Source organism: Arachis hypogaea, chromosome 16 (assembly GCF_003086295.3).
Source record: "Arachis hypogaea cultivar Tifrunner chromosome 16, arahy.Tifrunner.gnm2.J5K5, whole genome shotgun sequence".
NCBI lineage: Eukaryota > Viridiplantae > Streptophyta > Magnoliopsida > Fabales > Fabaceae > Arachis > Arachis hypogaea.
Window position 1 is genome coordinate 142,494,202 of NC_092051.1, and position 72,089 is coordinate 142,566,290.

The 72,089-nt window shown below is 31.0% G+C and overlaps 3 protein-coding genes and 1 long non-coding RNA gene across 8 annotated transcripts; all 4 read right to left on the reverse strand.

Annotated features, from left to right (window-relative positions):
- Nucleotides 1–894: 894 nt before the first annotated feature.
- LOC112755449 (basic leucine zipper 9) lies at nucleotides 895–6,782 on the reverse strand. 2 transcript variants are annotated; one of them, XM_025803548.3, is made up of 6 exons: nucleotides 6,294–6,782; nucleotides 3,166–3,328; nucleotides 2,917–3,079; nucleotides 2,703–2,778; nucleotides 2,307–2,432; nucleotides 895–1,387 (listed from the first exon to the last, which is right to left on the reverse strand). In XM_025803548.3, exons 1-6 carry the CDS (start codon nucleotides 6,546–6,548, stop codon nucleotides 1,064–1,066), a joined length of 1,107 nt encoding a protein of 368 aa, XP_025659333.1. In that variant the 5' UTR covers nucleotides 6,549–6,782; the 3' UTR covers nucleotides 895–1,063. The 2 variants fall into 2 exon arrangements, with proteins under 2 accessions (XP_025659333.1, XP_025659332.1); XM_025803547.3 differs by having other exon boundaries at nucleotides 3,154–3,328.
- A 5,140-nt stretch (nucleotides 6,783–11,922) lies between these two features.
- Nucleotides 11,923–15,519, reverse strand: LOC112755450 (uncharacterized). The gene is made up of 5 exons (XM_025803549.2): nucleotides 15,236–15,519; nucleotides 14,204–14,326; nucleotides 13,136–13,206; nucleotides 12,929–13,015; nucleotides 11,923–12,270 (listed from the first exon to the last, which is right to left on the reverse strand). The coding sequence occupies exons 2-5, from the start codon at nucleotides 14,322–14,324 to the stop codon at nucleotides 12,016–12,018; spliced, it is 534 nt and encodes a 177-aa protein (XP_025659334.1). The 5' UTR covers nucleotides 14,325–14,326; nucleotides 15,236–15,519; the 3' UTR covers nucleotides 11,923–12,015.
- Nucleotides 15,520–32,528: 17,009 nt separating this feature from the next.
- Nucleotides 32,529–36,382, reverse strand: LOC112755453 (uncharacterized). Its single transcript, XM_025803551.3, has 2 exons — nucleotides 36,021–36,382; nucleotides 32,529–33,130 (listed from the first exon to the last, which is right to left on the reverse strand). Exons 1-2 carry the CDS (start codon nucleotides 36,186–36,188, stop codon nucleotides 32,597–32,599), a joined length of 702 nt encoding a protein of 233 aa, XP_025659336.1. The 5' UTR covers nucleotides 36,189–36,382; the 3' UTR covers nucleotides 32,529–32,596.
- A 24,985-nt stretch (nucleotides 36,383–61,367) lies between these two features.
- On the reverse strand, nucleotides 61,368–70,806 carry LOC112755454 (uncharacterized). Of its 4 annotated transcripts, XR_011874617.1 has the most exons (7): nucleotides 70,121–70,806; nucleotides 69,896–70,025; nucleotides 69,633–69,781; nucleotides 63,586–64,147; nucleotides 63,361–63,490; nucleotides 63,098–63,246; nucleotides 61,368–61,608 (listed from the first exon to the last, which is right to left on the reverse strand). It is a non-coding gene; the product is annotated as an uncharacterized lncRNA (long non-coding RNA). The 4 variants fall into 4 exon arrangements; XR_003179006.3 differs by lacking the exons at nucleotides 63,098–63,246; nucleotides 63,361–63,490; nucleotides 63,586–64,147 and having other exon boundaries at nucleotides 61,391–61,608; nucleotides 70,121–70,801; XR_003179007.3 differs by lacking the exons at nucleotides 61,368–61,608; nucleotides 63,098–63,246; nucleotides 63,361–63,490; nucleotides 63,586–64,147 and adding an exon at nucleotides 67,017–68,134 and having other exon boundaries at nucleotides 70,121–70,801.
- Between the last annotated feature and the right edge of the window lie 1,283 nt (nucleotides 70,807–72,089).

Sequence of the window (72,089 nt, forward strand, 5' to 3'; positions counted from 1 at the left end):
TAAATTAAAAGATTTAGTAAAAATATAATTAAATTATTTAAACTAATAGACTAAAAATTAATGATTCTAACTAATATTAATTCAAATGATAATTTTTAAAATTAATACAAAATATTTTTTTTTTCAAAGTCTCAGTTTTACAATAAATTTTATTCAAATAACACTGAATTTCATGTTTTCAACTTGTGATTTGTACTATTTCAATATAGTTTCCTAAATAAGATAGCAATTTTTTCGTAAGAAAAACAAAAGCATAACCATTTTTTTTCGTTTATAGCTGATCATAATACCCTCTTTGAAAAAGAAATCTAAGCTAATACTTTGTGATGAATTCCAAAATTTAGAGTAAATACAATTTCTGCAACATTGATTCTAATTCATACTCTACTTGCTTAAATAAATATGAGAATTAGAACCTTCAAGTAATTCTTATTTTTCAGTATTTCGTATCGAAGGGAAAAAGATTAAATTATCAATAGAATTACTCTTAATTCTCACTTCTCTAACCACAATGTATAGGATCAGAGCATAATTTCAAGTATAGAAAGATACTTAAAAGAACCGAAATGATAAACAAAATGATAATGCATGAGTAAAAAGGTCAACTATAATTTTCTATCATTTCACCTCTACAAGTAAAATATAATTTTTTCTAAAAGTATTCACTTTAGGTTCTTTTGCTGATGAATTAAATACCCCACAAGAAAGAAAACTAAAATAAGAGGAACTATATTGAACAAAGGCAAACATTAATTTGGATGTAACTAGTTTCATTACTACAAGAGAGTATGGATGGTCGAAACTCTTAAAGTTCTATTTGCTAATTAATTATCTCAACACAAAACTAATTGAAAAATTACACGCACGACTGTGTAAAATATTTTATACTATCGATGCATCAAAATTAAACTCATATATATATAGGTAAAAGTAAAATATTCTGGTCTTAAAGCTGGAAATAAGAGGGACAAACACAACTTTTTATATTGTTTCCATCCCCCTGGTTCTACGGTTCTAGTATATCTATACTTTTGTCTAGAAACATTTATTAAGCACAAACTCATCATGGCCATAAGTTAGTGACAGAGCTTACAGCATCGCTTATGACTGCATTATAATCACTATAGTTGTTATTATTATTATTATTATTAGTTATGTCCAAGTTTCTGGCAAGTCCTCCAAGATGGGCTGAGTTTTGTCCATCAACACTAGTGATGCAGCTTCCATATGAGGAGTCATTTCCATGGACAGTAATCGTTGGCGAAACATGTGCCACGCGCCGCAAATTATTATTGTTGGTGTTCATCTGACCCCGCTGATTCTGGATTAGCTGGTTGTTCAGATTAGTGAAAGAGCTTCGAGCAACCATGTCCTCCGCTAATTTCACCTAAAATGTATACGTAGAAAATTAATTATGTTAGGTGTATATTAAAATTAAATATTATTAAAAAATATATATTAAAAATAAATTAAATTATATATATTTATAAATATATAATAAATTATTTTAATGATTACTTTTAAAATACAAATAATAATTTTGTATATAGATAACTAAGTACTTAAAATTTCTTATTTTAAATTAAATGAATGATTTGCCAATAATGAATGATTTGCCAATGCAAGAGCTGCACTTATATATGCATGCATCCTACGTGTCAAAATTAAAGTTCATTAATAATGGTGCCGCTAAAACCTTACTAAACAGGAATTATTCATCATTTTGTGTTTATTCTCTACTTTATATCATTACTGTAAAAGTTAATAGTCAAATTAGTTCATAAAAAATAAAATATTTTTTAAATTTATTTTTAATTAAATTAATTTTTTAAAATTTATGAATTAATAATATTAGTCTTTTATGACTTCATTAATAAATTAATCTTTTAAAGATTATAAATTAATAATATTTCTATTAATAATAACGCAGTATCCAAATATATTTATGAAAATTGATCCATTTAATTCTTAAGTTATACTAGAAATATAGTTTATGTAATTAAAGAAAATTAAATATTTTTTTTATAAATATATTTAGTTAATGTCTAATTAGATATGTGAAGTATTATGTATATTATCAATTAACGTTTTATATTATCAATAATTGATAAAAATTATTACTGGAACCGCTCAAAAACAAATATGATTAATTTGTAATTTTTAAAGAACTAATTTAATTAAACAAATTTTTTAAAGATAAATTTAAAAAATGATAAATCTTTCGAGAACTAATTTAACTATTAACCCAAATGATGATGGACATGATCCCCACACACATAGAGAGATAAGAACCTGATGATATATACCTTAGCTCTCAGAGCTTCAACATCTGATTTAAGAACTCGGTTATTTGTATCAGCATCACGAAAATGTTGGCTAGCATCTGTAAGCTGTTTGTACAGGGTTGCATTTTCCAGCCTCAGCTGTTCAACCTGATCACATAAACAAATTTCAAAATTATCATAATCTAAAATTATTTTTAATGGTAAAGTCAACGTTAATAATTAATAAATAATGAGTAAACTATACTCAGAAATTAAAATCACACAATATTTGTGGGGCTCATATATGCCCCAGCAACCAACTAATATATGAATCCAACATATTCTATTTTTAAAAGTGAAGATTTATATGCAGTTGGCTTCAATTAGTTGAAAATCATTAAACGATACCGTTTCTATAAACAAGTTATGTTTAATTACCTGAGACTCAAGGTCAGTCAAATAAGCTTGCTTCCTTCTTCTAGACCTCCTAGCAGACTCGCGATTAGAAACCTTCCTGAAATTAGAACCATGTAAAGTTGCACCTTATACATTTTTCTAGGTGAAAATTCAGGTGAAATCGACTTCACGTGAAGTTGATATATGAGAGCCGTTAGATGAAAATTTAGTCTGAGTAGAATAAGTAGTGTGATACCTTCTGAGGCGCTTCATATCAATAGGGTTTGTGCTTTCTTCACATGGACCTGCCTCATCATCCTCATCGGACGCCTCACGTGATGAGGAACCGCACGTGGTCCCTCCTTTGCCTTCGCTTCCTCTGCCGCCGTTTGGTTTATTAGCAGACACTGGGCTTCCAACTGCCCATAACTAACTAATCAAAACCATATAATATACATGACTTTGACTATTATAATAATAATATCATTATTACCAGTAGCTGTACCACAAATGGATGATTGAGAATCAATAGTTGAATGGTTGCGAGTCAGGTTCTGAGAGCACACAAGCTGCTGCTGCTGTTGTTGAGTACTATTATTATAATTAATATTGTTATTATTATCTGTCACTCCACTAGTACAGGTCGAAAATGTAGTCACCACCACATCCTGCAAATATATATGTATATTCTTAAATTCAACTAATTAAGTTAAGTGCCTAAATAAGTAATAACCTGATGAAACAAATAAAGCTCTTAGAATTCATCATGGACATACTCAACAATTTTGTAGTCCTATATATTTTAACTACTCACAGATATTTTGGTTAATGACATGCAAAAGGTGCATATTATTAATACGTATATATAAAAGATGAAAAGCTATCAGTCCACTAGCAAAAAGCCTACACAAGGGGCCACTTAGATTTTGGGCATGTGCAGTAATATTATTAATTAGGACCTTATAATAATAAAGAAATCAGTTTAATTAAGCTAACGTGGAAGATTCCATGTCTTTTATCTGTTTGTTACCAGCTTTAGAATTCACTTAAAAATTGCTGCTTTTTTTTTTTTTTTAACTTAATTGATAAGAAAGAGCAGCTAGGAATTTTTTTTTAAGAGAGTGGAAATTCAAGTTAAAACCATCAATAACATGCGAAAGGATTATGTTTACATCCTTTATTATATTACTCGTATTATGATAACAAAAGATGAAATTGGTTATCTGATAAAAAAATTATATTGGATTTCTTCCCCCTTCTTTTTTCCCTCTAGATTGGATCTATGAAATGGATGATGAAAATTTTCAAAGAATTCTAGTATATATAGTGTGGTAAATTTTTTATCATAACACTTTGATACGGTGGAAGTAACAATGATTATGTACGTATTCTTGATGAAAATTCTCTCGTCAAAATATGAATTTGACAACTTTAAAACAACTTTATCATACATATATTTGTTTTAAAAATTAAAACAAACAAATAATTAAGTACTACTTATTATTTTTAGTTGATATGAAAACTATTCCGGCCGGTGGACCATTCTTTATTAGTTTTCAGATATTCTTTATCTCTTAATAATATATCTTTCACTATTCTTTGATAGTTAAGAGATCAACCACATATATATATATATAAAAGTTACGAAAGCAATTATTTTTATAAAATATATATTTATATATAAATATGATAAGTAATTTGATAGTTACTTTTTAATATCTCGATAATATTTTTGTTTAACAATATATTTTAATTAGTATGAAATGATGAAACCTTAATAAGGGAACACAAAAATTTCTATGTAATCTACTTAGAAGACCAACCAAAATTAAACTACAGGGTGAATTGGATTTAAGAAACGAAATTGAAAAGAAAAAAAACCAGTTAGTATATTTTTGCAATTCTTGTGTGACAAAAAGAAACCATCAGTTCAAAAATTTTTCATATTTATTTTTTTAATGAAAAATTTGTTTATGTTTAATTGTTGAACAAATTAAAATATATATTGAACTTCATTACATAAATTTCTATATATCATCAACTCTTAATCTATATACTTAGAGGACATAAAATAAATGAGAGCCATAATTAGACAAAATAAAACATTATAATAAATTTGGCGTGATTTTGAAAAAAAAGAAAAGAAAATAATTTACAACAATTTTCTGAGTAACAATCAATAACTTTGTCCATTAAAAAAATCAACTTTGATAATTTTCTGCTGAGGTGGCCTGTCCTTTATTTCACCACTCAACTTTTTTTTTTAATTTTATCCAATTTTTTTTTTTTAATAAAGAGTAAGTTATTTTCTATGAGATGTATAATAATTATTTAATAAAATGAATTATATCATTATGGTTAACATTAACTTTTAATTTAGCTTAAGTTTTAATAACTAATTAAACTAATTAAATATAGTCAACTTTTTTTTTTAAATTATAAGAGTTACAAAAGATATCTTGTTTTATAATTTTTTAATTTTTTTTTAAAACCATACACATATTAATTAGATCTAACGATACAAAAAAAAAAAACTAAAAAACTAAAAAGAACAAATAAAAAAAATCAAAAGGCCGAATCACAAATTTAAAATAACAACAAAAAGTAGATAAAGTATTAATTGAGTAAGGGTGAATTCCATAATTGTTAATAGAGTTGATATAAAAATTGTGATTTTATAGGAATGAAGTTCATGTAATTTTATTATAATTAATTAGTTTAGTTGTCAAAATTTAAGTTAAATTAAGAATTAATATTAATCATCTTGATGATATAATTTATTTCATCTAATAACTATTAAATTTATCATAGAGAATAATTTACTCTTTATTTAAAAAAAGGTTGAATAAAATTTATTTATTTTTTATTTGTCTTCTAACCAAGTTTGTCCACTTTAATTTTTCGTGCAATTATACCTTGAGTTCAAGATCTGTACTCTAATGAAAATTCATTAATCAACAAAATTATATTTCTAAACCTGATTCTTATTAACTTATTCCAATTAATTAATTAATTAATTTCATTATCCTTGATAATAATTTTCCTACTACCTATTATATATACTTTTCTCATTCATATATAAGTTACAATAAGAACTTGTTACTTCACTTGCAAGGTTCCTAGTTAGTATTAAGTATTAACACCTTTTAAAAGGAAGCATGCCGTGAAGCTTTGTCGAAAGTCCAAAGCAGTCAGAAATTATCCACTACCTTTATTTGTTGTATACTTGTATCACATGAGAAGCTTGTGTTCAATATTTTCACCAACTGATATTTCAACTTAGATGATACAATATTCACCGATCAAAATTCACATGGAGTTGTTTCTATACGAAGTTATTAATTAACAATTATTAAATAATAATTTAATTAAATAGGTTAAATCATCTTCGGCTCACAAAAAATGAATTAATAGAGTCAAAATGGCATGCACTGATTTATGGAGTGGTTGATTAGGTAAATGAAAACCTAGATGCATGAACCAAAATCACAAGAAAACAAACGACTGCCACATCACCGTTTGATGACGTGGCATAAGATGAGCTCCAAATACAACGAACTTTCCATTGTGAGAGAGCTAAGATCCAGAGCGGTTCCTAAAGTGTGAAGTGTGTGAGAGTGAAAGAGCACTAACCGGGTTTCGGAAAGCGGCGGAGGCGGAGGCGGAGGGAACGCCACCGTCACCGCCGCCGCTGCCGATGAACGGATCCGTCATACAAGGTTTCAAGTCGTTGTCGTCGGCGTGTTCCTCGTTCGGTGCCTCCGCCATCCAAGTCTTCATGAATTCTTCGACTTCCAGATCGAGCTCCGTCGGAGCACGGCGGAAGTCACAGTAGTCGCCGGATAATAACGACGGTGCTGACATAACGCCGCAAGATTTGGGGTCCATATAGCCGGAGAGAGGGAAAGAAGCTAAGAAGGGGTGGTGGGAAGAGAAGGGGAAGAAAAGGGAGTAAGAGAAGCAGCTTGATGGGTATAAATAAGAAAATTAATACGTGGCAATGGTGGCTATTGGGATAGAATTTTAATTGAGAAGTGTTACGGACAAGTAACTTTTGTATTTTGTAACCATCAAATAGTTATTAATGATGATTTTAATGGTGTGAGATTTGTGTGAACTTTCATCTAATGGCTTATTTTTCTTTGCTGGTTACATGCTGGCCAAAATTTAATAAAGTTGTTGGTCCCTAAACTTTTCCATTTTAAATAAAGAAGTGTTAGAAAGTCACTAAATTTTATAATTTATATTCATTAATTATTTATTATTAATGTTTTTAGTGGTGTAAAATTATATCTATAGTATAGAATTATTTATTTTTTTTATGATTAAGTATTGGTCAAATTTTAGTAAAAATATTCATTCTTAATTTTTTTTAAATTATAAATAAATAAAAAAATAAAATTGCATGGCACATGACATGAACTTGGCGAAAGCTTTAGACTGTTGAAATCACTGAATTGCCCTTCAGCTGAATAGCATTTGCAAATTGCAACACAAGTGTGATATTTTATCCCATAATGTATTTTTATTTTATTTTAAAAACATATGATAAGAAATTACACTTAATTTTTTTAATTTTTATCCCTATTTTTATTTTTTTTATGTATTTAGCTATATACTTTTTATATAAATATAAAAAATCAGTTATTAATTAGTTATTATATAAGAATACATATTTATTATTGTTAAAATGTTTAATTATTCTACTATAATAAATTTAATTATTATAATTATCAACTTTGTTAAAAAATATATGAAATAATATATATAACGAATACAAATATATAATAACTAATTCAATTGTTATTTTTTATTTATAAAATATTTTTGCTTTTTGTTATTTATTTATCATTGTTATTATTTATTAATCTATCTTAATACGATAATAATGTGCCAAAAAGAAAATGTGACGAGTTTCTTCATTTTTATCGGTGAATGATCACACTTGAGCTTCTTCCAGCTAATCTATTACTTCAGCAATTGTCTATTATTATTATTATTATTATTATTATTATTATTATTATTATTATTATTTATTTGAAATGTTACGGATGAACTATGAAGTTATTAGTAATTGGCGTGGTCAAATTGAGTTCCAGTAGCGTATAAGTGCTTGCGCCAACTTTAATCACTGGAAAACTTTGATGATAAATACTTAAATAGCATGTTAAAAGCCATGCAATCTAAAGCCACTACCCCTATTAATAAGATCTAATCCAAAATAAAGGGAACTGAAGACAATGGGAAAAAAATCGGTCCTTCCTCTATTTGCTGCACCCAAAAATAAATTAATATTTTTATATACGTGCGTGTAGAAGTATCTAGATGATGAGAGCTCAACTTTTGCATACCACAATCCTAAAAGTTTTATTTATCATGGTCGATAATATAAGTCTTTTTTTTTTTTAAAAAATAATAAAAAGAGGAAGATGAGAGTTGAATATACACCTTTGGATTAGCGTTTGGTAGAGAGATAAAGATAAAAAGAAAGACTGAGACCGAGAGATAGAGATTAAGAAACAGAGATTGAAATAAATTTCAGTATTCTGTTTAGTGTAAAGTAGGAGACAAAAATTGAAACAAGAATGAAATTCTAATTTAATTTGTACAAAGGATCAAATTAGAATTAACTAATTGAAATGAAGGTATTTTAGGTATAAAATGTTATTAAAATTTTAGTCTCCATCTCTAAAAATTTTAATGTTCTGTGTCACCATTTTTTGGAGGTACTGAAATACTGAAATTTTGGAGACAGAGACAAAAATTTTAGCATTGAACCAACAAACATAATATTGAGTCTCAATTTCTCAATCTCTGTCTCAGTACCTCAAAACAAACGCTACCTAAAATTTGATCACCGACATGTAGACTAAACTGCTACTAAAGATTTAATAGTAATAAAAAATTAAGATAATTTACATTAAATAATTATTGTCTCTTTAGGATTAGTTGAAAAAAATGGATAAAATTATCATCAACAACGTGACTAAACCCTAAACAAATAATAAAATAACAATTTAAATTTAAATCTCAATACCTATTCCAATGCTGTGTGGCAAAAGCATTATTAACTATAAAATTAATTTTGATGCACTATTAATATAAAGTTGTATTATATGTATATTAAATTACATAATAAAATATAAATAAAAAAATTATTTTTTATATTAATTACATAAAATGATTATCCAAAAAAATAAAAATAATTGTATAATTATATAAAACGTTTTACATTATCAGTGTACTAAAATTAAACCCTATAAACTATATGGTAATCAAGACCTGAATCATGAAAAATGAAAGACCAGAAAGTGAAAGCATACGTGGTAAAGCAACATACAAAGAGTACAAATCTCTGAAAGCGTTGTGCCTCTAAAATTTAGCAGCCTGCCAATGAGATGATGTGGTCCAAAAAATTGAATTCCAAACCCAACAAAGCCAAGCAGATAGATTAACAATCTTTATTTTACTTTTGGAAAAGCATTAAAGGATGTGGCTTATGCATATCAATAATGAAATAATGCATGCATGAAAGGCAAATAGCACACACACGATGCAACTAAAGTGTTTGGAGCAATAACAATAATAACTAAAATTTTAATTAAAAAAATAATGGGTTTTCTTAGTGTGTAAGTTCTTATATGTTCAAGTATTGGAGTTTGATTGGGACAAGCACCGACCCCAAAACTAAAGTTGGTAACGTAATTACATGCTTTATGGGTCAGGCCTCTGGCTCTATGAGAGTTTAAAGGTGACTAGCAAATAAAGCTTTTTTTTTTTCAATTTATTATATTATTTGTTTATTCTGAGTTAACCTTTTTGCTGTTATTATCATCACGCAATACCTAACTTTTCAAAAAATTAAAATACCCAGTTAGCTTCCACGTTAAACCACCATGAAATAGTTTATGCAATCGTGTCTTTATTGTTTAATCTGGTGGTAGTGGTGGTGGGGTAATGTAAGTCATGGGGCGAAGTTTGGCTACTATATCTAGCACAATTTTATTTTACTTTTATCTTTAGCTTAAGTTTCAAGAATTTAATTTTGATACACTATTATTATAAAATTATTTTATACTTGTATTTAATTACATAATGTCACATTAACAAAAATAATTATCTTTTATATTGACTGTAAATAATCATTTAAAAAAATAGTTATAATTACATAATTATATAAAATATTTTATACAAAATTAAACTCAAATTTCAATATCCATATGTTATCAACTTTATGGGAAATGTGGTTTTGATTTCTTATTTGTCTAGTAATCATCCAGAAAATTGAATCATTAAACAAAAAATAAAATTAAGTTTTAAAGAATGAGTTAAATCTTAATTTGGTTCTTAAAATTTAGCCCGATATTCAAAATGACTCTCATAATTTTGTTGGTCCCAATTATAATTCCAAATTTGTAATCGTAGCTCTAGCTTGTCCCTGCGATTATTTCCGTCACCGAAATACTGATTTGGCGCAATTGTATGATATGGTAGACACTACTTAAACGAGAGTGCATTGGTTTTGTGTCCAAACCGGATTTTCTTGATGTTTTGTAATTTATGATCGTTCGTAGTGAAAAGAAAGATAGTTTTAACCCACAAAAAACTAAAACGACGTGATTTACACATGGTTTTAATGCGAAACCAATGTGTCGTCGTTTAAGTAGTGTCCACCGTGTAATACAATTGCGTCAGATTAACATTTCAGTGATGGAGATGATCGCAAGAATAAGTCGGAACTACAATTATAAATTTGGGGGTTCTAATTAGAGTTAATAAAATTGTGAGAATTGTTCTGAATATCGAACTAAATTTCAGAGGTGAAATTGAGATTTATCTCTTCAAAGAATATGTGATTTTAAAATGGTGTCAGCTTTTGGCGGCACTTATTTGTTGGTGGCTAAGGTGGCCAATAGATAAAACCAATCCAGTTATGACATATGTCATGTTTGAACATAGGGGATGAAGTTTTTGACCAGGCTAGCTAAACAAAATTATTGGATCAGTAAACAAGAGTGATTAACAATTCAAATACCTAAGTAAATAATTGAGATGGCATATTAGCAGGTCTCATAATATGGTGAGTTAATTTAGGTGAATGTTATGGTGTCTATAATTTTGTACCTAAATTATTAAAAAAGGTAAATAAATAATATTTAATAAATTTTATATGATTTATTTTTTATTTTAAATATTTTATTTTTTATTTTAAAAAAAAGTTAGATAATTTAAGTACCATAACAAAGACACTATAGAATTCACCGTTAATTTATTTGACAAAAAAAAAAAAAAAACTCATGTCTCTACAAAATAAGTTCAATTTTGTTTTATTTGGATCTGGTATTCGTTGACAATTCATTTCTTCGTTTTTGCCCAATTAAGCCCCAAACAACAAAACTGGCTTTCTGGATATAAAATTACAACATTGTCCTCACAGTAACTTAGCACAAGTTACCACACATTTAACATAACATAAACACTTATTACGGGTTAAATTATAAATTTATAATAGTCTCTTCCAAGTTCCAATCAGCTCAGCAAAGGGTCACACACTATTGAGACATTGTTTGCATTATATGAAAACAAAAACCACCATTTATTCATTCGATAACTTTACTATTAATGGTGTTGCTAATCACCCTTAGTCACGGGATTCCAGGCCACCAGAGAACACCCTTTTAAAATAGGTTATTAAAGTGCAAGAGTTTTCAGCAATACAATATATGAATAAAAAAAAACTGTTATTCAAGAATGTAGCCTTTTAAATTATGTAAGTTAGGTTACGAAAATGTGATGTTATAAAAAAATTTATAAATTAAATGCATTAATTGTCAGATCGTTATTTGTACCGTGCAGGATGAACAATACATATATCCTGTAGCGTTCTATAATTAATTGCACGTGTCGGCATCGTGTTCTATGCTGGCTTCTTATGTTAGAATAGTCTATTACAATTTACAAGTGTTAGATTACCTCTAGAATGTTTTAATACATTCCAACCCATGGATTCCAACCGTGCAAATCAGTGATGGGGCTAATTGTCGGATAATTGTCTTTAGTTATATTGTTTAGCAACGTAGACATCTTGGTCTTGCTCATTACCGGAGCTGATTTTATTTTGCTATATGATTTTGGATATGTAGTGACTTTCGTCAAGATTTATTTTGGTTTTTGAATGTGGTTTTGGGATTACATTTCTACGGATGATGTTCCCTTGTCTATTTTGAACAATTATATGACTAATGACTTCAAATATCTATGGTTAGTTCAAATTTGGGTCATAATTTTCATAGACACTGATGAATCACTACATTAAATTTCATACAAAATTTTTGCATTGAATAGGGGATTGTACTCAACGATGCTTCTTACCACCACCCTTTTTCCCTGGTTTCCCTTTACCTCCTTTCTTGGTCCATTTACTAGACATTCCAGTGTCATGATCTCTTGATGTTGATGGTGCTGAATTTAATAAATGCCTCACATCCAGTATGCCGTTTCTAAAACGACCTTCACTTGATCTCAAACCCCTGTCCTCGGCCTTGTGCTTACCCGCCGATTTTTTACTGCTACCACTATGCTTTCCACCAAATTGTCCAAGAATCAAACGCTGCAAAACGTGGTACAGATAAGATAACAGACTAATAGAGTCTTTACCATGCAAGTCAGACGAAAAGAAGACAATAAAAATAAGAAGGCAGGGGGAGGGGGTTGAAGGGGGAGTTTCTTCCTAACTTATTTTTTGGTTTTTCCCCTCAAAGCAATACACATCTCAGTTCATCCCATGGATAAATACATATTTCAAATGTTGCCCCCTGAACTTTGAAGAATCGGCCAAAACATTTATCCTTTTCGCAAATGCTTTGCAAGCGTGATTTCTTACATTAAAGAGAAGATTTGAAACTCCGCCTATGTTACACTTGCAGTACATAGCCGGTCCCAAGCCCGGATAAAGGAGGAGGGTTGTGTTAGGTCTTCGGCAACCAACATAAAAATATAGCCGAACCCCCATGACAAAGAGAAGATTTGAAACTAGCATTTGTCACAAAAAGTGTCATCTATGTTATTTTAGCAAATTTATATGCTAAATAGGACTATTCCGTAGATATAACTAATGTCGTTTATAATGAGGATAGACAATTTAAATTTTCAAATGAATGTGGGCAAATATAAATCATTTATTACAAAAGAAAAATTTGAAAACAGAAAAGATGTTAGGAGACATAGTTTATTTTTGCCTAATCAAAATGTTTGTAAACATAAATTACCTCTTGAAGCATTTTCTGTTCTCTCTCCTTTTGTTTCTTCAGTGTTGGACGTGCCACACTTAGAGGTAATCTCTGTTTCTTGGGGGGCTAAATAAAGGAAAACAGAAATCCATTAAAGCTTGCATCTTGATTCTTGAGCATGCTGCTGATAATACCATTTGCAATGGTACATGATGTTAAAAAATAGCATCAACAGATAGTCCTCACCTTCCCACCAAGAGAGACGACCTTTTGATTCTCAATCTTTTTACGTTCTTTCCATGTCATATGTGAGTAGCCTAATAAAAAATTGTTAATCATTAGTTATTATAACAAACAAATTCACTACAATAATGGATAGACATGGTGAGAAGGTGAATAAAACCAGTAAAACCTGATAATGATAATCGTATATAGTTTAGCTCACATCTCCAATATGTAAAAACATTGTAAAACTCACTAAAACATGAATAAGGGCTAGAAAGGAACTTGGACAGTAACAAACTTGCCTACATCGAATCATAGTGGGAGGTTACATGGGTTATAAGCAAGAAGGGAATAATGAACTAGACAGGCAGGAGATTGGTTAGACCTATCTTGTTTTTCTCTTCCTACTTTCTTTTAAAGATGAAATTGGTTAGAATTCGGAAGAAAGTAGGCATTTCTTAACTTCTTCGACTATGTGTTTCCTTCATCTACCTATACTCTTTTCAAATTTTCCAGAAATTGAGATTGTTAAAAAGTCTACTTTCTAAGAAGAGATAAAAGGAGGATAAGAGGCACCTTAAAACGTTTATTCCTAGACCAATGGAATGATAAGTTCTAAAGATAATCTCACCAAATCCATGAACTGCCAAAGAAAGTGAAAAGTGAATTGTGTTTGAAACAAAAGACTCTAAACACAACTATGGCACACTAAGTTGCTAGATCATGTTATTATGCCCTATCACAACTATCTACCCAAATAAATTGGCATAATCCATAAAATTCTACTTAGAGCATTTGTTTGCGAAGTATGTATACTGAGGATTAAACTGCATCAGGGGAGAGCAAAGAAATCCAACCTATTTACAAATAATAAATAGTAAGAACAGCCTGACATTGAAGTATATTATAACTGTTGGTAATATTCTTTCTCTCATCTTATTGTTATTCTTTTTTTATCGAAAAAAATTAAACACTAAGGAAAAGATCAAAACACATCAACAAGAGAAATTAGATTTACCAAAAGTTAAAGATAGGAGACAACAGCCAAGAAAAGGGAAAGCTTCAAATGAGAAAGAATACGGGACATACTAAAATTTTCAACTTCTTTCATAATTTTCCTTATGTCCATCTCTTGATCCTGCATATCATTATGTTCACTTGGAGTCCCATGTCTCCCCCCTACCTTCTTATTCTTGTTCATCTTTCCCATCACTGCTTCAGAAATTGAAAGACAAAAATTGATTAGAAAAGTCACAAACAACTGAAAACTTTGAAACATAAATATATTCTAATGTAAATCTTAAAAAATAAAAATACAACATCAACCAAAGCCTCATAATCATAGTTATTAGAACCAAACCGGTAATCGACCGGGTCATACGATCGAGTCATTGGTTCAATTGGTGAGTCACTAGTTCAACCGGTAGACTCGGTCACAATTAAATATAAATATGAAATTATAAACAATAAACTTAAAATTAAAAATTCAAGAACATGTCTTCACAAACACATTAATAATAATCAAGTATCAACTCTTAGACATAACTAATGAAGCAAATATAGATAATAAACTAGACACTAATACAAAAGAATTTTTCAATTTAAATGAACAAGAGAGCAAAACATAACACAATCAGTAAATTAATGATTAACAAACTAATCAAAAACATAAATTCAACTAATTTATAAATCAATCCATCAAATACCATTATACCAATAATCCAATACTGCCTATGTAATAGTCAATACTCAATATTAAATCAACTCTTATTATTACAATTAAAGGTTAAGACTAAGACTAAGAGTCTCTGTACAGAAACTATCTATTCTTACAGCAACAAATTCTTCTGAGTGATGATTTTCGGCAACAAATTCAACTCAGTGATAATTTTCAACAACAAAAAGATTATTTACAGCAACAAATTCAACTCAACAGCAACCATAAATTTAGCTCAATGCAACAACAAATTCAACTCAATACAACAATAAATCTAACTCAATACAGCAACAAAAGATGGTTCAGTCATGATTTACAGCAATAAAATTGACAGGGACAAGGGACAAGGGAAAAGGGAAAAGGGAAAATTGAAAAAGAGAGAAGAGGGGAATGCAGGAACTCACCAGCCACGATGGTCGACGGCGACTCAGCGACGAAACCGGCGAGAAGGAAGTGACGGAGAGGCCCCGGAGCAAGAACACGACGACGACGAGGCGAGGGAAGGCGGAAAGACACAAACCACGAGGAGACACCGGCAACTGTGAGTAGACGACTACTGGAAGGCGTGAAGAGGGCCGGAGAAATTCGCGCTACTGGGATTTCAGTTAGGAATTAGGTTTGTCTTTCAGTACTTTTTTTTTTTTTGACAGAGCCGAACGGGTCATGGGTTTCTCTTTTGGTATGTTTCAGTCTTTTCCTCGCTTTTTTCCCCTCATATCCAAAATGAGTTCAATTTGCTTTTACTCCAAAAAAAAGGGCCCATTATTTTCGATTTAGCTCAGGTTAAGTGGTTAACTGTTCAAGACCCAAAAAAAAAAAAAAGTGGTTAACTGTTCTTTACCTATTTTTCTGCAATTAGATCAAAGAAATTATATTTTTATTCTTAAAATTTGGTTCATCAATTAAATTTTTTTGCCATTCTTTGTGGAATAGTCGACAGTTTTTTTTTAAATGAAATAAAGGTCTAGAGATCAAATTTTGGTCTAATTTTTTAATGTACCTTTTAAATAATTATCTAAATATTCTTACAAAAATATGGATTTCATCCTAATAGTTGTTAGTTTTGATGTCGTGTATAAAATATTTTAGAATTTAGCTAATTTATGTTCTAAAGACATTTGTTAAAATTACAAATTGAAAAGACTTTTATTTAAAATACAAAAAATAAATTTTTAATATATTTATTTTATATTTATTAAAAGATTAAAATTTTTTTATTAATAATAGTCTTACAAGTTAGAATTGTATATATTTTTTGGATAATCAATCACACGATAAATACAAAAGATAATTATTTTTTTTAACTTAGTATTATGTATTTAGATATACTTATAAAATTATTTTTTACTGAAGGTATATTAAAGTTATTTTCTTAATTATTTGAAAAGAGTCGCAAATAATAGTTTTGGTTTCTCAAAACTACCTTATCATATTTCCTTCTTCCTCATAGTCATTAGCATCATTGTTGAGTCTACAACGGAATTTTAACTTCTAATAGATACAAAGTAATATGAAATTGAACACTACTCACAATAATGCACTCGTTATATATTTTGTAAAGAAGAAAAATAATATGAAAAATTTCTTCTAACTAACTCTATAAGATGATGTGAATAAGGATATTGTTATTGTTATTGACTTCAATTACAATTCTATATATATATATAACTTCAACGAATAAGAATAAAATTCTCCTACAAAAACTCCTTACTAAACATTTTGAGTCCTCTCCTATTAAAACTCATTTATTTTACTTCCTAAAATTACTCTTATCCTTTATTTATTCTCACAATTCTCCACATCGATCACAATTTGAAATCTACTCAAATTTTAGACGATCAAAGTATAGTATTTGTATTCCCATGCCTAACATGGAACAACATTGAGCAATTTCAAACAGTGTTGGAACTTGCTTCCTGACACTACTTTAGTCAGCACGTCTGCGGAATTTTTATCTGTGTGTACTTTTACAAGACAAATGTTGCCTTTCTCTATAACATCATGCACGAAGTGATGAATAGGGTAGGGTAGGGGTGGCAACGGGGCGGGTAGGGGCGAGTTTTTGCTCTACCTGACCCCGCCCCGCCGTACAACAATCCGCATAGAACCCGCCCCGCTTCTACCCACGGGTAGTAAAACGTTGAACCCTAACCCGCCCTTACGGGTACCCGCCCCTATAATTATTAAAATCCAATAAATTAAATTAAATTTCAAAATTTATATAACTATCATCACATACATAACATAAATTAAAGTAAAAATTTAAAATATAATACAATATTATTAATCATTTACTAATTATTTTACATATATTATACATATTATATATTAAAATTATATATTATATATATAGCGGGGCGGATAGGGGCGGGTATTACCTAAACCCGACCCTGCCCCGCCCCTCCTAAGAACCCGCCCCAGTGCGGGGCGGGTAATTACCCTCCCCGAGCGGGTAGGGGCGGGATGGGTACCCGCGGGTTCGGGTGGTATTGCCATCCCTAATGATGAACCTGATTTTTAGCCAAATGAATTGCACTTTGTCTATCACAACTCAGATTCACACAATCTTGTTGAAATCCCAAATCATCTAGAAGACTCCTTAGCCACAATGCTTCTTTCACCCCTTCTGCTACTGCCATGTACTCAGCCTCTATAGTAGATAGTGCCACTGTAGCTTGTAACATCGATCGCCAACTAACTGGAGCACCTTGTATTTTATATACATAATCGATCGTAGAACGTCTTCTGTCTAGATCACTAGCATAATCAGAATCAACAAAGTCACTGATTTGACATGATTTTCCACTAAAGCATAAACCTATGTCAATGGTACCCTTCAAGTACTTTAATATCCACTTGACTGTTTCCCAGTGTGTCTTACCTGGATTTGCCATGAACCTGCTAACAATACTGACTGCCTGTAAAATATCTGGGCATGTACACACCATAGCATACATTAGGCTACCGACTGCATTAGCATAAGGTATATTTTCCATGTAAGCCTTATCTTCTGCTGTTGTGGGAGATTGTTTACCAGAGAGCTTGAAATGTGGAGCCAACGGTGTTACTACTGACGTAGCATTTTTCATTTCGAACCTTTCAATAACGCGCTCAATATACCCTCTCTGGCTCAAGAACAATTTTCGGCTTAATCTCTCTCTTTTAATTTTCATGCCTAATATTTTTGTGCAACACCCAAATCTTTTGCTTCAAATTCTTTACCAAGTTGAACCTTTAACTTATCTATCTCCACCTTGTTCTTAGAAGCAATAAGCATGTCATCCACATACAATAGAAGATAGATATAATCACTTCTAGAAAGCTTATGAATGTATACACAACAATCATAATTACTTTTGAAAAAACCTTGTTTTAACATAAAGGAGTCAAATCGCTTATACCACTGTCGAGGAGATTGTTTTAATCCATATAGCGATTTCTTTAAGCGACATACCTGATTTTTTTTACCCTCAACCTTGAAACCCTCAGGTTGATACATGTAAATTTCTTCCTCTAAGTCACCATGCAAGAAAGCTGTCTTTATATCTAGCTATTCCAACTCAAGGTCACCCTGAGCAACAAGACTCAAAAGAACCTTTATGAAAGTGTGCTTCACCACAGGAGAAAATATCTCGTTGTAATCAACACCTCCTTCTTTTTGTGCAAATCCCTTTGCTACTAACCTAGCTTTGAATCTTGTACTGTCTGACTTAATAGGATCTTCTTTTTTTAATACAACCAATTACAGTCTTTTCCACGGGCAACGGGACCACCTCCCATGTCTTGTTCTTATGGAGAGATTGCATCTCTTATTCCATGCCGACCGACCAACTTTCTCTATCTTTTTCTTTGATAGCAAGTTTGAAGGTGACCGGCTCATCATCCTCTACCGAGAGTGCATAATCTACCAAGTTTACCTGCCCATAATGTCTCAGAAGCTTGTCTGATCCGAACTTCTGAACGAATTTATAATTCTTCTTTGGCCTAGTAGATGCCAAAGAATCCTGTTGCTGCTGTTGTAATACATGTGCATTTTCTCACTGAATCTCCTCATGATCAAGTTCATCATCTGCATCATCTCGAGTAGCATTAGGATGCTCCACCTGAACATTATTAGAATCTATTTGTTGGTATTTAGACTCTATCTCTACCACTTGAGTATTTGAAGTTTTTCCAACATCACCATCATTTGGCATCGTATCTTTAGACAAAGCTACCATAGATCGTTCATCAAAGGTAACATCCCTTCTAATTACAAACTTAGAATCATTTACGCTCCAAATATGTACTCTTGAACCCCACTTGGATACCCCAAAAAGATTGCATTTTTAGCTCTATCATCAAGCTTATTATCTTTGACATGATAATAGGCTATGCATCCAAAAAATTTTGAGTTTCTCGTAATCTGCATGTTCCCCTGACCACACCTTATAAGGTGTGTCTCCATCTAAAGAAGAATATGGGGATCAGTTCACTATGTAGCAAGCTGTAGCAACCAACTCCGCCCACTGTAAACCACGAGTAATAAGTAAATAACTAACCCATAAAGTAATTATTAATCAAAGTAATTAGAAAATGATATTTGATAGTTTAATATAATAGAGCTAATTAAAAATAAATTTAGACACCAATTTTAAAGAATTCGGCCCAAGATTGGGCCAAACGGGCCAAACCGGTTGAACCGGACCCAAATCGGGCCCGTGCAGTGGGCCCAACCAACCCACTTACTTAAGTGAGCTGAAGCTCACTTCTCTCTCTTCTGCATGCAAGAACATAGAAGCATAGCCAAGAGAGGAGGAAGAACATTCCAAGGTTCCAAACCCACTTCAAATCCACACAACTTCTCGCTCCGAGCTTCGGTCGCCGCACTGTTTGCGGCCACGCGTTCGCGGCGTCAAGCTCTACAAAGCCCATAACATTGTAAGGTAAGGAAGTCTTTTTCTTCCTCAATTTCCTCATTTTCAGTTTCGAATTCCTTGGGCTATGGTGTTGAGATTTTGTATAGTTTCGGTGTTTAGGATCGAATTAATTTGGTGGACTTGCCGAGTCTTGTCCCAATTTTCCGTTGATAAGGTGAAAATCCTAGAACTCTAGTTAATTCTCTAATTTTGTGTGTTGGGTATTAAATTTAGATATGTACATGTGTGGTAATGTGACGTTAGGTGTATATATATTAATTGGAGCTTGATTTGTGGACACTTGAGTCTTGGTGGGAGATTTGGTGATGTTGCCTTGGTGATTCCGGATCTCTTGGGGCTGTGCTCGGTGCATTAGTGGGTGGTCTCGAGAAATACGTGGAAATCGGTCAAGGTATGGTTTAGGTTTCGCGCATTTAATATATAATGTTCTGTGAAAATTTAGGCTAGGTGACCATAGGATAGGTTGGAACGGATGAGTATATTTGATGTTTAGTAACCTTGAAAAGAATTGCGATATGAATTTGGTGTTTGTTGAATAAGTGTTAAGTGATATATTGTGAGTTTAATGTTGGTTGGATAAGTATTCAGTGATGAGTTGATGATGATATGTGTTTGTGTATATATATAATGAATAGGGATATGCTCATCTTGTTGATCATTTGAGATGTTGATGCATGATATGGTTGAATTGAGAAATGGTAGGATGAGGAGATTATTGTTTGTTTTGGATAGGGAAATAGCATGTTGAATGATGTGTTGATGATAGTTGGCAACTTGATGGTAATGAAATTGTATAGGAAATGGAGTATAGATGATCATGTTGATATAAGTGAAGTTAAAGCATTAATATTGTTGAAAATTGAGGTTTAATGGGTGATGGTTGGATATGGAGTGATACTGCTATGATATTATATGAGTTGGTGCTGATTTTGAATGTTGTAGGTTGGTTTTTGAAAGGAACTTGCAAAAAATTGAGGTTTGAGGTTTTGTGTACAAATTGGTTTTTGGCCGAATTTTGGCAAGCCATAACATGGCTTCCAGACCCTTAAATGGTTTTAAACTTGTTTTATGTGAAAATTGGGTTCGTGAAGTTTACGCCGTTCGAAAATCGGAAGAAAAATTATTTAAGACGAAAAAGTTATGCGCGCCGAAAGTTTGGAATTTAAAAAAGCAATTCTATAACTTTTCAGACTTAGTTAAATTTTTGGAAAAACGCATTTCCACGCGTATACATGATATGAAATATTTTGTGTACGCATATACCCCTTTCACGGACAAACGCTACTGCCTGGTTTGCATGCGTACACGTAATCAGGGGATGCGTACGCGTCTTGGCCTAAACGCGTATCGACACGTACGCGTGACCCACACGTACGCGTGGTCCTGTTTTCAGCAAAAACAGATTTTTGTGTTTTAAAGCTCAAACTCGAACCTCTAGATTTCTATTTTCATTTTACGCATACGCGTGGTCCTGTTTTCAGCAAAAACATATTTTTGTGTTTTAAAGCTCAAACTCGAACCTCTAGATTTCTATTTTCATTTCTTTAGTCTAAATATTGTTAGTAAGCCTAGTCATAGGATGAAGTTAGGAAATTGTTGTAACTTAAAGGTGAAAAAAGATTCTTTTAAAAGGGTAATAAGTGATCAGAGGAGATGGTATTTGATCAATAAAGATGATGAAAATGGTATATGAGGTAATTAAGAGAGTAAAATGATATTGATAATGATGTTAAATAATTAAGAATAATGAGATGAGATATGAATCAGTATGAAATTGAAGATGATAAATTGTAAGAAACGATTGAACAACTTGAGCTTGGGGCGTTGTCTCCCCATGTCAGTCGGGATTTTTCACGTGGTTATTATTGAGCTTGGGGTATTGTTTTCCCCATGTCAGCTTGGGATGTTGTCTTTTCTCCCCATGTTAGCTTGGGATTTGTCCCATGGATATTATTGAGCGTGGGATATTGTTTTTTCCATGTCATCTTGGGGTGTTGTCTCTTCTCCCCATGTCAGCTTGGGATTCGTCCCATGGATATTATTGAGCTTGGGGGCATTCTCTTTCTCCATGTCAGCTTGGGAATTCTCCCCATGGTGTATTTTTTAGCTCTGAAAACATGTCGGGATGGCTACGTAACCAACAGTTGATATCAACAGCCATAGGACAGGTATGCATCATATGCATTTGTATGTATTGCTTGTTTGTGCATTAATTGGGATTGTCTAATTGATTATAATATGCTAATTGTCATAATTGATATCTGTGTTATCTGTATTCTACCTGTGCTTGCTTTGTCTACTTGTTTGTCTTTGTAATTACCGGAGATGGAGGAACGGAGGAAAGGCAGAGAGATTGAGGATTCTATTTAAGTTCTAGTTAGATTTAAGGAATTGGTTTAGTTGAGAAAGCCTTAGAGAACCACCCTGATTTATAGTTTCTGTTTAGTTCTTTAAGTTTTATAATCTGAGTTTCGGCATTCTAGGATTGCCTCTGGCATTTCCAGGACCTTATATATTATGTGTGTGGCACCTTTACCATGCTGAGAACCTCCGGTTCTCACCCCATACTGTGTTGTGTTTTTCAGATGCAGGTCGAGAGGCTCCTCGCTAGGCGTCTGGACTTCTGAAGTGGAGTAGTTCTTGGGTTTATTTTGATATATAGCTTATGTATATACATATACTTAACTCTCTCTGATTGACTTGTTATTTTGTTCCTCTTAGAGGCTAATGGAGAGCTAGGGTTTTATTTATGTATTTTGGACTTTGGGTATATACATATATATATATATATGTATGTATGTATGTATGTATGTATGTATGTATGTATGTATGTATGTAAATATTCTCCAGCCAGTCTTGGTTTTGCAAGCTGAGTTAGGAGCTTGATATTATGTATCGTTTTGGCTCTCTACTCGTAGTTTCTGTTACATTATGTTCGTTGACTTTCGGTTCCTTCGCACACAAGTAATCTCGTTTTCTGAGCGATGCACTATTTATTTTTGCAAATTTTGTTTTACCAATCCTTCAAGACTCCTAGTGTACTACGTTCTTTTAATTATTATACGTATATATATTTTGTTTTAGAGGTTGTAATACCACACCACCTCTGTTTTACGGTTTAAGCATAAAGCTTTGTGTGGTAGGGTGTTACACCCACCACTCTCTGCCTAACCCAGAATTAGAGCGCATACACCATGCCTTCTCAAGTAGCGTATCGTTCAGCGACTCCATTCTGTTGTGGTGTTTCTCTAACTGTCCAGTATCTCACAAAGCCTTCTCGATCACAGAACTCCTTGAAAGCCCCATGTGTACTCTGTGTCATTATCTGATTGTAGAGTTTTCAGCTTTCTACCTGTTCGATTTTCAACCATTGCTCTCCATCGCTTAAAAGTGTCGAATACCTCATTCTTATGCTTGAGGAAGTAAACCCAAACATACTTGGAATAATTATCAACAAAAGTAACAAAATACCTGGAACCACCCTTGGAAGTAACTTTAGATGGGCCCTAAACATCAGTATACACGTAGTCTAACAACCCTCTGCTTTTGTACTTTCTTGTAGAAAGCTTCACCCTGTGTGCCTTTCCATACACGCAATGCTCACGAAATTCTATTTGTGGTTTCTTCATATTCTTCAACAAACCTTGTCCACAAAGCAATGATAGACCTTTCTCTGACATATGTCCAAGTCGCATGTGCCATATTCTTGTGCAATTTGTTTGATCTCTACTTCCACCGATTCTAACTGCTAACTCACCTGTGACTGTTGTCCCCAAAAGAGAATAAAGACTACCGTGACGAACTCCCTTCATCACTACCAAACCACGAACAACTTTTAGTACCTCATTTTTCGCAACTATTTTGCAACCATTTTTCTCCAACAAACCTATAGAGATAAGATTTTTCCGCAAGTCTAGAATACGTCTCACATCCTTTAAGGTTTTTACTATTTCATCATGCATATTGATTCTTATAGTACCCAACCCCACAGTTTTATAAGCATGATCATTGCCCATTAAAATTGTGCTACCATTTATGCTTTGATAGGTAGTAAACCACTTCCTATTTGGACACATATGGTGAGATGCTTCTGAATCAAGAATCCACTTATCAAAGATTTCATAAGATTGTTCTGACACAGAGTAACAGTCCTCCTCATCATTTGAGACGTAGCTTGCTTCTTGCTTTTTTTTTTGGGTTGTCATTGTTCTGTTTCTTGAAAGTTATCTTCTTATTTGGACAATTTGATTTGAAATGTCCAGGCTCCCCACATTTAAAGCATGTTCTCTCCGCGTGAGGTCTAGATTTTGGCCTAGACTTTCCACACTTATTACCTTTTCCTTTTTCATTAGTCCTTTCTCTAGCCGCGAACAATCCTTGTGCTTGATCATTATACTCTCTTCCATTTGGAGATGACATTACACTTGTAGCAAGTTTACGTAGATCATTCGCTAAAAGTGATGCTCTCGTCTCATTCATGGTCAGAGTGTCACCCACCAGCATCAACGTCTGCACCAGATTTTTATAGGACTTTGGTAATGAAAGTAACAATATGAGTGCCTGATCCTCATCATTATGGGTGTGCAAAAAAACTGGTTTCACTGAACTAAATTGAAACTGAACTGAAACTGTTTTAAATAAACCAATTTTTTTAAATAAAAAACTGAACTGAAACTATAGTTTTTATGAAAACCAGCTTATTAAAAATCAGTTTTTATGGTTCAGTTTAGTTTTAAACCAAATTAAAACTGGTTTTATTTAAACTCTAAAATTAATTTTTACATACTCTTTCTCTCTCTCTCCCTTCACTCTCTCTCTCCTCTTTCTTCCCTCCTCTCTCCCTTCTCTCTCTTTCCCCTTTCTTCCTTCTCTCCCTTCTCTCTCTCTCTCTCTCTCTCTCTCTCTCCATCCTCTTTATCTCCCTCCTTCTCTCTCTCCCCCTCCCCTCTCTCACTCTCACCTCTCTCTCTCTCTCTCTCTCTCTCTCCCTTCTCTCTCTTTCCCTCCCTCTCTTCTTCTTCTTCTTCTTCTCTCTCTCTCTCCTCTTTCTCCCTCTCCTCTCTCTCCCTCCTTTCCCTCTCTCTTCCCCTTTCTTTCTCTTTCTCCTCTCTCTCCACTCTCTCTCCCTCCCATCTCTCCTCATCTTTCTCTCTCCCCCACTCTCTCTCCTTTCCCTCCTCTCCCTCTCTCTTTCTTCCATTCTCTCTTCCTCTCTCTCTCTCTCCCTCTTTTCTCTCTCTCCCCCCTCTTTCTTCCTCTCTCTCTCTCCTTCTCCTCTTTCTTCCCCTCCTCTCCCTCTCTTTCCTTTTTCTCCCCTCTCCCTTGCTCCCCCTCCCTTCCCCCTTCTCTCTCCCTCCCTCTCTCTCTCTCCCTCCCTCTCTCTCTCTCTTTCTCTTCTTTTCCTCCTCCTCTCTCTCTCTCTCCCTCTCTTTCCTCACTCTCCCCTTTTCTTTCTCTCTCTTTTCTCTCCTCCTCTCTCTCTCTTCCCCTCTTTCTTCCTCTCTCTCTCTCTCTCTATTTCTCCTCTTTCTTCCCCTCCTCTCTCTCTCTCTCTACATTTTCTCTCCCTCTCTCTCCATCTCTTTCCTTTTTCTCCCCCCTCCCTCGCTCCCCTTCCCTTCTCTCTCTCTCTCTCTCTCTCTCTCTCTCTCTCTCTCTCTTTCCCTCTTTTCCCTCTCTTTCCCCTTTTGTTTCTCTCTCTCCCTTCCCTTTTTTCTCTCTCCTCCTCTCTCTCTTTCTTCTCCCTCATTTCTCTCTTTCTCCTCTTTCTTCCCTTCTTTTCTCTCTTTTCTCTTTCTCTTTCAACCTTCTCTCACTCTATATCCCTCTTCTCTCTCTCCCTCTTTTTTCCAAAACAACAAAGAGAAGAAGGGATAGAGAAAAGAGGAAAAAAGAGGGAAGAAGGAGAGATAGAAAAAAGAGAGAGATGAGTGATAAACCACTATTTTATGGTTTATCTGGTGCTGATTTGAGTGACTTTTATCAAGTCTTTACACACTTATTCATACTATTTGCATGATTTTACAATTCCTTCCTAGTTTTGTTCTATGATTGAAAACTTGCTTCCTAAGCCTTTAATTTGTGTATTTTAATTCCCATTTTTACCATTCGATGCTGTGATCCGTGTGTTAAGTGTTTCAGGCTTTATAGGGCAGGAATGGCTTAGAGGATGGAGAGGAAGGTTGCAAAAATAGAAGGAACACAAGAAACTAAGGAGATAACCAGCGAGCATTGACGCGCACGCATGGCTCATGCGTGCGCGCGATTTGGAGAAATTTACAGCGATGCGTGCGCGTGCCTGATGCGTACGCGTGATACGTGAAGATGACCAGCGGTGCGTACGTGTGACTGACGCGTACGCGTGACATGCGCGACCTGCAGAGACTCAGGGGACATCCGTAATCATACTTTCATTCACATAATTTTAGGTTTAGAGGTAGTTTCTAGAGAGAGAGGCTCTCTCCTCTCTCTAGGTCTTAGGGTTTCTCTTAGTTTTAGTTTTATTTCTTCTCAATTCCAGGTTCAATGTTCCTTTAATTTAGTTTCTTTTCTACTTTTATTTGTCTTAGTATTCTACTTTATCTATTTCCCGTATTGATTACTTTATGTTTCTATTTGGTTTATGAATTCTCATGTTTAATTTGATTTTCTTTAATGCAATTTGAGGTATTTCGTATTTATGATTTTAATTTAAATTTTTACATTCTTAGCTTGAATTGATTAACTAGAGACACTTGAGTTATCAAACTCCTTGTTGATTGATAATTAGAATTTGCTTGTTAGTTTGGATCCCTCTAAAGCTAGTCTTCCCTTAGGAGTTGACTAGGACTTGAGGAATCAAATTGATTAGTCCACTTGACTTTCCTTTATTTAGTAAGGGTGAACTAAGTGGGAGCAATGAACAATTCTCATCACAATTGATAAGGATAACTAGGATAGGACGTCCAGTTCTCATACCTTGCTAAGAGCTTTATTAGTTATTATTTTAATTCTTGCAATTTACTTTTCCTGTTCATTATTTCAAAACCCAAAAAGATACAATCCCATAACCAATAATAACTACACCTCCCTGCAATTCCTTGAGAGATGACCCGAGGTTTAAATACTTCGATTTATTTTTATTGGGTTTGCTTAAGTGACAACCAAATTTATTTATACGAAAAGATTCTTTGTTGGTTTAGAAACTATACTTTCAATGAGAATATATTTGTGAAATTCTTTACTAGCAAAAATTCGTTCATCAATGAGGAGGAGAGAGAGAAGGGATGGGGAGAAAGAGCACAAAAGAAAGAAAGAGGAAGAGAGAGAGGGAGAGAAAGTGACAAAGATAGAGAGAAAGAGAGAGGGAGAGAGAGAGAGAGGAGGGGAAGAGAAAAGGAGAGAGAAGAAGAGAGAGATAGAGGGGAAGAGAGATAGGGGAGAGAGTGAGAGAAAGGGATAGAGGGAGAAAAGGGAGAGAGAAAGAAAGGGGAGGGGGAGAAAGAGGGGCTGTGGAGAGAGATAGGAGGGGAAGAGAGAGGGAGAGAAAGAGAAAAGGAAAAGAGAGAGAGAGAGAGAGAGAGAGAGAGAGAGGAAGGCAAAGAGAGGGGAAGGGGAGAAAAAGGGCGAGAGAGAGAAGAGGAAGAGTGAGAGGGGAAGGAGAGAGAGAAAGGGAGAGAAGAAGATAGAGAGAAAGGAGGGAGAGAGAGGGAGACTGTGGCGCCCCTAGATGATTTCAAGGTCGTCTTAGGGATAGGATCTAGTTCTTGGATACCAAACCAAAGCCATCCCTACGCCATATTTAGGCACCTTAGGCATCATGGATGAATGAAGACTAGGCATGATTCCAAGTCTTAATGTGAAGACTAGTATTCCCACTTTATCCGCCTTGCAGCTTGTCAAGGGAGTCAAGTCAAGAAGGACGAAAGAGGAGAAAGAGAGGAAGAGGGGAAGAAAAGAGAAAAAGGGAGAGAGAGAAAAAGAGAGAGAGAGAGAGAAGAGGGAGAGAGAGGGGGAGAAAGAGAGAGATAGAGGGAGAGAGAGAGAGAGAGTAAGAAAGAGAGGGAGAGAAAGAGAGAGGATGGGGAGAGAAAAGGAGAAGAGGGAGAGAGAGAGAGAGGAAGAGGGATAGGGGAGAGAGAGAATGAGAGAAAGGGATAGAGAGGGAGAAAAGGAGAGAGAGAGAGAGGGAGAGAGAGAAAGACAAAGAGAGGAGAGAGAGAGAGAGAAGGAAAAGAGAGAGAGGAGGGAGAGAGAGAAAGAAGGGAGAGAGAAGGAGAGAAGAAGAGAGAGAGGAAGAGGAAAAGGAGAGAGAGGGAGAGAAGGGAGATAGAGAGAGTAGCGGGAGAGAGGGAGAGAAGGAGAGAGAGAGTGGGAGAGAGGGAGAAGGGAAGGAGAGAGAGAGAGAGGGGGGGGGAGAGGGGAGAGAGAGAGAGAGAGAGAGAGAGAGGGAGAGAGGGAGAGAGAGGGAGAGGGAGAGAGAGAAAATGTAAAAACTAATTTTATATATGTTAAAAGTTAAAACTAGTTTTAGCCTATAAACCAGTTTAAACTGGTTTTTTCTATTAAAACTGGTTTTATTTTTATGAACTGGTTTAAACTGGTGCACTGTATTGTAAACTGGTTTAAAACCAGTTTTTTATTTGACAAAGTAGTTTGGTTCAGTTTCTAAACCATTTAAAATGGTTTAGTGCAGTTTCAGTTCAGTTTATGAAAAAAACTGAATCATGAACACCCCTACTCATCATCAACCTTCACATCTATATCCTTTAAATTTAATATAATCCTATCAAACTTATTGATATATTCTCGGATTCGGGTACCTTGTTCCATCTTGCATGTATACAATTTGGATTTTAAGTAGATACTGTTAGTTAGAGTTTTCGTCATGAAGTTACTCTCTAACTTTGCCCAAACGCCTACTGCAGTTGCTTCTTCATTTACCAAAAAAGCAACATCCTCTCAAGGGCCAAGGCATAAGATTATTGCAGCCCGCGCCTCAAGATCTAATTCTTCCCAATCCTCATCTTTCATTTTCTTCGACTTTTTTTCTTTTCCTGCCAGTGCCTTGTGTAATTTTTGTGATATAAGCAGATTTTTCATCTGCATCCTCCAATAAAAAAAATTATTTTTTCTATTAAACTTCTCGATTTTATATTTACCTACTTTGACATTACTACTAGTAGAAGCCATTAATTATATTCAAAATTGAATTTTACCACACAAATAATGAATAATATAACGTTGGCTCTTGATATCAATTGTTAAGTCTATAACGGAATTTTGACTTCTAATAGATACAAAGTAATATGAAATTGAACACTACTTACAATAATGCACTCGCTACATATTTTGTAAGGAGGAAAAATAATATAAAAGATTTCTTCTAACTAACTCTATAAGATGATGTGAATAAGGATATTGTTATTGTTATTGACTTCAATACAATTCTAGATATATATAGTATCTCTATACTATAACTTCAACGAATAAAAATAAAATTTTTCGACAAAAATTCTTTACTAAACATTTTAAGTTCTCTCCTATTAAAACTCATTTATTTTACTTTTTAAAATTACTCTTATTCTTCCTTTATTCTCACAACCATTTTCATCTAATTTTAATTTTTGAGAATAATGTATTATTATTTGAAATTAAGCTGGGGTTACTACTTACTACACCTTGTCCCTTGAGGCTAACGAAATGTCAGTTAAGATGTTGCACTTAATTAAGCCATCTAATTAGCGATAAGAAACTAAGTTTAGGGGGCACACTACACACACATACAGAACAAACAATATAGCAATTCAAAATCATGCATGCACCGCGTGTCATATATAGGCATTTTTAATTATTCCCAACCCACTTTCTGGATCAAATAAATTAAACCATGCCTTCTCAAGTAGCGTACGATTCAGTCGTTCAGCGACTCCATTCTGTTGTGGTGTTTCTCTAACTGTCCAATGTCTCACAATGCCTTCTCGATCACAGAACTCCTTGAAAGCCCCATCTGTGTACTCTGTGTCATTATCTGATCGTAGAATTTTCAGCTTTTTACCTGTTCGATTTTCAAACATTGCTCTCCATCGCTTAAAAGTGTCGAATACCTCATTCTTATGCTTGAGGAAGTAAACCCAAATATACCTGAAATAATTATCAACAAAAGTAACAAAATACCTGGAACCACCCTTAGAAGTAACTTTAGATGGGCCCTAAACATTAGTATGTACGTAGTCTAACAACCCTCTGCTTTTGTGCTTTCTTGTAGAAAGCTTCACCCTGTGTGCCTTTTCATACACGCAATACTCACGAAATTCTATTTGTGGTTTCTTCATATTCTTCAACAAACCTTGTCCACAAAGCAATGATAGACCTTTCTCTGACATATGTCCAAGCCGCATGTATCATATTTTTGTGTAATTTGTTTGATCTCTACTTTCACCGATTCTAACTCCTAACTCACCTGTGAATGTTGTCCCCAAAAGAGAATAAAGATTACCGTGACGAACTCCCTTCACCACTACCAAAGAACCACGAACAACTTTTAGTACCCCATTTTTCGCAACTATTTTGCAACCATTTTTCTCCAACAAACCTATGGAGATAAGATTTTTTCACAAGTCTAGAATATGTCTCACATCCTTTAAGGTTCTTACTATTTCATCATGCATCTTGATTCTTATAGTACCCAACTCCACAGTTTTACAAGCATGTTCATTGCCCATTAAAACTGTGCCACCATTTATGCTTTGATAGGTAGTAAACCACTTTCTATTTAGACACATATGGTGAGATACTTCTGAATCAAGAATCCACTTATCAAAGATTTCATAAGATTGTTCTGTCACAGAATAACAGTCCTCCTCATCATTTGAGACGTAACTTGCTTCTTGCTTTTCTTTTGCGTTGTCATTGTTCTATTTCTTGAAAGTTATCTTCTTATTTGGACAATTTGCTTTGAAATGTCCAGGCTCCCCACATTTAAAGCATGTTCTCTCCGCGTGAGGTCTAGATTTTGGCCTAGACTTTCCACACTTATTACCTTTTGGAGTGTCAGAGTGTCACCCACCAGCATCAACGTCTGCACCAGATTTTCATAGGACTTTGGTAATGAAAGTAACAATATGAGTGTCTGATCCTCATCATCAACCTTCACATCTATATCCTTTAAGTTTAATATAATCCTATCAAACTTATTGATATATTCTCGGATTCAGGTACCTTGTTCCATCTTGCATGTATACAATTTGGATTTTAAGTAGATCCTGTTAGTTAGAGTTTTCGTTATGAAGTTACTCTCTAACTTTGTCCAAACGCCTACTGCAGTTGCTTCTTCATTTACCAAAAAAGCAACATCCCTCTCAAGGGCCAAGGCAGAAGATTATTGTAGCCCGCGCCTCAAGATCTAATTCTTCCCAATCCTCATCTTTCATTTCCTCCGACTTTTTTTCTTTTCCTGCCAGTGCCTTGTGTAATTTTTGTGATATAAGCAGATTTTTTATCTGCATCCTCCAATTAAAAAAAATCATTTTTTCTATTAAACTTTTCGATTTCATATTTACCTACTTTGACATTACCACTAGTAGAAGCTATTAATTATATTCAAAATTGAATTTTACCACGTAAATAATGAATAATATAACGTTGGCTCTTGATATCAATTGTTGAGTCTATAATGAAATTTTGACTTCTAATAGATACAAAGTAATATGAAATTGAACACTACTTACAATAATGCACTCGCTATATATTTTGTAAGGAGGAAAAATAATATAAAAAATTTCTTCTAACTAACTCTATAAGATGATGTGAATAAGGATATTGTTATTGTTATTGACTTCAATTACAATTCTAGATATATATAGTATCTCTATGCTATAACTTCAACGAATAAAAATAAAATTCTCCGACAAAAACTCTTTACTAAACATTTTAAGTTCTCTCCTATTAAAACTCATTTATTTTACTTTTTAAAATTACTCTTATTCTTCCTTTATTCTCACAACCATTTTCATCTAATTTTAATTTTCGAAAATAATGTATTATTATTTGAAATTAAGGTGGGGTTACTACTTACTACACCTTGTCCCTTGAGGCTAACGAAATGTCAGTTAAGATGTTGCACTTAATTATGCCATCTAATTAGCGATAAGAAACTAAGTTTAGGGGTCACACTACACACACATACAAAACAAACAATATAGCAATTCAAAATCATGCATGCACCGCGTGTCATATATAGGCATTTTTAATTATTCCCAACCCACTTTCTGGATCAAAATCTCATCAACCATAAAGCTTATTAAGTGGGCGATGAATCGTTTATAAAATATTTTAATTTATAATCCAATTAAAAAAAATGGACTAACTACTTATGTTGTCAAAAATAGATATATAAAATAAGAATTTAATTTTGATACACCGTTAGTAAAATATTTTTATACGTGCATCTAATCACATAACGCTACGTTATTAAAAATAACTATTATTTTTATTAATCGTGTAAATGGTCATTTAAAAATACGAATGTAATTATACAACGGTATAAAATATTTTACACTACCAGTACGTCAAAATTTAACTCATAGAATAAATCACCAAAATAATATTCACTAAGAATATAATATCCTAATTAATTCTGATCCCTAGCTTTATATTTTCCTACCATTTTCCCTTAGTTATATGATAATTTCATTTTTTTTATATAGGACAATTTTGTAGACAATTGACATCTTTTAATTTAGAAGTCACATATTGATTTCGTTCTTAAGAAGAATTCAAAGTAACAAAAAGTTTGGAGTTCACATAATAATGTTTATTATTATAATTAAGATTGTACATATATAGAAACATAGATATATAATAATTTCATACAAAATCTCCGTTTTGATTGGCGTTGAGCATCTTTCCCTTGGCAGTAGTAAACACAATGTCAAGATTGTATAGCACTGGAACCATAGTGATGGTGCACAGGAAGACCAGCACAGGACCAAATATCCAGAGCAAAAGAGGTAGTGCACCGTAGAAAATCCTGTTCCCAACCGTGTTCAACATAAACCCTCTCTCCAATATCTCACTTATGTATTCTGGAGTCACAAGAGACATTGGATCCTGAGGAATGTTGATTAGGATGTTTACTTGGTTTATGAACCTTATGGACAGGGAGTGGCAAAAGAATGAGAAGAGGAAGAGAGTCAGCAGCGTCACGTATTTCAAAGCTACCATGAACTCGCCGTGCGCGCCGTACACCGCGTCGTTCAGCGGCTTTTTGACGCTGTAGGTGCTGCTTATCACGGCCGCTAGGCCGGAGCAGAGGAGGATGGAGGTTGTGGCCATTAGGGTTGAACCCATTATTGTGTTCCGGAGTGATTGTACGGCCAATATGTTTTTCTTGTCATTGTCCTACCACAATTAAATAATTAAAATTAAATAATTTAATATATTTAACTAAATTATTATTTAACGATTTTTAACTATTAAACTTACATGTATTAGAAATGTAATAAAATTTGGAAAAGTCTAGGAGGCCAACAACTTTGTTAAATTTTGGCCAGCATATAACCAGCAAAGAAAAGTGAGCCATTGAATAAAATCTCACACCAATCTCACACCATTAAAACCATCGTTGATGGCTATTTGATGGTTACAAATCACAAAAATTGCTGACCCTCTAACATTCTTCGTAAAATTTTACACAAATAATTAAAATAGTGAGAATAGATAATTAATCTCTATCAATAGTGTAGACCATTCACAGTTAAAATAGCATTTGACATTTTGCATTAAGTATATACATAGAGTTATATTATGTGTACACCAAAATCAGCCACTAAAATCAATTATTAGTATAAAATATATGCTAAAATATAAATACACATTAAAAATAAATTAAACTACGCATGTATTTATACAAATATATTGGTGGCTGATTTTAGTGGCTAATTTTAGTATATAAATAATATTTTTGATATATATATATATATATATACTACGTATATATTAAAATTAATCATTAAAGTCAGTTACCAATATAAAATATATATTAAAATATAAAGATATATTAAAAATAAATTAAACTACACATGTATTTATATACAAATACATTAGTAACTGAATTTAGTGATTGGTTTTAGTGTACGAATAGTATTTTTAATAATATAATTATTTTTTGTAAAATAAATAAAGATGTTAAAAATTGAAGGAATTGTTTTATAGAATTGATTTTCAGTTGCCTTATTATACATTATCAAAACTGCTTTCTATTTGCACAATGATGAAGCATGCACTTTTAATTTGCTCAAATTCATTGGGCCACAAATTAAGACTATTGAAAGACAAACATGTAACATGCATGCATAATGGAATGAGACAGTAAATCACTACTACTAGTAGTGTGTATTTGCTTTACCCATACGAAAGAACCATAAATACTTGTACATTCTTAGAATAAGTGAATTATCAATTTTATTAATAAAAATTAAAAAAGAAAATTTATTTATGGATTAATAAAATCAATTTGTATTCATAAAAAATAAGCAAACTATCATTCTACTTATAAAATATTTAAAATATTAACAAATTTACTCATAAATAAAATTAATATTTAGATATTTTATCACGTAGACATTAATAAAACTAGTCTCATTTATTCATAAATAAATTTACTAGTATTCTAAATATTCATAGATAAAAAATGATAATTTATTCATATATTTAATATATTTTAAAAATAAATATAATAATTATTTATTTTAATTCCATTTAATTATTTTTAAAATGTGTATTAATTTTTTCCAAGAAATATACAAGAATATTTTTAGGAAAGATGAAAGAACACTTTTGATATTCTTTTAGGGATATGCCTGATTTTGTTGCATCAAATGCGATAAGATATAGTATGATGAGATGTTTGTTGTGTGTCAAATAATGCTGCAAAAGCCAGATAAGTGCCCTCTTTTCTCTCTTCCTATCCTAGGACACTTTTTTTATATTGGAAGATCTAGTATTATACCAATGACTAAGGTGAATTAATTCTAGGGGACAATAAAAAAATGTTAGTCATAACGCACTAAAGAAAATGAGAATAATAATAATGAGGGAATGTGAATATAAACATAGATATATATGGTGAGGATAAAATTTTAGTGGATATCTGTTTCACTTCAAAAAGAAATTTAGATTGTAAATATTGTAAGCACTAGTTAGGAACAATGGAGCATAATAATTCAAAGATGTTTTTTCTTCCCATCTTTGAAATGCATTGATGTTGCACATGCAAATTGATCAAACTATAATTAATTAGTTGTGGCTAGAAGAATGTGAAATTGGATATTCTAAAATTAAAGAATGAATTGAGTTAAGGAAATTAAATGAATTAATTAATTATAAATAAAAAAGTGAAAATATGTTTAAGACACATATGATTTTTATAAAAAAACGTTTGATAATAAAAAAAATAGTTAAAAATAATAAAAAAAATTCTGACTATTTTTTTGTGTTTCTAATATTACCAAATTTTTATAAGTATAATATGATTATTTCTCTTACCTCCATTATTTTCTTTTTATTTAACCCGGACATAATGGTTAAAATCCCAAGACCAGTTTATAGCTAATATAAGTGGTGAAAAAGAAAGAATATAATGATGCTATACTTTACAAGGGTTGGCACATGTAATTTGCTAGTATTATAAATTGTTGTTCAACCAGTTCTGACTGATCTAGACAAATAAACTTTGTTTCATGTTCATTTATGGAGTAAATAACAAATTTTTGTTTTTGACAAAAGAGAAAATTAAATTATCTTAAAAAGAAAAGAAACAATATCATACTCTCAAAGATTAACCTACCTGTTTAACAAAGACTTGCCACTTAACCAGAGATTTTGCTAGATGAAGCTTTTTTAAAAAAAAAATGAGGGAGTTATTGTGATGCCATTTCTTTCATTTAAATGATCATTTTATTAGAAAAAGAGTTTTTAAGAGGCCAAAATATAATAGCCAATAAGTTATAACTCAAATGGTATAGTCTATCCATATTCACCTAAGAGGTTATGGATTCGAGTAACACAGAAGAGTAAAAATGTTTAAAATAAAAAGAAAATACAAATAACTTGAAAGCTTTGGAGCAGTGACCATTGCCACTCTCCCTCAGCATGAAAAATAAGATTAATCATGACAAAATAAATAGTCCATAAATGTATAAAAAAAAAGACATACATTGATATATAGTCGTTGAAAGATGAGGAAAAATTGAGAGAATATTATTGTATAAAACGAAGAAAATAAGATTACCTTCAACATGGTATTAACCCAATTCCTACGGGCACTAGAGTTGATGCCAATGATGGTGGTGTGAGGGTGAGTCCTGACCTTGTGCCACAGCCACATATGGTACCCAATGCTCACTATCAACCCCAATGGCACCAGTATCACATCCAAATAGCACTTTCTCCATTCCATTTTCTCTTTATTTAATACAACACTCTTCCTTACCTTATTAGCTTGCGTTCTCTCTTTCTCAACAACAATTTCAGTTTCAATAAAATTGATGTATGTATGTGACTCTTTATTATTCCTTATTGGCAACACCAAGAACGATATATATAATGCACTTTCTCCAGAGAATGCATGTGGACATCTTTTTCGACTGCGTGCTTCATGCTACCATCAACGGAAAATAAGTGCCTATATAATTAATTATAATTAAATAAAATAGTACGCTTGCTTTTTCACTAAATTACAAACCATGGCCTAGTTTTCTAGCTATATGTCTTAGTGCCTTGCCTTTATTATTATTATTATTATTTGGATAATACTAAGACACTATTTTTTTTAGTCAAAATTATTTTATTTATGTTAACCTTTAGATCCTAAATCATAAATTTTTTATTTTTTAAATTTTAAATTCTAAATTCTCAAAAAATAAGAATTTTAGAATTAAAAAATACTAATATTAACTAACTAAAATTTAATTTCCTGTATTTATTATTATTATTATTATCCTTTTCCGTTCATACTTTTTGTTCCCCCTTATATTAGGGTAGTCATCACTATATAACTATAAGGCACGCACCGGACATACATATTTCGTCATTCTAAGAAATGATAATAAGTTTTGGTTAGGTAGGTTTTAGGCAAAAGTCCATTATATGTATGTATGTATCTATGTATAGTATAAGCTTCTATTTTTATCCCTCTCATGAACTTAAAATACTCTCTCCTCTTTCTTTTCCTTTTGTATGTGCTAGCTAGTGTAGCTTTTTGATACCTCATGTAAAGTTTAATATATATAGGAATGTATTTAAAAACAATAATTGACTATAAAGTTCAAATTGACTTGATTTGTCAATTAAAATGTATGTACTAAAAATATTTTAAAAATTATAAATAATTTGATTTGATTCTCATGGAATAATAAGAAGTGATTGTTTTCATGTATATAGAAGAAGTAGTGATTTAATTTGGTAATAATTGATGTTTAAACAAAACAAAACCTCTTACAAAACATAACTAATTTAAAAATATAAATTATTAGTTTAGTAAATTAATTAAAATTACTTTTTATTTCAATAATAGTTTAATAGACAACAAGTTAAATATGATATATAGTTAATTCTAAAATCAATTCAAATCTTATTATTTAATTTGTATAAATTATTTTAAACATAATATTTGATTTATAAACAAAAGCCAAGATTTCTTTTTTTTATTATTTCAAACACTCACATATGAAAATTGATAGACTCATCAAAATATTTGTTAACAAGTGCATATAAATAAAAGTGATGAATAGAATTAATAAAAGTTGAGAAATTAATATACAGGGCAAGAATATGATAAGCAACTCAATGTATATAATAATTATAATTATACATGCGCTTATCCTACAATAATGTAATCAGAATCAAAGTATAAAATAATTTTTTTCCATAATTATATGTTCAATACTTTTGTATAAACTCAATTAATTCCCTTTTTATCCCTTATTTAATTTTCTTTCTCAATCCCATTATTTGTTTAATTTTAAACTGCAATCTAACTTTTAAGGTATGCTTAACAGATCACCACTATAGTCGTACTTGCACTATATAGCCACTTTTTTTAATTTCCTCCCTCTCTTGTCTTTGACAAAATCATGTGATGAAATTAAAAGGTCAAATAATAATTAAAGTGCTTATCTATAAGTTTTATATATCTTAATACAAGACTCTATCATTAACCTCTAATTAGGTATTAGGTATTGATACTTTTAAAACAGACAAGGCATGTAATCTTCATCTTCAAAAAATAATAATACATATATATACTAAAAATCAGTTACTATATATTTATATATTTTTAATTCACTTATTTTTTTTTAACTAAATAATCCGTCACATATTTAATTTTTATGAGACACCTACGTATTTTTATATACAATAGTTAATTGATAGCTGATTTTTCTTTTATATAATATTTGTTTTATATTTACTATATAATTAGATTAGTAATTATTTTTCTTTTTCTTTATTTTTCTCTTGACATACATGACCTTGACATATTGCTATATATATGTTGCTAAGATATAATAAATTGACATTACACTATAATTACAAATGCAACAAACTAGGCAATTTGAATTCTTGTGACCAAACTGATAACTAAACAAAAATATTAATACAGAAAGGACAAAATAATTGAAAGCATGAGTTAATTAATTATGAAGTTATGTAACAAATTATTAGTGAGGTTGAGAAGGTAGTGAAAATGATGGGTTGGCATATTAATATAAGAGATACATGAGGTTACGTGTAGTGATGTTCTGACAAGGCGCATTGGGACGCAAGTGTGCCAAAGGAAGAATTAGAGAGAAAAAAAAATTGATGTTGGTATATTTTTTATTTTATTTTTTTATAGTATAAAAAATATTTTTTTTATTTTCTAAATTAATTTTGATGCTAAAATAAAAAATATACACGAGAATAATATATATAAAATAAGGAGAAAGAAAAATGATATGATCCCACAAAAGCACACTATAAACAGGAGCACATGCTTCCCTCGTGACTTGAAAGTAACACAAATTAAGTGCGTTTTTCTCACACTAACATTCATACATCACGATTGGGGTTACATATACATATTAAATAATTAAGTAGTGCCGTTTGGGTCACAATTTTAACTAATAACGACAAAGCTTTTCACTCATCATCATCATCACATCTCAACAAACTAGCTAATTAATTGATTATATGTATAAGAAATAAAAGGAATCAGTTTGTTAATTTACGTTAATTAGTTGAGGGGATTAGTTAAGTCATATTTGGTTTAGAGATTCTGAAACCTATTTACTACTTATGATCATGCTAAAATGAGAATAGATATTATCCACTTGTTAGATATGTTAGTTGTTAGTTGTAATGTTTTAGAATTAAATAGAAGGAAATTCCCAAATTAATCTTCAAAAAATTTTGAATTAGACATTTTGATCGTTAATAATAAATTTTTATTTTCTAAAAATTATCGAAGATTACTTCTAGCGCTGGCAATATATATTCTACTCGTGGATACCCAACCCGAACCAATCCGTTCGGATAGGGTTGTTTACCCTATCCACTGCGGGTAGGGTAGGGTACGGGTTTAGGGTATACCCTACCCTATCCTATATATCCGCACTATATATATATATATATATATATATATATATATATATAAGTTATGTATGTAGTGAAAAAGTGAGTGTTGAACTCACAATATTTCTCTTATAAAAAATTGAAATAACTACTAAGTTAGTTGATGATCATATTATTTGTAATTTTATGTTGGATTTCTTTAAGATTTTATTGTTTTTAATTTTAATTTGAACTTAATTTTTTATTTTCTATGTTATTAATATGTATAAAATTTGGAATGGTTGAATTTTATATTTGCTTGAAAAATTTTTATTTTTATGCGGATAGGGTCGGATAGGGTAGGGTTTAGAACTTTAGGGTGCGGGTAGGGTTAGGGTTGAGAGATTCTCAATCTTCGAGTGAGATAAGGTAGAGTTTTAAGAAAATTTTCAATCCGTGAGTAGGATTAGGGTAGAGTCCTTACCCTACCCATTGCCAACCCTAATTACTTCTGATGGAGATTCATCTGGCATTTTCAATAAAATATTTAATACACAAATCTGATAATTAAGTTCTTAATAAATTTTATTATAAGACGATTAGGTCCTAAAAAAATATTATAAGACAAATTAATTCTTATTCAAAATGGTAGAGGGATTAATTTGTTTGACAGAAACAACTTTTAAAGATTTTTACTAGATAAAAATTTATTAAGGACAAAAAATATGTCTAATTTAAAATTTTTTAAAGATTAATTTAAATGTTTATTCTATTAAAATGGCTTGTGAATTTCATAATGAGAAATGTAAGGTGTTTGTCTTATATTTGAGCTAATATTAATTAATTTTCTATTTTTTAAACTAAAAATATTAGTTTCCTATCTCTTTTTATGATTTTGTTTTCTCCTTTACGGAGAACTTTTTCCTATATAAGTAACTAAAAGTATTATTTTGACATGTTATTTATCTATATGCGTCAAAATTGTACATATTAACGAAAAATTTTGATGATTCTTTACTTCATCAGTTATATGCAAACGGTATCATGTTAATAACATCACTTTTTTTTAGGATAAATTCTATTGGTAACTTTTAGAAAATTGTAGATAAAATTTGATAATCCATAAAGTTCAAATAGTGTAAGAGGATTGGTACTTAGATTATTTTTTGTTAAAGATACATGTGCTATTTGTGTAAATTTTTTAAATAAGTAATTTTATAATATATTACCAGAATTTTTATATCTAAAAAAACTAAATTTTTTCATGAAAAAAATTGTATATCTAAAAAAATTTATGCAAAATTCAAGCAAGCAAAAACAAAATTAGAGCTCTTAGTGAGAGACATGTATTAGAGATTTAATTATTTATATATCTATTCATATCTATTTAAACTTTTAGGACAAATAATTTTATGATATTTTTTAATTTATTAGGATTTAATCGGATCTAAATTATTTACAAGCATAGTAAAATTATTTTAAAGGGAAGAAAAAAAGAATACTAATTAAAATATTTAAAAACCCAAATATATGGTGGTAATTAATGATGACATTACCCTTGAATTAAAATACAAGCCTTTACACATGTATATAAAATATAAAAATATTATCTGTACACTAAAATCAACTATTAAAATTAATTATTATGTATTTTTGTATAAATATATATTTTTTTAATTTATTTTTTATTGTGTATTTTATATTCCAATATATATTCTACTTTAGTGACTAATTTTAGTGACTGATTTTAATAAAACCTAGCATTATTGTATAAAATATCTCACATTTTGAATTCTATTCATCATTGTGTACACATATTTATAAAAAGAGATAAATCTTAATCAATCAATTAACTTCATTTTGCTAGTCTGCTAGATCAACTGCTTAAGTATTGCCATGACTCTATATTCGATTTAGCTAGGTTTCTCCAAGGGTAAGTGACTCTACTTCTATAAACCTAATTATTTAGAGTAATTTAATGACATTATAATTACTTTAGAGATTGAGTTAGAGATTTGATGATCTGAGATCGATCATTATTTATAAAATGAATGCTTAAACTTGCCTATATTCGATTCATTAGGGTGCATGTGTGTGTAAGTTTGTATATTACAAACCTTATTTTGTTTTTAATTTTTATCGTCTTTATTATTCTTGTTATTGAGAGTAAATTGTTAGAATTTTTATTTTAATTGTAGTTCAATTTGTTAATATAAAAATTAGTTTGAGTAGTGTTGTAAATATTAATTAATTATATTGGCAGTTATTAGTCTGTTTTTTTATGGAAAGAATACGACTATTTATAAACTTTATAAAGTTTGGGTCCCCAATTCTAATTACACAATAATAAACAAACACACTTTGATTCCATCTGAGTTTGTGATTCAAGAATTAAAAGTTTCTAAATTAAATCAAAGAATTTATTGGTAATGGCTGGAGGTACACAAATTACTAATTTTATAAAATATCTAACATGTGGGATCAGCTATCATCTGTTTAGTACTAATATGCTCTATATGTACCTCATTAGACCTAACTCGGTCTTTAATAATGGCTAAGTACTTAATATCGATGTGCTTACTTCGACTACTACTTCTATTATTCTTAGCCATAAATACAGCAGCTGAATTGTCACAATATATTTTCAATGGCCTAGAGATACAATCCATAATCTTAAGCCCAGAGATGAAATTCTTTAACCAAACACCTTGTGACGTAACCTCAAAACAAGCAATAAACTCGGCTTCCATGGTAGAAGTGGCTACAAGTGATTGTTTTGCACTCTTCTAAGATACTGCTCCATCAGCAAGCATGAAGATGTATCCTGACGTTGACTTCCTAGAATCAACACATCCCGCCAAGTTTGAATCTGAGTATCCAACAATTTTCAAATTATTGTCTATATGTAAGCATGAAGTCCTTGGTCTCTTGAAGGTACCTTAAGACCTTTTTTGTAGCTCTCCAATGGATAATTCCTGGATTACTTTGATATCTTCCTAAGATGCTAACAGCAAAAACAATGTCAGGTCTTGTACAGACCTGAGCATACATTAGGCTTCTAACGGTTGAAGCATAAGGAATATTTTGCATCTGTTTCTTTTTAAGTTCATTTTTGGGACATTGATCTAAAAAGAATTTGCTACCTTTCACAATAGGTGCAACACTTGGTGAACAATTTTGCATTTTAAACATTTCAAAAACTTTATTAACATAGGCTTCTTGAGATAAACCTAAAATTCCTCTATGTTTATCTCTATGAATCTTTATGCCAATGACATAAGATGCATCACCCATATCTTTCATATCAAAATGTCTAGAAATTGTTTCACTTCATGTAACAACCCTAAATCATTTGTTGCAAGCAAAATATCATCTACATACAAGATGAGAAATATGATCTTGCTCCCACTAACCTTGTGATATATACATTGATCAGAAATATTCTCAATGAACCCAAATGAAGAAATCACATTGTGAAACTTCAAATACCACTGTCAGAAAACCTGCTTAAGACCATACATTGCTCTCTTAAGCTTGCAAACTAACTCCTTACCAGCACTTGAGACAAACCCTTCGGTTTGTCTCATATAGACCTCTTCTTCCAAATCTCCATTAAGGAATGCCGTTTTCACATCTATTTGATGCAATTTCATGTCAAAGTGTGCTACCAATGCCATACTAATGCGGAAAGAGTCTTTCTTTGAAACAGGAGAAAAAATTTCCCTGTAATCAACTCCTTCCCTTTGAGTAAATCCTTTGACAACAAGTCGAGCCTTATAGCACTCAATATTGCCTGATGAATCCTTCTTGGTTTTAAAGACCCATTTACAGCCAATGGCCTTTTTCCCATCAGGCAATTCTACAAGATCCCGAACTTGGTTATCCACCATAGAATTCATTTCATCCTTTATAACATCTAGTCATAAATTGGAATTACAACTTTTCATTGCTTGTGAAAACGTCGTTGGGTCATTTTCATCACAAACATCATAGTCAGACTCAGCAAGATACACTACATAGTCACTAAAAATTGCAGGCTTTCTGATTCTTGTTAGTCTTCTTAATGTTGCATCATCAACCTCTTGTAAAGGTAGTGACATAACAAGTTCTCCATCTTCTTGAAGTTGCTCTTGAGCAATATGTTCTTGAACAACATTTTCATTATGAAGAGTTTGATCCTCCAGCATATGATCTACTTGAACATTATCTTCATGATGTGGAACATCAGTAATAGATTGTTCTACATTGACCCTATCTGTATGGGCATTGTATTGAACAATCACTCTTGTATATGGAGAGGTTTGACAAACATTATCATTCTCAACAACTTTAAGAGGATGATTTCTCCCACTTTTCACATCATACTCTAAAAACCTTGCATTTCTAGATTCAACTATTTTACTTGAATGGGAGGGACAATAAAATCTATAACCCTTAGACTTTTCTACATAGCCGATAAAATAGGCACTTATCGTCCTTGGGTCCAACTTCCTTGTGGATTATAAACCCGAACTTCAGCAGGACAACCCCAAAGCGTATATGATTCAAACTAGGTTTCTAACCTTTCCATAGCTCAAATGGTGTTTTAGAAACTGCCTTTTTTGGAACTCTATTTAATATATACGTAGCTGTCTTAAGGACTTCACTCCACAAGGATAAAGGAAGATTGGAGTTGCTAAACATACTCCTCACCATATCTAACAAAGTCCTATTTCTTCTTTCAGCTACACCATTTTGATCTGGTGTGCCAGGCATAGTGTATTGTGCCATAATACCATGCTCTTGAAGATATTTTGCAAATGGACTAGGTGCTTGTCCACTTCCAGTATATCTCCCATAGAATTCTCCACCTCTATCTGATCTCACGATCTTAATTTTCTTTCCGCATTGTTTCTCTACTTCAACTTTATAAACTTTAAAAGCGTCCAATGCCTCATATTTATTATGAAGCATATAGAGATACATATATTGTGAATAATCATCAATAGGGAGATGAAGTATTTCTAACTACTTAAGGACATATCAGGACAACATATGTCAATGTGAATTATTTCTAATATGTCAGAACTCCTCTTAGCACATTTTTGAGACTTTTTGGTTTGCTTTCCCTTAATGCAATCCACACAAGTATCGAAATCAGTATAGAGTTTCAAGAATTCCATTACTTACTAATTTCTTTATTCTCTCAATGGAGATGTGTCCCAACCTTCGGTGCCACAACATAAAGGATTTTTCATTCATACCATTACCATGCATAACCATAAGACTAGATGGAATATTATTAGCTAAATAGACTTTAAATAAATCACCAATTAAAGTACCACGTCCAATAATATTAGAATTTTTAATAATGTCAACAGAATCATCATAAAAATTTATACATAATCCTTGTTTTACAAGTTTAGATAAAGAAATCAAATTTTTAGAAAAATCTGGAATATAAAAGGTTTTTTCTAAATCTAAAATACAAGCAGTACTTAATACAAATCTAAATGTTCCAACAGCTTTCACACGTAAATGCATCCGATTGCCCATACAAATGCTTAATTCACTTCCTATCGATTTCCTTTTCCTTATGAAACCCTGCATGATATTTGAAATATGAATTTCAGCACCAGAATCAATCCACCAAGTGTCATGACATATTTCCACAAAATTATATTCAAAACACACTGAAGGAATAAGATCATAAAGGTTAGTACCTTTCTTTTCAAGCCAAACTTTAAATTTTGGCACTCCTTCTTCATGTGTCATTTCTTTTTACAAAAGAAACACCATGCACCTTCTTTTTTTATATGATGGGATACAATACCCTTTCCTTTATTCTTATGAGCTTGCTTTTTACTACCCTCATTTGTCACTAATAGTGCACTTTCACCAAGTTTCTGAATTAGCCTTCCTTCCTCTTGCACACACATCACTAGTAATTCGTTAATGGACCATTTTTTCTTATGTGTGTTATAAGAAATCTTAAATGGTCCATACTGGGCAGGAAGAGAATTTAGAATAAGATGCACCAGAAATGAGTCAGAGATCTCAACCTTTAAAGCTTTCAGTTGTGCTGCAATGTCTCTCAACCTCATGATGTGTTCACGCACACCTCTTACGTCGGTAAGCCTCATAGATAACAATTGTGCCATTAGGGTGCTTGCAAGTGCCTTACTAGAAGACTCAAATTGTTCATCAATAGCCTTCATATAATCCTTGACATTCGTACAATCAGGAATTGAACCTCGGATACTAGCTGAAATACGAGACTTAATGAACATCATACTTAAACGGTTGGATTTCTCCCACTGTTTGTATAATGTTACCTCGGCTTGAGAACTAGCATCAGTAGGTGTCGGAGGCTCTTCCCTACGAAGAGTATAGTCAAGGTCTGCACACCCCAAGTGAAAGAGAATCTTATCTTTCCATTCTTTATAGTTGTCACCACTTAACAAATGAACTTCAGATACAGTTTCAGATATCATTACTGCTACAAATAATAAATCATGCTAACATTACTCAATTTTAAATAGGCACATCAAAATCTATAATATATGATAATACATGTCAATGCAAGTCATATCAAAATAAATATGAATCATAGTGTCATTAAAATCTACCTATGGCCAAAGATTTTAACACACATAATATTCACTATATCAACTAAAGTATTGAAACTAAAAAATAAAATATTACTTTTTAATACCTGTAGGCTAATTAAGAAGTAAGAAATATTTTCTATTTCAATCTAATTATATGTGAATAACATAATAAATTCCTGTGGGTAAGTTTATTATATAATTCACAACAATTATAAATATATCATATTAATATTTATGTGATTTCTTTAAATATAATTATTATCAAGGATGCTGTGGCTACTCCTCAATAAATCATATATTAATCACAATATGATATGCAGTGGAAGAATTTATATTGCATGCAAATATAATTATTAAATAAATAAATTCAATAACATGATTAATATCAAAAGTAAAGATGATCTAGTGGACAACTATTTTGCCCATATTTAGAAAATTCAAGTTCAAACCAATGCTAAAATGACACTCTCCTCCCTTCTATTTTATAAATGTACATTCTCCTTTCTTTTAACTTTTAAAAAAACCTCCTCTTTAATCCATTTTAAATTTTTTGTGTTAACTAAGGTTAACTTTATCCATTTAAAAAAAATAAATTATTTTTTGAAAAAATATCCATTAACAAAAATTTTATTTTTTATCATTAAATTTTAAAAGAATAATTTATTAAAGGGTATTTTGGTAAATAAAATTTAATGATAAAAAATAAAATTTTTGTTAATGGGTATTTTTTAAAAAAAATAATTTATTTTTTCTTAAAAAAATGGATAAAATTAACATTAGTTAACACAAAAAGTTTAAAATAAATTAAAGAGGAGATTTTTTAAAAGTTAGAAAGAAGAGGAATGTATATTTATAAAATAGAAGAGAGGGGAGTGTCATTTTAGTATCTCCCCGAGAAGGGAGCGGAATTTTTTACGACTTTTAAAGTCGATTTAACTCAAAATACATTTTCAAGTTTAACAAACTTTATTTTAAACAAAAAAACTCTTAATATTCATGTTTAGGGTTTAGCCACGGTTGAAATTATGACTATTTTTTGTAATATTATAAAACACATACAGACATGAAAATTCTAGATCTTATTGTGTTTATTAAGAGAAAATAATGGGCTGGGCAATTATATATGTTTAACTCTAATTAAGTTTAAGTAATCACTACAACACAAAATACTACTTCATGAAATGTCACATTTAAATGACCAGAAATAGAAAATTAAAGAAAATGCAATCTTTGAGTATATGTCACGGCGGTTTTTAGGAATAAACAACATTAAGTGTGATGGACCTATTCCTATGGTCACATTTTAAGTGTGATACGATATATAGAGGTGAAATTTCATATCAATTGATAATTGATCAAGCCGGAAGTATATAATATGGACTACTCATCACAGATATATTGTCTTTAATTACTTAATTCTTTTTTGTTTTAGACTATCGATATTTAGAAGACTTCCATCGGATTCTTATTTGGAAAATAAGAAAACTACTATGTTGGGCCTCACACTTATTGTGTGCCATATATATATGAGTTAGGATTAAATAATGATATATTAGTATCAATTTAAGTATGTGTCATATTGTATAATAGCTTTTTATCCGGGTAATTTTTTAAAGGTTTAATTATTTTATCAATTTTTATAATTTTATTAAATTTTTAATTGAATTTTTATATCATATTAGATTTTATAATTAAGTTTCTGCTGTAATAAAAATATTAGAATTAACAGAATATTCTGTTAAATTATACAAAATATTCAATCAAGTGTTAAGTATATTCATTTTGTTTAACGGAATATTCTGTTAATTCTAACATTTTTGTCACGACAAATACTTAATTAATTATGATGGTTTTTCAGTGGCTAAGAGAAGGGGGTTGAATCTTAGCCCCTTTTTCGCTTATTGAAATTTGCTGGTCTTTGAAACAATTTCTGGAGACTTTTTTATTTTGTCTCGTATCCAGCCACGAGACTTTTTCTTTTTATCTCGTAACCCAACACGAGATATTTTACAGTTTTATCTCCTATGCAGCAGAAACAGAAATGGAGTAGAAGAGAGATAGAAAATCACACCACGAAGTATCCTGGTTCAGCTGTCAAGTGCAATGCAGCCTATATTTAGTCTCCATCACAACAATGATGGAATTTCACTATAATCGTCATGATTACATACACCAATTCTCCCTAGGAACTACCCTTCCTATCTGGGACAAGTCCAGAATCTAAACTCCAATCCTGAACTTGACTTGGTCACTGCCAAGTTTTCAACTGCAAAGTGCTAACCCAACTTGTAAGTAGATTCCCACAGAATCATGAAACACAACACAGATGTACAAAGGACCTCTAAGGACATCTATGAATTTTTCTTTTAATTTTGCACTCTCTGCCTTTTTTCGCTCTATGGCTTTTTCTTACAAACCTTACTGTTTGCCTTTTTCCATGAGACTCAAGACAGACAAAATTAAATAGAAAATTACAAAATGAAGAACATTGAAGGAGAAGAACTTCTGTTAGCTTAGGTAGCTATGAGAACTCTGTGCCTTGCACTCTCACTCCTTTCTTCAAGTCTTGGCTGTTCTCCCTTATTTATAGAAGGAGAAGCCTCCAAGGTTGAAGCTCTTGAACCGAGCCAACTTCTTCTTCTTCATGCAAAACCGGTTCGGCCAGAGAGAGAGAGGAGAGGAAACCGAATGCTATATCCAACATGCAATTACCTCTGTGTCTTCCTTTTACACCAAGCTTCACCAATTCGAGCCATCCATCTTGACTTACACTCCAAGAAGGATCCCTAACCCTTGATGAGTTCTTAATGATGACAGCTTCATCTGCTCCAACTTCTGCCTTATCCACCACGTAGCTACAGTGGCTACCTCCTGTAGTGGTTGAGCAAAAGCAAAGACAAGCCATCCCTTAAGGATCTTCTTCCTCTGACCGAGATCATCTTCTTCCATTTTTGGTATGGAGAGCTTGAGATCTCTTCACCAAATTTTACAATTTGTGATAAAAATCTCAGCTACAACATACTTTTTGTTTTCTTTTTCTTTTTCTTGCCATCATTACAATGGTCTTTAGTCTGCTTCTAGCTTCTTCTTCATCATTCTGATAGCTTGCAAAAGCTTCCATGCTTTCTCTGTGAAGTGACCAAGTGAAGAATAGGGATGAGAGAGAAGAGAGAGTAAAAGGAAAGCATTCAATAAATTTGATAAATTAACATGAATTAATTTACTTCCATTTGCTTTAGGTAGCCTGTATCATTAAGGCAGCAATCAAATCAATTGTCATTTCTCTCTCACATGGTTCCAATACATTTAATGTTAATTGAATTAAATTTGAAATCCATCAATTTGAGAGAGAGTGATCCGTTGGAAGCAAGAGGCAATTGCTTTCTCTCTTTTCTTTATTTCGGACCAATCAAGCTAGTGTCAAGCAAAATTAATTTGGGCTAATAACAATAATTCAATCTGGCCCAATAACAGGAATAATATAAGTTCAGCCACACTTCATTAAATATTTTTGAACCAATGCTGAATGTAAGATTCATATTTGGGCTTGCATCATTTTCTTTTCTTGTCAGCCCAACAAGCAAAATTTGCACAGCAAAATTATATAATTAATACATATGAATCAAAATCAAATTGATAATTTTGCAATTAATCATATTAATAATGTTTAGTCATCACTAATTTAATTTAGAGTTTTCCAAACTTATCAAATTACAATATTTGATATAGTATAGAAACTCAATTGAAAAAAAAATATAGGAACTTAATTAAAAATTTAATAAAATTATAAAAATTGATAGAATAATTAAACATTTTTTTAAATTTAATTGTTGAATTAGAAATGTATATATTATTATATAGATAATCCCTAAAAAAATTTATAACAATCCAAAAGGTTTGTTATTATTTCATATTTATATACTTGAAAATCACATCATATATTTGTTTAGAATATACATAAATAGAGAGTTTTCAGTTACATATTTATTGATATCCGATTGCTGTAAAATTTAGCATAAATGATCTTCATTATATGTTATTGTGATTCAATGATTGGGTTGATAAAATATATGTCTTGTAAAAAAATTATTAGCGTAATTTCACTTAAATTGTCATGCGTCACTTAAAGATCATTTGTACTGAATTTTACCGAAATGAGACAATAATAATATGCATGCAATTGAAGAATTTTTTTGCTTATGGCTATATTCTGAACAAATATATTATATTGATTTTTAAGTATATATATAAAAGATATAGTAAATAATTTCATATTGAAATGAAATTTTCTAAAATAATCTATAATATATAAACTTCTAATAATACAACGATTAACTTTTTTAAAATATTACACGAATAAAAATTATTTAATAATAGAATATTTATTTAAATTGAGATCAACATCATTATTTGATCTTTTTATCCATTATATATACCTCTAAACAAGTGCCTTATCCAATTCAAAATTTCCAATCCAAATTAATATAACATCTTTCACGTTTCAATCTCAAAAATACCTATCAAACTTTTGAGTCATTATTGCTTCTTTTTACCACTTCCGTTTCTATATATATCAATACTAATAATGTTATATACCAAGCAAACATAGCTACAGTTCTCGATGATATTGAAGCCTAGTATCCAATTGTTTGACCAATTATGCCCCCATTATTTTTCTTTATCAAGTATATATAGTAATGAAGTTAGCAAACTTACTTTAAACTCAAATAATAAAATATATAAGAGATTATTAACTATTAGGATTTAATTAACATATGTTCTACATGATAAGTTTATTATTAACAAAAAATTTTAAATATTTTTATTTAATAAATATAAATAAATATATTAAAAATTTAAATCTTTTATATTTCTAATAAAAAAAATTTAATATTATAATCTTAACATGTGTTCTAAAGTCACAAAATAAATAAACCCTAATTATTATTAAACTATGAATTTATTAACAGCACTATCCATCTATATTAATTAACAACAATAATTAAAGCATGAGAAATATCAGATGAATTAAAAATCATCATGATATACATTATACTAAGCTAGCAATGTAACTAAAATCTATATATATATATATATGGGTTATGCCTCTGTTAACAACCTAACTATTTTTTGAAAAAAAAAAGAAAAATGAAACAACTTTAAGTTAGAATAGATTATAAATATATATTTTTTAAGTAAAGAAAAAAAGGCAGAAATCTCTCTGATTATTATTTTTAAATTAGCTACCACTTTTAAAAAGTAAGTCAAAGGAAAACAGCAAGAAAGGTAAAGAAACAAAACTTTTACAAAAAGATGACAGTATATGACAAACCTGCTGAATAATACATTCATTGGAAATGAATGACACTTATGAGTAATATAATTCGAGTATTTTCATTTTCTAATTTCTACCAAACCATTCTTTGGAAAAGAGGATAGTGGAAATTGGAATAATCTGCATGATTAATGAAGAAAATATTGTGCATGTATTACAATGTATATAAAATTGCCAAAGCCATATACGCTAGTTGCTAATTAATAAAATTGCCTATGTCATCTCAACACCACCACACATGCATAACTTTTTATATAAATATATATAAAAAATTTACTTCAAGAAAGGAGAAAAATACGGCCCAAAAAGTAGTAATAATTAGATATATAATTATTCAAGTATTTTATTTTAAGGTTAATTATCAATTTGATATTAAAAAAATTCAACAGCTAAATTTTTTTTAAAGATGTAACAAAATAGTTTTTAAATGATTTGAAAATGTTACAAAAATAATTAGTATATTTATTTTTTTTTATAAGTGATAAAAACAACTTTTATATTTAGCAAATGACTTATCTATTTAATCTGAATTTTTGTGACAATATTTGAATAAATATTTAAAAGGTGAAAAAATTTGGAACAACATTTAATCTCTATTTTTTTTTTGTTTTTCAAAAAGATATGGTTATTCATAATATTTTTTAAAAAAATTCACTTGATATAAAATTAACAAATTTTAAAGATAAAAAAATCTTATTTTTTAATAATGATTGCAAATTTTACATCATCTGATCTATAAAATTCTTTTCTAAAATATATATTTAATATCTAGTTCTTTTTGTTATGTTTTAAATTTTTTGAAAATTTATTTATCGTTAGCATCTTTTGAAATTATTTTTTTTAGAAATATGAACTTTAAGATACTATTTTAGTAATTTATTCTTTTATTTTATTTTAAAAAATAGAATAATAAAGTTAGATTTTAGAGTTATTATATAAAATATTTGATATTATATTATAAAATTATTCCTTTTAAAATTTTAAGATATTAAATAAAAATATATGAATAATTATATATTAAAAATAAAAAATATATTTTTCATTGAAAATTTAAAGGGTGTAGTCCAATCAACAATAATAATAAATTAATAATAACGTGTGGTGCGGCCATGAGAATTGAGAAGTAGGTGGCCAACAATACCTTTGCAATAAGTGGGTATATGTAAATTGTGATATCCACCTACGTCCACTACTGTGTGTACAATAATAACAAGAGACCAAGCACAAAATTCTCCATCTTAATGCTTTCTAACTTTCTATCACCTAGTAAAATCTAAACTACACACTCTATTATAATAGTCTTTGATCTAATTATGATTTTATATTTTGCTGGCAGTGATTGTAACAAGAAATTGCATTGTGATACCATATATTATACAAAACAAACAATTTTACTTGAAATTGGTATAATTACTTCATATGTTCATTGGGATTATTCGTAATTGCAATTGCGGCTGTAAGATATTATTGCTGTTGAAGTTGAAATCACAACCATGATTAGATTGTAATTACATGTTATATATATATATATATATATATATATATATATATATATATATATATATATATATATATATATATATATATATATATATCTGTGTGTGTGTGTGTGTGATTTAATTAATTCGGAGGTCTTTATAATTTGACAAATATAATTATATTATTAGCTAGATTTTTATATTTTAAAATGAGTAATTGAATCTTTATTATATTTTGAAACAATAAAAGCTAGATTATGTATAATAAGGATTAGGAGGAAAAAATCACGTGCATTAGGGCTTAGGGTAAATATTTTAACTTGCATTTACATTTTATCTCACTATATCAGATATAGGAGCGATTTTTTTTCATATTGAACGAAATTGACGAGATATCATCTGGATTGAGTATCTTAATTATAGTCCAATAATACCCATGACAATTAAAAATATGTTGTGGTGATCATTTAATTTACTTCATAAATGGATCAGAGGAAATATTTTGCATCAGATATAACACAATTTTTTAAACATCATATTTTGATATAATATATCTTAAAAAATTATTATTCTTTTTTTTTTTTTTACCAAAGATAGAAGACTCGAACCCGCAACCTCTCAAATGAGTATGGAAAGACTATGCCATTTTGAGCTATAATTCATTGGCTTAAAAAATTATTCTTCATATAAACTAAATTATAACTTTTAATTTATTGATGAAATTTTATATACTTTATAATATATATAATTGCAATTTTGTCATCATGGAAATATATATGCAATTGAACGAGATTTCATTTCAACATTATTAATTGGTCTAATACCTTGCAATCTCAGTATAATTTTTACAACATGTTTTTATCAACAACCGTCCATCCTCATATAACTATATATATTGCGGAGTTAACAGTAATTGAACCCAGCTACTACTCCAACATACCTAACATTATTCTTGAGCACCCAATACAAAAACAATGCGAACCCCGCCAATAGGAATATGCCTATCAATGATGATCCTAATTAGCCACTTAGTAATTTTTCATAGTATTTGTTTTTAGAAACTGAGATTGAAATTGGAGATTAAGATTAAAATTTTAGTTTTAAAATACAAAATTTCAGTCTTTTTAGTATTTTTAGAAAATAAAAATATATAGGACTAAAATTTTTTAAAACAGAAACTAAAATTTTAATGATATTTTTTTAAAATACTTTTATTTAATTTTTAAAATTTTAAATTTACTCATTTATCTTTATATTTATCTTGAACAAAACATAATACTGAGATATAACATAATTCAACACATTTTATACCAAATATAATAAAAAATACTTAATTTAATCTCTATCTCAATTTTTCAGTCTCAGCCTTTCAAACGCAACCTAAATAATTATCGGATATAGCTATTAGCTTAGCTAGTAATAAAACTCTTGATGCTTCGGATTATATTGGAAATTTAATGTCTACTTGTAAATTCCTTTCTTTAAAAACAAAAGTATTTATTTTCTTAATCAAGTCTCCGATTAATTCTCAAAACATTTATTATTTTATATATTTATTTATTTTTCAAATCTTATTCAATATAATACAATTATTTTAGAATTAAGACATAAATTTTCTAAAATAACACATAATTTTTTTAAAATAAATGAAAATAAAAAAAACAAAAATTATAACGAAATAAATAATGTAAAAATTTTCTATAAATAATACAAAATATGAATAAGAGAAAAAGAAGGAAGAAGATTTTTGAAGAAAAAGAAAGAAAAGGAAAACGAACAAGAGAAAAAATTATGAAAAATGAAAATTTAATTTAAAAAACTATTAAATACTAAAATGTACTTATCAATAAAAGACTCGGCAAAATGAATATAGGGAAGTATTTAGTAAAAGCTACATTCATAAGACTACAATGTACGTGGAATACAGGCTTGATCAATTCTTGTGAAAAAGGATGATCCAAATTTCTAATAAATTTTCATTCAAAAGATTTTACAAATTAATTGTGACACTTTTTCTGGAATTCAGATCCTCTAAATTTTAAATTTGTACTTTAGAGGGTAAAGTGTGATCTTCTACCTTTGAATAATTTTTCTCTCATATTTATTTTTAGTCCCACCTATAGAATCAAGTAAAATTCAAATTTTAAAAAAACCAAATCCCTTTTTTTGAGAGCTTATTATTGTACTTCGATAGTTTATTTTCCCTCTTTCTTTTTCTTTTTCTTTTTCCTTCTCTCAAAAAGAATAATCATAACATGCACACGTGTCTATTTTTAATTATTTTCCTTCAACCTTTATCGCCATCAGGTGGAAATCTAACGTGTTCCCCCTTCTAATTTGAGAAGTATTGTGCTCCTTTTTTCCCGGACAAAATGTTGATGACTCTACAAATGAGTCTAAAAATGACTAGGATCATACCCATTCAAATTAAAAATATGTATAAAATAAAACATTCAAAACGTAAAGTGTATGTTTTATTTTTAACGTTTACGATTATTTTTTAAAAATATTTTTTAATATTTAACTTTATTTAATTTTGTTTTAAATATTTTTAATTTATGTCAAAATTATTGATAAATTTTTTTTATTTTATCTCTAATATTTTATATAGAATTAATTTCAAGAGTAATTTTGATATAAATTAAAAACATTAAAAATAAAAGAGAATAAAATTAAACGTTAAGAATATTTTTAAAGAAAAATATAAACATTAAGATAAAAAAAAACTTTATCTACATTAAAATTTTTTAAATTCAATTAATACTGAATTTATTTTCTTCTATTTCTCACTTTCATTTAGTAAGCTGTCTCATTATGCTATCTGATTAAAGACATTTGTTAAAGATATTATAAATGAAAATATTTTTATAAAAAAATATAAATTGATATTATTTTAAAAGTTTTGTATGCATTCAATCGCTGAATTATCGTATTATCTTGCCGCCGCTTCCGAGTTGTGACTGCTTCTGGATAATAATTCGACATGGAACGCATAGTGACTTGCAATGATTCGATGAATAAAGACTTTAATTCTTTGTATCAAATCAGGGAATAGAACCATTTGAAATGATATCAGGATATAAGAGGAATATTCTCCGGTTAAATATATAGTTGAACTATATAGCAGATAAATATGAACAAATAGTTATTAATTACCAAGGAAGAATTATACAATCGAGATGGAAGTAATAAAGAACAAAAAGAGTAACGAAATGAAGGTGACAAATAGCACATGAGCGAGCCTAAGTCCTGGAATTTATTTTTAATATATAAAAATAGATATATAAGTTTATTTATATTATTTTTAAAATATTTTTGTTATTAATATCATGTCATTAATATTGTTTATTTAGTAAAATATTAGAATTAATCACTTAATTTTTGTCAAATTAATTATTATTTTTAAATCAGTAAAAAAAAATATATACAAAAATTTGTAATCAAATTTATTATCTACAAAGACATTGAATCTATATCCATATATTTATTATATTTTACTGTTATAAACAATACAATAAATTTATAACTCTAATAATTAATTTATTAATTTATATAAATAACTCATTAAATATAATAAACATTCATATTATAAATGTAATAATAATATTATTAATCATAATAAATTTTACGTTACAAATATTCAAATTCCATATTATTTGAACTACTTATATAAGTTTCTTATCACTATTCTTTCAAATGACATCAAATTTAGCACAAAAAATTTATTTTCGAACTACACAACATCTCAAACTTACTCGATGGAGCATCATTCTTTGGACAATATTACCAAACAAAAAGACAATTAATTTATCAAAGTTCGCGTAATTCATCTATGAAAAACATTAACACCCATAAATGAAGAAGAGTCTCTTTGTTTAGAAATGATTATATTAAATGAAAAGGTACAAAACAAACATATTTATTATATTTTAAATTGAATTTACGAAAAAAATATTTTAATTATTTTTACTTTTTATACTTTTTATATTATTTTATAACACTTTATATATAATTGTATTTTAATATCGTTAAAATTATACTTCTTTTAATATGCTATTCATTTTTTTTAACTAATTATGAACTATGATTTACTAACACTGCAGGGAAGAAAAAGTCTATACTATAAAAAATTTAAAAATAGAAGATACAAATGATTTATATAGGCCAATTAAAGATATAATGAAAACAAATTTTTTACTCATAATTATTGTGAAAGAAATTAAAAATTCAATTTTGAACATTTTTCAAGACTATTTTAAATTTGCATCACTTGAGACATTATTTGACAGAATGGGTCAAAGAAAAATACTAATAGTTAATTTCATTTAATACTATTTCAATTATTATTATTAAAAATAACTTATCCAAAAAATAATCTACATATTTTTGTTCTTTTTATTGTAAATGTTATTGAAAAAGTACATCAAGATAGAGATTAAGAAGAAAGAAAATCATACAAATTCAAGACACATCTTCGGAAGAAAAATATACATGCAAAGATGGAACAAACAACATAATAGAAAATGTATACAACTCAACAATTCATAAAGAACATGCCTTCACAAGAACCTCGACAGAAAGAAGAAAGCAACAATTCTAACAATAACCAATAAAGAAAAAGGAAGACAAACGCCACATAAGAAGACTAAATCCATCAGCTAAAACAAATGCAAAAATCAAACTACCAAATAAAAATATCACTTTGTACAACTCTAACATCCAAATCTTTTGTACTACAAATTATTTTAAACAAAACACCTTTCAAATTTAACTTTAGTTTACACATATTTAATTTAATTCTACAAAATATAGCCATTTTTAATATTTAGGAAAAAGTTTGGTAACAAAAAATTTTCAGTCATAATTAGCCAAAACTTTCCATAATGTACTTCATTTACATCACTTAATAACAGTTTTATTTTTTATCCCACTCTCTTATCATTCCACTTATCATATTTTTATCAATTTCACTTATTAATGATATTAATTATAATATCATATCCTTTACTATTAGGCATTCTTGTAATTAATACTTAGTATTCTCTTTTATAATTTGATTTTTATATTTAAAAATATAATAAAGACTAATAATAATAATAATAAATAACGATAATAATAATATCAATTACATTTAATAATTGTAATTGATTCTTGCTCCTCCTTTGCCTAATGGAGATATGATAATATCAATTACATTCAATAATTGTAATTGATTCTTATCATAAACGCTTTCATTCTTTATTATTATTATCATTACCATTCTTTATTATTAATCATTTCTTATTCCCTTTTATCATGACTTAATAGAGATATGAAACATGAAAACTACCCTCTAATATATACCTTCTGTTAATTCAATGATGTTCATTCAAAAATCACAAGAATAATACCATTGCAAGCACATAGTATATAAGCCAAGAAATTTTACAAGAAGTCATCTTTATCATTGTAAATAGTATGGCATTTGAATTCGACCTTAATACGGTACCTATGATAGAAGGTACTGAAGAATTTGAATAACAGATGGACTCACCCGACAAAATTATTGTCAGTCAATCAATTTTTGAGAATATGAAAACCACACTAGTTTTGATGAGGTATGATAATAAACTGATTTATTTTTTTTTTGTATTTTTATGTGCATTTATAATTATATTGTACTAACTAAGTTCATACACATAACATTCATACGTTCATATACATAACATCCATAATTACATACAATTAACATCTAAAAATTAAATTCATGTTTATTAGATATTACATCCATACACATATCATTTTTAGTTATTGCATAAGTAACTATAAAGTTAACACAGATGTTTTAAAATTTTATCATAATTGAATTTAAAAAAATGTCAAATTCTTAAATTAATTTATTCAATTGATAAATTTATCCATAACATCCATAAAATCATACACATAACCTCTATAATTTCATATTAATAACATCTATAATTTTGTACTCATAATATTCATAATTTCATACGTATGATGTCTATAATTAATAAATTTTTATAATTAATATTATCAAATTTTAAAATATACGTCTTACTGTATTTTTCAAATTATCTCATATGTGTATTAATAGGTCATAATTTTAATTATTTTAATATTTTATTTAATATTCATATATATGCTTATTTATTGATTTTAATATAACGAGTTAATAATTATTTTTAAAAATTTATTTTTTAATTTTTGTTTATATTTTATTTTTTTATTTTTTAATAGTCTATATGTAAAATATAAGTTGTATAGTAGAAGTTGTTAAAAATTTTTAATTTAATTTTCATAATTTTTGTAGAGAATTATTTCATTTTAATGGATAATAATGTGATTGAGAGATGTTAGGGATTTGATTTGGGAGAAACTGCAATTAATTTTGAAAAGAATATTAATGACTCCAAACATACAACAAAATGATAAGTGATAAAAAGAATAAGTGATAAGGAAGTGTATGTCCCTTGCTTATCAAGAGAATAGAAATTTTTACACGACATTTCTATATTGTAATTATTCTTTGGTTACCTAGCATCACCTTAATATTTATTATATACTATCATTAATTTACCGTACGCGCATTGCGCGGGTCTTATTCTAGTTGAAATAATTATAATAAAAAGAGAACAATTTCTTAAGTGATCATTTTCACTCTAAAGGGTGGATTTTTTTTAAATAAATAAAATAAATATTTTATTTACTGAAATAGATCATTTATAGTTTTTTATCGATTTTTATCTTTTTATTTATCTCGTTTACAGTGTAATTAAACGATTTGAGTTTGAGTATAACTCTAAAGGGGGCATAAAAAAATTTTGTTGCTAGTTAAATATCTTGGTATTTCTTTGGGAGCGAACCCGATGTTAGTCAAAATATAAAACCCAATAATAGACAAAGTGGAAGAAAATCTCAACTTGTGGAAAGCAAAAATGCTTAGTAAAGCTGGTAAACTGGTCCTCATCAAATCTGTGCTTAATAGTCTGCTAGTTTATTACCTCAACATATATAAGATGCCTAAAGCAGTGGCAGAAAAGTTACTTTCTTTGTAGAGGAAGTTCCTATGGAGCAAGGAGGATGACAAGCATGGGATACCATCGGTGAGGTGGAAAATTGTCCAAACTCTAAAAAAGTTAGGAGGTCTGGGAATCAGTGATGCAGTTATTCAGAATACAATTCTCTTATTCAAGTGGTGGTGACAATTTTTGAAGGAAGATTGTCCATTATAGAAGAAAATTATGTGCTCCTGTAATGATTCGAATTCAAATATAGTACTCTCTTGTCAGCCACCTAATAGATGAGGACCATGAAAGAATATATGCCAGTTACAGATAAAGAAGAGATGAGTGAGAGACAATATGATCAAAGGTCTATCTTTGGAGGTAGAGAATGGTAGAAAAATTCGATTCTAGGAGGATAATTGACTACCATGTGGTATGTTGAAGATTTTTCTCGGTCTCAAACCAACATTGATCGGTAATAGAAGATTGTGGGTTCTGGGATGGGTTAGAGTGGATATGGAATTTTCAATGGAGAAGAAAATTATTCTAATGGGAGTTGGATTTAGTTAACCAACTCCATGGGATCCTTTAATCAGTCAAATTAACACATGAGAGAGAGGACCAACTAGTGTGAAAATTTGATAAATTAGGCATTTATTTTACTAACTCCTTTGTGAAGATTTTACAGGCTGAACTAATACCGAAAGATATTACAAGTTACAGTTTTACTAGTTCTATTTAAAGGGACTTGATACCACCACTAATTGAATTATTCACCTGATTTGTATTAGTGGGCAGGGTCAATACTAAGGAGAGATTAAGTAGATTTAGCGTTATTGATCAAAATGATAGTATTTGTACTCTATGTAAACAAGATATTGAGAATGATTACCACTTGTTTATTGGTTGTGAGTTTACTTGACAGGGGTGGTGTACTTGGTTGTCTGCCTATAATAAGCCATATTCTATTCCAGGAACGATTAAGCAACATTTTGAGAATTGGACATGTGCACCTGTAAGAAAGGAAGAATATAACAGGTAGTTGATTAGTTTTTTTTTTTTTTTTTTGCTATCATTTGGAGTACTTGGCTGAAAAAAATGACATAATCTTTAGGAATCAAGTAGCAGGTGTTGCAGAAGTAATCAACAGGTCGATTAGGAGCTACAAAGAGTGGAGTAGTATTTGATTTTTCTGGTTATTTATGGCATTGGCGGAGATGACTAGGATTAGTTTTATTTTACTTGTCTAGTATTCTTTGTATTATTGCTCCACCTTATTGTATTGAACTTTTTGTTTCAGAAAAAAGAGAAAATAAGTCCGAAGAGTTGGTTATCGGATGTTAACATCGATGGAAAATGAAGTATTTCGGTTTTGTCTGTTTTGCCTCAATGGCGATGAGCATGTGCACCTTATGTTTGATGTCCATGTAAACATTATGGCGGAACAAGTGATGAAGTTTTTTGCAGATGTCAGTGATGTTGGCAGTGGTAGTTCTAGCAGCTCGAATTTTGTAACACCCTCACTATCAGAAGTCACGCTTCCGGCTGGCCACTCTGATAGCAAGAAGTATTACGACTACTTTACATATTAAATACTAAAATAGGAGCCTGTGACTCCACACTGTATCGCTGATTTCTTTGAACATCGGAAGTAAATACTTTATCTTAAAAAAAAACAAACAAGCAGGCATAGATTCATATGCAAGACTCCTTACATAGTAACTCAATATATTATATATATAAAACATACAATTCCTATCCCTCTTACAAACTTATAATAACAAAGACGAGGGAAGAAAATAATCTAAATAATACAACAGCATATAAACCAAACGCAGTATAACTCTTCTTAATGCTTCTTCATCTGGTTCCTGAAAAGGTAAAGCTGTAGGGGGGTGAGAACCTAACCACACGGTCTCACCATGGAATTTCAAAGTTTTTATAAGAAGATATTTAATAAGAAAACTGTTCTCAAGCTCAGTGATTATCATTGCTTTATGAATCTTTTAGAACCCATAGGAAATCGTTCAAAAACTTTTTCAAAGAAACAATGTTTAATCTTTCGGAAATTCAAAACATTTCCTTTCTTATAAGAAAATCTCAATCAGAAACTAACCACGCAATCAAACAGCACAGTCATCAATTCAGCACCAAAGTTCATTCTCAAATGTAGCACACCAGGACAAACACAAGCAATACAGACAAGGAAAGCACAAGTAGGTAGCAGTTACAGCAAATAGTTCAAGTAGAGTAGCAGTTAAGAACAATTTAGCAATTAGGAAAACCAAAACAAGTTCAAACCCAAGCAAAACATACAAATGCATATGATGCATGCCTGTCCTATGGCTGATGAAGCTCATCTGTCGGTTATCCAGCCAACCCGACAAGTCTGAATTATACTTAGACTGTCCCCCGACGTGCATCCCCAAGAGTCTATGCATAGCTTTTTCTCAAATAATCAATATTACTCAATGGGGGTAACATTCCCGGGAATTTATATAGTGCCCGGTCACACACTTACGTCATAGGGTCAACAGAATATCGAGTTTTCAACCCGGTACACGTGGTGGCAAGCCACGGCACTTAATCCAAGGAACCTCGTATCTCAGATATTTCAAATTCATAAGCCATGTGAATAATTCAAAGTTCACATCTCAACATTCTCAACATCATAATCGTTCATCAATCCAAATCTCATTTCCAAGTTCATTTCAAAAATCATATTTCAAATCAATCCTCATCATCCTTCTTTCCGTTTCGTTCACTAACAATTCTCAATCCAAAACATAACTTTTTCTTTGATAAGTGAAGTAATCTTAAATCATATAATGCTTAAAACTAAACCTTTTAAAATAACTACTTCAAATGAAATTTCTAATTTTATAAAATTTCGGTAGCATCTCCTCTAAAACTCAGATTCTGCCACTCTTTTTGGGTCCCATCCAAACATTTCTCAAACCTTTTCCAAACCTCAATCATTTCCAAGATTCAGCTAGTTCCAATATCAAATTATTTTTAAAGCGAATCAGTGCCCATAATAAATCTCTTTTTAAAATCAAACCAGCTCAAATACTAAATCATTTATAAAGTCACTAACTCAAAATTAAACCATTTCCAAAGTCAATTTCTTTACATCATTAAAAATAGCTTCAAAACCAAGAAAAGCCATTTTTCATAATAATCAACTAAATAACCTTTCAAACTAATTTCTTTTCAGCAATCACAAACTACTCAAGCAATCAAGCAATCAGTCATTCAGTCCAGCAAACAACCACAATTAGAAGACAATTATAATCACAGGCATATGTTCTCTCACATTAATATCTATTTATCACAACTCTGTAATATAAATTAGATTTTAAGAAAAACCATACCTCAAAGAATCAAACCTGCAGCAATTTTAATGCGACAAACCCTATTTTCACCTTATTCTGCAGTAGCTACGTTATGATTCGTATTCCAAGCTTTGCTAGTGAAGAAGAATGGCAAGCAAAAGTAATAACCGCAAACACAGCAGCTTTAGCTAATAGCCAGAATAAACACAACCAAGCAAGGCAAAGAGGAACATTACGCACTAATAAAATAGAATCGAAATGGAGCATTATGGCAAGATAAAGTACAATAGAATTTGTCTTACCAGAAAAGAAACAAGAGAATGGGGAACGGAGAAACTATAGCTTCGACAACATTTCCTTTCAACAATTAGAACGACGAATAAGGGCACAGCCAAGCAGAAATGACAAGCCAGTGGCGGCGGTAGCATTAATCTGAATAATTAAGGCAGCAGAGACACCAACAATAATCAAAATAGTGAAACAAAATAGAAGTGGAACAGGGTTTAAGAAAGCAGAAACAGGGTTACCGGTGAATCTGGCCCGGTTCGGCAACAGCGTAGGCAAGGCTTCTCTTTAGTGGTGAGACGCGGCGGAGGCAACCCTAGCGACAGCTAGGCGTGGCGGTGGCTGAAGCTTCATCGACGGTGACTTGGCAGTGGCCTGAACGGCGACGGCAAGGGGGGAATGGCGGCGATTGGGCGACATTGGCTCCGACGGCACGCCGGTCTCCTTCCTCCTCCTCTCTTTAATCACGTCACTCCCTCTCTCCGTGGCGGTGTCACAGCAGCAGTGATGGGCTTCAACGGCAGCGAATCGCTGGTGACGGAGGTCCAGCAGTGGCGAACGGCTTCTGCTCGACGGCGGATCTGAAGATGATAGCACGCGGTGGCTTCTCCCTCGCAGTCCTGACTCGCACTTGTCTCTCTCTCATGGCTCCCTCCGTAAACGCCCCCTCGCCACGGTCCGACAACGACGCGACGGCGGCGGTGAGGCCCAACGCGCCGGTGCGGTCGTCTTCTCCGCCCTCCTCTGCTCTCCCTGTTTCCCTTCTCCCTTTCTTTCTTTCTTCTTTTTTCTGATTTTCTGAAGCTGAGGAAAGGGTATGGCAACGCTAAGATAAGGAGGAAGGGGAAAATGTAATAAAATTAGGGTTAGGAGAGTGAGTTTGGGAATTTTGGCTAATCTAGGGTTTTGGTAAAAATTAGGTATAAGGATAGTTTGGTAATTTTAATAAAATTAGAGCATAAAGTATTAGTATTTGAAAAACTAATTTAATCTCTAAAATTACTTTAAAATATTATTTGTGGTATAAAAGTACTAATTGATTCTCAATAAATTACTCTAATTGAAAATCCATGGTAATATAATTAATTTCTCTTTATCTTTAACTTAAAGTATTAAATGATATAAATTAAATTATCTAAAATCAAATCATATAAAATTTTTATTATTTCATAACTACCAACTTTATAATTTAAATATAGAAAATAATTAAATAATTATAAAATTAGGTAAAATTCTATTTAATTATCAAAACCTGATTTAATTTTTGATTTAATTAACTTTAATAAAATAATTTCTGAGAATAAAATTTCTAATGAATAAATGAATTGAAATTAATTCATAACAAAATTTATTTGAAAATTCTGGGTCTTACATCCTACCCACCTTATAAAAATTTTCGCCCTCGAAAATTGATACAAAATAAAAGAGATTTCATATTACTTCACTCTTGAACTTATTTAAAGAAAAGGTAAAAAGTTCTCAGTATATATATTCATATAGTTTCAAATACCAGAATTTTCATATGGCATAAGGTTATAAAGGATATAAGTGTGATGCGAAACAGAAGTTACAAGATAGGCTTGATGTACAAGATGATATGTTTCAAATATGTGATGGTAAAGCAAGACGGTAAAAGGTTATAAAACAAGCTGGGGTTAAAACGATGTGCTTAATGTTTGCATACTAATCTCATACCAACTTCAGAGATTCAATTATTCAAACTTCAACTTAACTTATCTCTACCATTCTTAACCGTACTTCATTGAGCAACTTATTCGAAGGTTTTCAACTTTGTTAAACACTTTGCAAACCTTACTACTGGTCATAAGTCTCACATCAACAGAACTCTTTCCCGTAAAACAAGGTTTCACAACTCCCTGTGATGTCATACACCTACGAATTTTACCTTTTACGTTCATCAAATGTGTCCTAAAGGACTAATGTGTCGTTTACTAAGTCTAACGGTCGCACAAGATACCAAAACTAATCTCGAGTATATTCAGAAGGATAATAGACCATAGAAAAGAAAGAGAAGTGACAGGGACCGCGTTCGCAAGAATTTGAAAGAATAAATACAATTGCAAGTAAACAAGGATGCTCAAGCAACGAAGTTTGCTAGAAAGAAATCAATTGACAACTTCAAAGATAACCTTTGGGTCAAAGAAATGCAATAGGATCAATAAGACGAAAATCAGCGCATTATTTAAAATATATCCAAGCTGAGTCAAAGAAGTATGAGATTTCATAGAAAATGAATGATTAAAGACTATGATGACGCATTACCGCAGAACAACTTCAAATGACTACGGGGTTTTCATAGTTCATGGAGGAATATGGAATTAATAGCCATGTTGCAAGAGTTTTAACATAGTCAGAGGTGTAAACAGTCAAGATACGTGTAAGGTACAAATCGCGAAGCAAGGAAATTTAAATTACATTCCAAGGAAAGAGAAAGAAGAACGACACATCAAATTGAGTGATACAAATTAGAACACATAAGCCAATAGAATATAATAAAAATGAGTACTTTACTTTTCAAAGATTCAAGGGTCGGCATTGTATGCAAAACAATTCCAATGTTGTGTCAAAGAGAAGTATAATGACAAGGATAGATATTCTTAAAGATTCAAATAGCAGTTTATAAATGAGACGGACGTATGGAGAGATTAAAGAATTTTAATGGAGACGATGAGAAGAGAACGGTGCATTCGTTAGAATTGAATTCAAGCTAAACCAAAGTACAAGATTCACAAGAAAGTGACCAGAGTCAAGGACGTCATTTACAAAATCCAGGGGAATGTATGGGAACACAATCAAATGAAAGATCCACAGGGAATAGATAAACTCAAGAAGAAGATCATCTTATCTAATAAAAAGAGAGGATATGAGATAAACAATTGAGAATATTACAGACAACACAAATAGTATTTACAAGAAATCGGGAGAATACTCAGGTTCGCAGTTGGACAAGGATGGTACTTCGCAAGAATTTGAAAGAACACGTGAGGTTATCAACAGACAAAGATGTATATAAGCAATGGAGTGTAGTGTAAAGGGAGTTAATTCGAAAGCTTAAGAAGGAATTCTGAATCAAAGAGTTTCGACATGGGCAATAATAGTAAAAAGAGTACAACAATTTGGAATGAACCTAAAGGAATTGGTTTATATTTTTCTAAAGAAAGTATATAAATTTAATATTTTTCAAAAAAACTAAACACAGGTAAATATTATGTTATGCTAAATCAAATTCAAATTAAAATAATTTATATGAAGTTTATTAAATGAAAATTAATTGGAATAAAAGCAGAAATCTTGCTTTAGAAAATTTGAAAAGTTCATATATATATATATATATATATATATATATATATATATGCATAAAAATTCGAATAATGTTGCAAAAGAATCAAATTATGTTCAAATGAGAAAATTTAAGGTAAAGTATTCTTGTAAAGATAAATGAAGACTAAGTAGTACTTTTAGATAGAAGCATGTTGTAACTATATAAAGAAAATTTTTATTTTTTTTTTGTAGAAAAGTACTTACAAAATCAAAAGTTGTCATATTTAGAATTCAAATAATGGTTACAATCAGAATCAAACTGAAAAAGAACCAAAATAGAACTATTTTCAAAAACAATTCCAAGATAAGAGTTGTAGAAGAAAACTACTAGAATTGATACATTTTATTAAAACAAGGTCAGTTTTTATCATTTTTACGAAGAAACACAAAACCAAAGATTGTAATCCGAGCAGGACACACAATAGTTACAGAACACGAAACAGGAGAACTAAATCGCATAATCAGTTTACTACGAATCGTGACTCTTAAGATTTCAAATAACTTAGGAATCAAGGATTATGGATTGCACCAAAATTAATTCGAAATCAAATCAACAAATACCAAATTTATGAACAGTGTTAAGGTTGAATGTTCTTTAAAGATTCAAGCAACAATTAGGAACATAATCAAACAAGGATATATATGAATGACAAGATATGGTAGAAAAATATCCAAAACACATTCCAAGAAGAAATCAAGAACTAGAGATTCCAATACTATTGATAAAGGAAAAGATAACGTCAAGCACAAATAAAGATTATACGTCGAAACGGAACTAATCTCTGAAATTTAGTCTCTAACGTTCCCAAAACCCGTGACTCGTGTTATCTATGACTCGCATATCGTCTACGATAACCCATTAATGCTTGCATATACATAATTCACTAGTGTTAAGCTGGCCAAACTTAATACCAGGGATTATTCAATGCAAGACTAATGGCATTAATCAATAGACCGTCATGTGCATAAAGCTCTAATTCTCGTTATTCGAACAAGACCTACTACATGACAGACTCTCAGAGTATGCAATTGAAGCATAACCGGTCCATTCCTCAGGCTCTACAGGAAAGACCGCTCTGATACCATAATGTAACACCCTCACTATTAGAAGTCACGCTTCCGGCTGCGCCACTCTGATAGCAGGAAGTATTACGACTACTTTACATATTAAATACTAAAATAGGAGCCTGTGACTCGACACTGTATCGCTGATTTCTTTGAACATTGGAAGTAAAAACTTTATCTTAAAAAAAACAAACAAGCAGGCATAGATTCATATGCAAGACTCCTTACATAATAACTCAATATATTATATATATAAAACATACAATTCCTATCCCTCTTACAAACTTGTAATAACAAAGACGAGGGAAGAAAATAATCTAAATAATACAACAGCATATAAACCAAACGCAGTATAACTCTTCTTAATGCTTCTTCATCCAGTTCCTGAAAAGGTAAAGCTATAGGGGGTGAGAACCTAACCACACGGTCTCACCATGAAATTTCAAAGTTGTCATAAGAAGATATTTAATAAGAAAACTGTTCTCAAGCTCAGTGATTATCATTGCTTTATGAATCTTTTAGAACCCATAGGAAATCGTTCAAAAACTTTTTCAAAGAAACAATGTTTAATCTTTCGAAAATTCAAAAACATTTCCTTTCTTATAAGAAAATCTCAATCAGAAACTAACCACGCAATCAAACAGCACAGTCATCAATTCAGCACCAAAGTTCATTCTCAAATGTAGCACACCAGGACAAACACAAGCAAGACAGACAAGGAAAGCACAAGTAGGTAGCAATTACAGCAAATAGTTCAAGTAGCAGTTAAGAACAGTTTAGCAATTAGACAAACCAAAACAAGTTCAAACCCAAGCAAAACATACAAATGCATATGATGCATGCCTGTCCTATGGCTGATGAGGCTCATCTGTCGGTTATCCAGCCAACCCGACAAGTCTGAATTGTACTTAGACTGTCCCCCGACGTGCATCCCCAAGAGTCTATGCATAGCTTTTTCTCAAATAATCAATATTACTCAATGGGGGTAACATTCCCAGGAATTTATATAGTACCCGGTCACACACTTACGTCGTAGGGTCAACAGAATATCGAGTTTTCAACCCAGTACACGTGGTGGCAAGCCACGACACTTAATCCAGGGAACCTCGTATCTCAGATATTTCAAATTCATAAGCCATGTGAATAATTCAAAGTTCACATCTCAACATTCTCAACATCATAATCGTTCATCAATCCAAATCTCATTTCCAAGTTCATTTCAAAAATCATATTTCAAATCAATCCTCATCATCCTTCTTTCCGTTTCGTTCACTAACAATTCTCAATCCAAAACATAACTTTTTCTTTGATAAGTGAAGTAATCTTAAATAATATAATGCTTAAAACTAAACCTTTTAAAATAACTACTTCAAATGAAACTTCTAATTTTATAAAATTTTGGTAGCATCTCCTCTAAAACTCGGATTCTGCCACCCTTTTCGGGTCCCATCCAAACATTTCTCAAACCCTTTCCAAACCTCAATCATTTCCAAGATTCATCTAGTTCCAATATCAAATTATTTTCAAAGCGAATCAGTGCCCATAATAAATCTCTTTTTAAAATCAAACCATCTCAAATACTAAATCATTTATAAAGTCACTAACTCAAAATTAAACCATTTCCAAAGCCAATTTCTTTACATCATCAAAAATAGCTTCAAAACCAAGAAAAGCCATTTTTCATAATAATCAACTAAATAACCTTTCAAACTAATTTCTTTTCAGAAATCACAAACTACTCAAGCAATCAAGCAATCAGTCATTCAGTCCAGCAAACAACCACATTTAGAAGACAATTATAATCACAGGCATATGTTCTCTCACATTAATATCTATTTATCACAACTCTGTAATATAAATTAGATTTTAAGAAAAACCCTACCTCAAAGAATCAAACCCGCAGCGATTTTAACGCGACAAACCCTCTTTTCACCTTATTCTGCTGCAGCTACGTTATGATTCGTATTCCAAGCTCTGCTAGTGAAGAAGAATGGCAAGCGAAAGTAATAATCGCAAACACAGCAGCTTTAGCTAACAGCCAGAATAAACACAACCAAGCAAGGCAAAGAGAAACATTACGCACTAATAAAATAGAATCGAAATGGAGCATTATGGCAAGATAAAGTACAATAGAATTTGTCCTACCAGAAAAGAAACAAGAGAATGGGGAACGGAGAAACTATAGCTTCGACAACATTTCCTTTCAACAATTAGAACGACGAATAAGGGCACAGCCAAGCAGAAATAACAAGCCAGTGGCGGCAGTAGCATTAATCTGAATAATTAAGGCAGCAGAGACACCAACAATAATCAAAACAGTGAAACAAAATAGAAGTGGAACAGGGTTCAAGAAAGCAGAAATAGGGTTACCGGTGAATCTGGCCCGGTTCGGCAACAGCGTAGGCAAGGCTTCTCTTTAGTGGTGAGACGCGGCGGAGGCAACCCTGGCGACAGCCAGGCGTGGCGGTGGCTGAAGCTTCATCAACGGTGACTTGGCAGTGGCCTGAACGGTGACGGCAAGGGGTGAATGGCGGCGATTGGGCGACACTGGCTCCGACGGCGCGCAGGTCTCCTTCTTCCTCCTCTCTTTAATCACGTCACTTCCTCTCTCCGCGGCGGTGTCACGGCGGCAGTGATGGGCTTTAGCGGCGGCGAATCGCTGGCGACGGAGGTCCAGCAGTGGCGAACGGCTTCTGCTCGACGGCGGATCTGAAGATGATAGCACGCGGTGGTTGCAGCGGTGTTCAAGCTTCAGCTACGGCAACGAGGATACACGGCGGTGGCTTCTCCCTCCCCGTCCTGACTCACGCTCGTCTCTCTCTCATGGCTCCCTCCACAAACGCCCCCTCGTCACGGTCCGACAACGACGCGACGGCGGCGGCGAGGCCCAACGCGCCGGCGCGGTCGTCTTCTCCGCCCTCCTCTGCTCTCCTCGTTTCCCTTCTCCCTTTTTTTCTTTCTTCTTTTTCCTGATTTTCTGAAGCTGAGGAAAAGTATGGCGGCGCTGAGATAAGGAGGAAGGGGGAAAATGTAATAAAATTAGGGTTAGGAGAGTGAGTTTGGGAATTTTGGCTAATTTAGGGTTTTGGTAAAAATTAGGTATAGGGATAGTTTGGTAATTTTAATAAAATTGGAGCATAAAGTATTAATATTTGTAAAACTAATTTAATCTCTAAAATTACTTTAAAATATTATTTGTGGTATAAAAGTACTAATTGATTCTCAATAAATTACTCTAATTGAAAATCCATGATAATATAATTAATTTCTCTTTATCTTTAACTTAAAGTATTAAATAATATAAATTAAATTATCTAAAATCAAATCATATAAAATTCTTATTATTTCATAACTACCAACTTTATAATTTAAATATAGAAAATAATTTAATAATTATAAAATTAGGTAAAATTCTATTTAATTTTCAAAACCTGATTTAATTTTTGATTTAATTAACTTTAATAAAATAATTTCTGAGAATAAAATTTCTAATGAATAAATGAATTAAAATTAATTCATAACAAGATTTATTTGAAAATTCTAGGTCTTACAAATTTTATCCAGGATGACGCACTTTTTGCACCACTCCTTACACTGTGCTAGTGTGGAGGTGCCCATAGACGTGGACTGTGAGGAGTCCGACAAAGAATATGTTGCCGATAGCAATGGGGGTGGTTCTTCTGATGATGATGAGGATGAGGACTTCGTACCAGAGACTCCGGTAGGTGAATCAGTTTGGTATCTTCTGCCTGTCCCATAAAAGATTTTGGAGTTATTAGTTGTACCCAGCCACTATCACACATTGGATCTGGACGCGATGCACAAGGTAACTCTATTTTTTTCAATATGAATGGGGACGATTACAACACAGGGAGTAAAGTAGAGTTTCGGATTAGTCATAGATTCAGAAGCAAAGAGGCAGTCATGCAAGGTGTGAAGAATTATAACATTTAGAGAAGTGTTGAGTACCAAGTTGTGGAGTCAGATCAGTTAAAGTACCATGTGCATTGTAGGCAATTTACTGATGGATGTCCTTGGAGTCTCTGTGTCACCCTCCGACAGAATCTCGGATATTGGTAAGCCTTGCTTTATATTGTAATTCATTATCTTATTTATCGTGTTTATTTTGGTTAGAATGTCGATCGATTATATTTTAATTCGTTAGGGAGGTACGTAAATTTAGCAGATTGCACACCTGTTTAGCCCCACCATGTCTCCGGATTATCGATAGTTGAACAACAACCTCTATTCTATGCATGCATAATAATACTGAATCTATAAAAGTACTATAACTATAACATTATATGGTTGTTTATTTAAAACAGGAAAATGACAACTA

Bases quoted from the DNA above. Each gene is read 5' to 3' on its own strand.
- LOC112755450 (XM_025803549.2), bottom strand. From the start codon at position 14,324: ATGGGAAAGATGAACAAGAATAAGAAGGTAGGGGGGAGACATGGGACT. The intron at 13,207-14,203 runs GTATGTCCCGTA...ATTTTTTATTAG, and splicing joins GAAAGAAGTTGAAAATTTTA to GCTACTCACATATGACATGG. The intron at 12,271-12,928 runs GTAATTTATGTT...CACGTTTTGCAG, and splicing joins AACAGAAAATGCTTCAAGAG to CGTTTGATTCTTGGACAATT.
- LOC112755453 (XM_025803551.3), bottom strand. From the start codon at position 36,188: ATGGAATGGAGAAAGTGCTATTTGGATGTGATACTGGTGCCATTGGGG. The intron at 33,131-36,020 runs GTAATCTTATTT...TAATTGTGGTAG, and splicing joins GGGTTAATACCATGTTGAAG to GACAATGACAAGAAAAACAT.
- LOC112755449 (XM_025803547.3), bottom strand. From the start codon at position 6,548: ATGGACCCCAAATCTTGCGGCGTTATGTCAGCACCGTCGTTATTATCC. The intron at 3,080-3,153 runs GTAATAATGATA...AGTTATGGGCAG, and splicing joins CATTTGTGGTACAGCTACTG to TTGGAAGCCCAGTGTCTGCT. The intron at 2,433-2,702 runs GTAATTAAACAT...TTATGTGATCAG, and splicing joins TGACTGACCTTGAGTCTCAG to GTTGAACAGCTGAGGCTGGA.